Source organism: Abrus precatorius, unplaced genomic scaffold, assembly GCF_003935025.1.
Source record: "Abrus precatorius isolate BTA unplaced genomic scaffold, Abrus_2018 Scaffold11, whole genome shotgun sequence".
NCBI classification, from domain to species: Eukaryota; Viridiplantae; Streptophyta; class Magnoliopsida; order Fabales; family Fabaceae; genus Abrus; species Abrus precatorius.
Genome location: NW_020874303.1, coordinates 18769721 through 18841498, shown reverse-complemented (window position 1 = coordinate 18841498; position 71778 = coordinate 18769721). Strand labels below are relative to the sequence as shown.

The following is a 71778-nucleotide window of genomic DNA, read 5'->3' as shown; positions in this document are numbered from 1 at the left end:
AAGAGAAACTCATAAATTAAATATTTTATTAACCTCAACTCTTAAAGTTAAATTTAAACATTCACAAATAAAAAAAATTTATAAAAAAAGTACACAGTTATTATACTAAAATTATAAAAATATAATAAATATATATTTTTAATAAAATTTTATTATTATTAGTTGCTTATCATTAGTTAATAAAATCCATAAATTAATATCTAGTCAATCAAAAAATTTAACCATAAATACCATGACAATTAATTAAGATAAGTTTGTTAAAATTCATAACAATATTGATGTAAAGTCCATATGTCAACCTTCTCATCCATTGTTGCACCTCTTGGTGTTTATTACTCTTTTTTTTTCTCATCTTTTAGCTTATATTGTATTTTTTTAATTTCCCGATAAAATTTTCGTGAACCGTAAAATCTATGACCGCTCAAATACAATAGAAATAGCAAATAAACATATTAAATGAGATTTTGCTTTTACGTAAAAGTGAAAACATTGATCATTAAATTTTATTTGTAAATTTTACATAAATTCGAGTGTTTTTTTTTCTTGATTTATTTAGATCACTAAACCTACGAGCCATTTTTAAAAAAAATATATATACTTTTTGTTATGTCTTAATATATTATATTAATTAAATGGGTTGAGTTGAAGGCCGAAATATGTCACATGTGGGCTAACCTAACCCTGTTCGTTTAACAGTGATCTGTAGCAAATCAAACTTATACAAGACAAGTTGGCTCGAATACTCGAATCATATTGACTTGAAATTGACCATGCAGACCTAGAATAAATATAATTAGAATAAAATTTAAACTGCCGATCTCTATCCATTTTAGCCTCTTGAAAAACTGAAATAAAGGAAATGACTAAGGTAAATGATAGCAAAGAGATAGATTAGGCTTTGTTTCTACGTTTAGAACCACTGACTGAAAACCTTTTTCTTTTTCACTTCGTTAAAACTTAATCATACTCTTTATAAATTGATATTCATCTCCTAAATTCCATTTCATAAAACAGTTACAGAGTCTTATACGATTACAGCTTCAAAGTATAATACCGAATTGGTCATATAGAAGTCGATCGGAAAGATAAAATAGCAACCTTTAATGTTCATATGTAATAAATAAATAAATCTTGAATGTTACAGCCCCATTTATAATATTCCATAATAAAATATTAACTTCAAAATTTAAGATTTTAAACAAATAAAATAATAATTTTTATTAAAAAGTAATATATATAAATATAAAAATATAACAAAGATTAATTTTTATAAAAATGATTATTTCAAAATATTTCAAATAAATTTGAAAGACTAAAATTAACAAAACCATATAAAATAAAAAACTTGAATGCAAAGCAACATATAAATCATAGTATAATAATAGATTGTGAGGTGTAGTGTAATATTGAGAATGAAGTGGAGCACATAGGAACAAAAACTCATGAGTCACACAGAGAAAAGTTAGAGCGGGAAGCAGCAGATAGCGCCAAAAGAGTGAGTCGCAAACTTGTTGGTAAGTGGGAATCCAATTTGAAAACTAAGGGCAATCACGTGGGTTACCGAAACTCATGGCTCAAAAATGGACCCCACTCCCTTACCGGCTTCACCGGTTACCTCTTTCCTCTTTTCTCTCTCCCACGCACACCTTCAACTAACTACCTTTAAAAGGAGCCTTCGCTTTGTTCTCTCTCTCTCTGCGCGCTTCTTCCGCATTCGAGAGAGAGAGAAATGGCATCGGCGGCTTCCAAAGATTCATTCGGATTCGGAGTTGTGGCTGTTATTGCCACTCTCATTTTCGCTCTTTCCTTCCCTGCTTCTGTTCACGCTCAAACCCCAGCACCTGCACCTGCCCCTACTAGCCACGGTATTCACTATATAGTTTCAATTCCATGCTTCCTTTTTTTAAAAGCAAACCACTCCTTAACGGTTAATAACAAAAATTAAATAAATAAAAATACAATGTCAAATGTATTTCCTTAATTTAATGTGTGCATTACTTTAACTGATATTTTTGTGTTATGTTATAATTCAGGGTCTTCTGTTGATCAAGGGATAGCATGTGTGTTGATGTTGTTGGCTTTGGTACTCACATACATCATCCACTCCGCCGACATCTCCACCAGCTTTTGAATTTCAAGCAAAAAGGAAGGCATATGGGTGGGTTCATAGAGGGTCTTATGTTTCTAAATTGTAATGATTAACAAAAATGGAGAGTAGGAATTATGTTTATTTTCCCACTGAAGAAAGTGAGGTCTGTGCCATTTACTGCCTATCGGATGTGATTTGTAAAGGTGCCAAGTAACGATCTTAGATATTCTTGTCAGTGTTTTTTCTCTTAGTGATGTAATCATTATCTTGCTTTTACCTTTATGAATGAATGGCTAGAGTGATTTCAACCAGGAATTATCTATATTTCCGGCATAGTAAAGGGTCTGTTTTTGTTGTTGCAACTAGTTAGAAATGTTTTCTCCTTGTAACATGCAGGGATATTTTTATGAAGATGAAATTCTGGAAGAAATTGATTATGATCAATTAAACCCATGCCAAGATGAATAATTTTACCTCATCCCATAAAAATTCATCCAGGTTATCATATAAAGCCAGAAATCCATCCATTAACAGTAACTAGAAACACAGATATTTTAACAAGTTAGATTCCACTCCATCTTGCAAGAGTTCACAATGTTTAAGCTGAACAAAAGGTAAAATGGAAATCGTTGGCTATATTAAACCTCCATTCATTCAACTTTACACTTAAAACAATTTTTTTTTTTTGTAAAAATCATAATTATTTGTGGATATTTGAAACTGAACAGCTTCTGGTACATGAAGATATGAATTAGAAGGCACTTAGAAAGAAATGGTACCGATGCACGTTTAAGCCTTCTTGGTGCTCGGTTTAGTTTCCTGTTGTTCCTGTCCAGCGAGGGAAAACTTCTTCACTTTCTGTTGAAGCAGAAAACAGAGACAAAATCAAAAGCCATAAACAACCCCTAAAACCCAAATGTTGAATACAGGGAACAACGACATCATATGCATCCTGATAAAAGTGTCTCATATGTTTGATATGGCAGATCAAGTGCAATTCACATAATGCCATATCTATACACTGCTGTCACATTATGTTGCTGTTGTGGCCACCTATCTTATAATAGAAGGGCCAAGTCATCTAAGGCCAATCCAGTGCTTATTTAAACTTGCATTGCTAAAGGAAATCCCAAATTGACTACCAACCCCTAATATTCTCTAAATGAATTATAGGGCTTCATCATCTATCAGGCAAATTTTTTTAACTCAACGTATTTCAAGTTCTATCAAACTAAAGCCATAATCAATGGTTGGTTGGTTCAGCCACGAAAATGAACAGAGATTTAATCAAGAAAGAATAGAGGGATTTAGAATGGAGATGAAGCGAAAGAGTACCTTGGCGAGGACGCAGTCGCGCAATGAATGCAAAAGGCGGCGGCATTTGTCTTCATCAAAGGGAGATTGAGTGACACAATTCAACAGATTGAGGGCTTCCTCTGCACACACTGGACCCGGTTTCGCTCCACCTTCATCCATTTTCGCTTTTTAGGGTTTTACGGTCAAATGTTAAACTTCAATTACCTTAATTAAAACCCTTATTCTCCTCTTCCAAATCTAAAGGCGCCAATTGGGTTTTCGCTAAACCACGACTCTTTATTACTCCTGTGTGCTCCGGCTGTTTCTTAATCTTACCTTACCATACTCTTCCTTTTCCTATACCCTGCTCTCCATTAAAAGGTAAGCATCTCGTTTTTATCTCTCCTTTTTCAATAATTTTATATTTCTTTATATTTCATTTTGTTTACGGTTTTGTTAATTAAAGAGGGCTCAAAATTAATAATGAGTTCAAGCTTTCAAGAAATAATTTTAATAGCCCGTAGATTAACTCATTTACTTGTTATTTCAAATTTGAGTCTCAATTAATAGAGTTGCGTTAAATATTAAAAAAAATCATATAACGTAATATTCTATCCTACTTGGCTGTGTAATTTTATTATTACTCACCTCATCTAGATTTGGTTTATCGACATTGCTCAATTTATTGGATGGGTTTATCAATATTGGTAAACTTGTTGGATTTACGGTCTATTAGACAACAGTTATTCTAGGTAGTTCCGTCCAATTTCCATAATTTTTCTTTTGAGTAACGAGAAAAAAGTAAATATCATAATTACTTTTAATATACACACTGAACAAATTTTAAGAAAAACAATGTTTTCTCTTTTACAATTAGAATACATGCTACATACTTAAAAAAATATACACAAAAATAAAATAAAAGTTAAATACTATTTTATGTTTACAAAATATGCCTGAAAAAATAGATCAACAAGCTGAACAAAATTAAAAATGGCAAATCCGAATATAGCAATTATAAAGAATTAAACATGTTATTTATGTAAAAGTTTGGAAAATTTACTCCTGAATTTAAAATTAGTCAAAATTTCAAGTTATTTTTAAATTACAAAAATCTCATTAAAAAAAGTCACCTGTGTAGGGCCTCATTTTGCTTGTGTTTTTTTGCTTACACTGAAAGCACTCACATCCCTTCAATTGGAACAAAACATGGGTACCATCCGCACTTGAAAACTTGAAATTGAACCATTTTTAATTCTGAGGAACAAATTGACTTGGTCAAGAAAAACGAGTTTCTTAATAAACGCACAAACGGGAAGAGAAATGCCAAATTTAGTGAGCACTATTAAAAAAACTAACTTAAATTCAATCCCACCTTTTGCTTCAACCAAATATCATCACAAGTTAATGAATTAAGGCAAAACAAACACAAGCAGGGGAAGAAAATGGCCGTGAAAATGCATCTTAGTTTATTCATCTTTGCCACAATTGGCTGCATTATGTTGGTATCTGTGAGTTCAACAACAACTCACGTTGTTGGAGACAATTTTGGTTGGAATATGCCCAGCTACCCTGGTTTCTTCGAGGACTGGGCCAAGAAAAGAACCTTCAGTGTTGGTGACGTACTCCGTATGTGTTAACACCTTTAATTCTCTTACCTCCTTACTCCCTCATTTTTCTTAAATACATTTGATATTGATATTGGGTTTCATTTTTTGTTCAGCCACATCATTTGGTGACTTGGAAAATAAAATATTATCAGCAATGCATGCCTAACTATATAAACTTAGTTTAATTATTTGTGAAAATAATGAAGTAAATCCAAATATTGCAGTTTTTCAGTACAACGCGGGGCTAAACACGGTGGTTGAGGTAAACAAAGAGGACTATGGTAACTGTACTACCAGAAATACTCTCAATTCGTTCTTCGAAGGGGACTCGAGTTTTATTTTGCGCAGGGCTGGGGATTATTATTTTTTATCTTCAGTTGGAAAACATTGTGAAGCTGGCCTAAAGCTTTGGGTTAACGTTCATCAGTAATTGGACCATTCGTCTCATCAATTTCCTCCATGTTTGTAGGCTATAACAGTATTGGGCTCATGTATGTAAATTGTGGCCACAAATTTACCCATTTGTTTATGCTCTTTGCTATTTGTAGTTTCGTTCTGAATATTTTCATGGGCCAAAAATAAAGTTCTGTATATTAGCTTCAGTGCATTTTGACAATGTAAATATGATTAAAAATATTTATGAATAAATACATATATAATTAAAATTATTGATTTGAGATTGTTTTAAGTTTTAGCCATGCTTATGTACTGTTTAACGTCTAGAACGTGTTAGAGGCATTTTGCAAGAGGCAATGTAAATCAGTATCATTTCCTTTAAAAGAAAAAAAAAATCAAATGTAGGACTATCAATATCTCATAAAAAAAAAATTATCACATAAAAACTGTTATATACCATATTAGGAGCTCCTATTCTAAACCACATTTCCCTTTGCATGGGAAAAATTCCGCAAGAGCAATTACAGTTCGCAACAAGCGCTATATTACGATCATGTCATAAAGAGTTTGTGGGAGAGAATTTTTCAACAACCACCACAGAAAAAATTAAATTTTCTCAGTCAGAAAATTGTGTTGAAACTGAATGCTCCTGGTCTTTTCTATTTAAGTGAAAACATTGCTTAAGCAAAAATTTCTAAGAAAGTATCCTCCTTTTCCATGGCTGTATACGAATAACATTTACGAAATAATACACTAAACAGCTTGCGTTAATAACCAAAAACAACACAGCAAAGATCCTTAGTTTTACTGTCAATTAACATTTAAGCCTCATCTGACAAAAGACAACAAAATCCTCAATCTATTCCAAGAACACCATAATTGTAATTTCAGACATAAGTTGAACCCATCTTGCTTCGGTTGACAGGCTAAACTTATCTTTAAACCCCTCTCTCTCTTGCTCTTTCCCTATCTTGCAGCAAAGCAAAGGGAAACCAAACAAAAAAAAAATATAAAATGAATGGACTAGAATATGCATGATCAATCTGTCAAACATAGGAAATTTATTTTCACGATGGCTGCATCCAATTCATACGTGATAGAAAAAATAGAAATTGAGAGAACAAAATCTTTGAAAATTCAGTCACTTTTTTTCCTGTGTCTCATTCATACACGAATTAGTTCGGTTGAATTTTCAATTCTCTCTTTCAATTTCTATCCTTATAGTTCTTCTTAACCTTTCAACATTCAAACACCCACCCAACAACAACGACAACAGTTTCATAGTCTCTTTCAGCTTCATTAATTTCATAAAAAGAAGCAAAAGATTTGAGACTAGGATTTAATGCAGTTGATAGCTACTGGATGTTCCGTAAGAATATGACCTATATCAGCATTCTTGCTTTGAATTCGAATTTACTTTATCTTGGCTGGCTCTGTGTTGTTTTTGGTTCTGAACGCACTGTTAACATAACTTTTTTTCAGAATTTTGTGCTTAAGCAAATGTTTCTTGCTTGAGGGGAAAAACGAGTTTTACTTAAACGAATATAGATTTGTTTAATTTGTTTAAACAAAAATAAAACTCAACGGTTTTCTGCACATACAGTACAGCCATGTCATGTAATTATTTGTGGGGGAGATTTTGATTTATCTTTTGTGCGTGTATGCATCAGCATAAGGCGTGCATGAAAAAAATGAAGATGAAATAACAGCCATGTAGCACTATAGTTGAATTTTATAAAAACTCACGTAATGTTTTACAAGACGCCACGTTAGATATCACGCCTTGAATGCATTAGACGCTATGATAATCTCGACTAAATAACATAGTTTTTTATATCTTTTGATAGCTATCAATACTACAATAGTAAAAAAAATTCTATTATACATTTTCTATTTGTCCCTTTGAATATTCTAAAATCTGAACTGCTTTTCTTGACGTATCTTGAATTGTCCTTGTCACTTATTCATCAACTAGCAAACTGTGTATCCAAAATTAGGAACTCAACTCATATTTTTTGTACTGTGGTTAGTAAGAATTAAGAGAAAAAAGTAGTTTTATACATTTTCTATAACTTTTGAGGGGGTGGGGAATAAGCAATTGTTCTTTGATTCTGTTGTGCTGTGTCGATGAACAAATTGTAAATAAATCAAACAATTTTTCATAATATTTCTCTTGTGCGACTACTGTTCTCTTGGTATATATGAAAAATAAAAGATAAAAGAGATAATTTTCAAATTTAAAATAAACAGAAGAATTGGAAAAATTATTTTAAATATTTTCATTTTATTTTTTCTTTAATTAAATAGTAAATTTTAAAAATTTTCATCCCTCCAAAATACACTCTTGCCTTTTGTCTATTTTTTACATTAAACATATCAAAATTCATGAAAAAATTTATTGTCACTTAAATATGAATGAAGGTAGAAGAGAGAGAAAATAGTATTCCAGGCAAAAATCACTTAAAATGACAATAGGTAAATTCTAATTTTATTTTTGTAAAATCATATCAGATTTACATTTAGTAAAAAAGAAAAAGAAATTTGATTTTCTTATACTCTTTTTTTTTTTTAATTTCCTCAGTTTTTAGTCTCTGTTTTTTTTTTTATGTCATATCATTTATCATAAAACTCACTTTTTCTTTTACTCATTCTTTTACACTTCAATTTTTGTAGTTTCGCCCACGGGTGTGTTAAGTTAGTGGCAAGCTAGTGTTTTTCCCCCCTCTCTTTTTGTGTGTGAGATTAGTAATTGTGGAATACAACTATGGAATGCATTTTGACATCTTCCGAGGGCAAATCCAGTTTTGTTGTTTGCATGCCCGGAAAATGTTTTGCTATAAACGAGTAGTTGGGTAGTCATGGCCCTGACCTGAGCTGCTCAAAAGAGAAAATTATTTATTTATTCAAAAAGAAGTGTCTTTCCTGAGACAAAATTGTGTAATGCATTTATTGTACATATTTGATACGATGATGGTGTTAAATGCAAACATGCAAAATGCATAGGCATATACCTAATTGCTAATAGTACAATATCAGAGTGGATGGGACCATATATGCTTGCGAAGAAGATGGGAGAAGAGAACCAATCACCATCTCAGCCCTCGAGCGCCATGTGGGCTCGCTTAGTTCCAAATATCCCACTTTGTAAGTACCACACTTGTGTATGTGGGTCAACTCAATTTTTCAAACCTTCAATTCTTCATGCCTTCATCTATCTACTCGACAGGGACTCATCTGTGGCCCTTTCTCACACTACAATGCAAACACCTATTTCAGATTATTGACCATAAAAAAATCCTTCAAACTCATATTTTGTTCTTCTCATAACCCATCACTTAGCAATATAAAATTGCATATATATTCATTGAGATATGATACATTAAACAGGGAAATAAATTCACCGTCGAGACAAAAGCACATGTTATTTATTTATGAAGTTTAACCATAAATAATTTGTCCTTTAAAACTGAGTATTAAAAGTAATTATTTTTTATTCATAAACACAGTCTTTTCATTAAAGTTATACATGTATGATAAACATATTTTCAAATATTTTTTTCAATGTTTTATTAATCAAATTCAACCTTAAGAATTAAGATTAATGTTAAGACTCTAGTTAATATTTTTCATAGTATATATAAACTTTGTCATAATCTCCTATTTATTTTTTAATAAATTTTTATTACTTTGTAAATTAAGCATTAAATAAATATATATGCATATATACATTATCTTTAAAATATAAAATTAATTTAATTTTTATTTAATAATCAACGTCAGTACCTGAAAATATTTTAAAAAAATACATGATTTAAGAACCTTCAATCAAAATCATATGTTTTTAGTTAAATATAGAAATGAAATCTGAATAAATTTTTAAAAGAAAATAAAAAATTACGTAGTTAAGTTTTTGTTTCTTGTACGAAACACGACGGCTTACCATGATCTACACGAGGAATATAATATGAGGACAGGAACGCTCTGTTCTCATTAAAATAGAACAATAAATATATTTTTAAATTTCAAGTGTACTTCGTCTACGCTCTCTTTTCATAATAAATAAAAGAAGAAAACGTGGGAAAGTGAAGGATTCTAATAAGGACCGCGATGTCTGGAGTAAAAAAGATTGGGTTTTATGCTGTTATCAATTTCATGGTTATGAAGTTTTTTTCTACAAAACATAACAATGTCAAGGGTGCAACATTGTCTACAATACCAAGCTTTAACTTAACCCTTTTCCATGCAGTTAACGGTAGTGCATTAAAAAGTATCCAACTCTCATGCCACTTGCTCCCCTCTGCTTGTGTCAGAAATTAGAAAAACAACTGCACCTGATCGGTTTCCTCAATTCAAACGCATTTTCATGAACCCTTTTCTACAAAGTGTTCAAAGAGCTTTTTTTTTACTATTTCATGTGTATTGTCAAAATTAAAAACTAAAAATATGACAACAGTGTAAGGTGTATTGTGATGTACAATTGAGATAATGCAAATTTATTAATACAAAACAAAATGAATTTCTTGCTCTTTACCACCTAACAATTTTTCAGCTTCAAGTTCAACCTCAAATATCGATTTTATCTTCGCCTCTTGGCATCTCAAAGATCCTGTCTGATTTTTTTGTTTTTTCCTTTTGCTTTTCTTGGGAAGTTGGGGAACAAGCCTACATTTGGCCAAAACAAAAAATGTAAAACGGAAAAGAAGTTTAATAGTGTGTTTGATTTGGCTTTTAGTTCGAGATGGGCAAAAGAACTACCCTTTTTCTTTTACATGCTTTTGGCATCGGAAAAACCAAAATATAAAAGAAGAGAGAAAGAAAGATTAGCAGAAACAATTGATAGAATTCATTTTCTGGATTTGACAAGCTAATATATTGCTAATGTTTCATAGTTAAGCTAACATTTTCTTCTATCAATAAGATTAAGATGACATGATTTTTAATATGAACTCTATGAAAAAAAAAATGGTTTACGATTCAAATCCTCAATCTACCAATGGATGGCCCAACTCTGCAAAAATTTACCAAAGATAGTTATCGTTTGAAGTCCTGAACCAAACTATCCCTAGCAAATTGTTCTGGTGGACAGAGTGGTTCGCAAGGTTTGAATATCTGGTGGAGTGTGTAGCTGAAGGTATTAAATTCATCCGAACAAACTCTTAAAAAAAAATAAATACAGTAAAAAAAATCTCCTGAACACATGTACTATACGTACAATATAAACAGGTTAGGTTAGGTGTGTGCGTTACATACTAAACTCATTTAACATGGCGCAAGACTTTATTGTACAAGTGATACATGTATCCAATACCTTTAAATACAATTCGCATTAGGGATCTCCTCAACCAGTTTCGTCTCACTATATTAAAATTAATATATTTTATTAACAGAATAATTTAACATAATCTCATTCCCACATGTTATCAAGTTTTAATTGAATTAGGTAAATGTTCAAATAAATATCCACCCGTCTCTTGAATACCCATAATACGCATTACCAGATGCATTAAATAAGCTTAGGCTCGTAGTAGTATTGCATTTATCGTTTAAATGTGTAAATGGAACAAATTTACAAATGACTTGTCCTCATTTAGAAATGTTGCTGTAAAAAAGTAGTTAGTCAATGGATGCAACAACGTTAATGTTAACGACTCATGCCAATTAATAAACATATATTTAGAATAGGAATTCTCTCGTTACAAACACCACCACAGTGAAAACGAAAGTGGGTATTACTATGCACCGGTAATTATAATTTATAATGAACGTTCATGGTATAATGAATGAATTTACTTATGAATAGCAACTCACAAATTTCGTACGTTTAATTTGTTAATACATTGACGGTTGAACATATTAAATGTTTATTGTTTGCTTGCATGTGTTCTTTGTTCCAACTTTTTAATAAATGTTTAGCTTCAATTCTTTCAAATATTTTTTTATCTGTATATTTTTTGTAATTCTTTTAACGTGATCTAATAAAAAATTATATGTAACACCCTTTTAGTGGACTATACTAGTAATAATAACTTAAAATAAGATTTAAAAACTATTTAAAGAGATTAAAATAAAAATTTTACTAAAATATATAATTAAAAATATATTTAAATCATACTATTATTTTTATATAAAATAAATTAAGTAAGCTTCTTATTAAAATATTAACAATTAAAATATCAAATTCTGCTCAAATTAAAAATTTGTCAAAACTTTTACTATTCAAACTCTAGTCTCATATTTTATAAAATTCTTTAAATCTTAACAAATTTTAACTAAATATCGTACAAGTAAACGTTAAAAATTATTTAATATTTCAAATCTATCATAAACTATCAAATATTTAAATATAAAATATAAAATTAAAGATTTAAATTAAAGGTAAAGAAATTAATTTTACTTAATTTTAAAATTAGAAAACTTAATAGAAAAAATATAATTAAGCCTAGTATATTTTGTGTAAATATGTGTCTCTTGAAATTATACTAATATTTGTTCAATGGTTGTAAGTGTTTAAGAGCTGTCATATATTATTAACTTGATCTAGCGTGAAGTTAATCTTGCTGAATTATGTTTTGAAAATTTAGACGTGACGTATTTTAGAAATGTGTTTGGTTATACATTGAGTTACTTCTATCAATTTCAATGGTTTTTTTTATATATATTTTAATACTTACGTATAAAAATATGTTTAGGAGGAGTTTATAGAAAAAGTTTAAACTCTTACAATTTTTTAAAATCGATTTTAATTATTTTTTATATTATATCAAAATAAAATTTTAACTTACTACAATAAATTTAATGATCAAATTTTTGCGACGAACCTTTGATAAGTGTTTAATTTAGTTGTTCGCCTAAACACTCTTAAATAATAAAACTTCTTAACTTAATTAATAACATTTTACATAACATAATAATATATTTGCATTAAAATTGTTTTTTCAAAGTATGTCATAAAATATACTTTCATTTTTATTTCATATACAATATTTAAATTTATATATTAAATTAGCAAACCATCCTGACTCCAATCTCAAAGCATATATTATTAATAAGATTAAGTTGAAGTGATGATCAAACCAAACCCATCTATCTCTAACCAATTCTCAACACCCTTGTATATATATGGTTGTCGTAAGTGTTGAGATGAAACATGTTTTCTATAGTATGTACATTACCAATGTAGTGCCTGTTTGTTTTTACAAGCAAACCGCAGATTTGTATACCAAGAAGGTGTAAATTACAGCATTTGAGACAAAAAAAGAAAAATAAAACAAACAGGTAACTAATGAGAACTGAAGTACTTAAAAAATAAATCGAGGCAATACCGTGGGACGCACGGTTTTCCAACCAGTCTTAAATCTTAATAAACATATTACATATATTATAGTAGAAAATCTATGGTTACAGATACCACCACATTAAAAACGAAAATAAAATAAACATTTGATTTTCACCTAACAAAAACAAAACAAAACAAAACTGATAGCATTACGAAGGAGCAACTCTCAGTTCCCGCCGATACAAAACTTGCCCATTTTTGTTGGCAATAAAATGACGAGAATGGTGTTATACTATTAACCAAACAAAGCAAATGAATCAAAGAGCTAAAAGGGGATCCGAAACAAACAAATCCCCAATATCTTGGAAATTATCACACTCGCTATGCCAATTTCCGAACCCAAAATCCAAACTCACAAAATCGTCAGCGAAGAAGATACTTTCCGGCACATTAACGACGTCGTCGAACATATCCAACGTGCTCTCGAAGTCAAACACTGAATCGCTCGGAATCGGAAATATTGACTCCGACTTCAACTTATCTTCCGAAACGCACGAATATTCACACTCACTAGCCGGATCAACCACATCGTCTCTCGCAGTAACGGACTCAACTTCCTCCGAATACGAACGACACCGAAGAACCGAAGTGGGGGAATGCAAGTCGTTGTTCCGAGATTCCTCGCCGGAATTGTAACCGGACTTTTTATTCTCCGCCGGCGGCGTTATGAAATTGGTGAGCGCGTCGGCGCCACGAAGCTGAATGGCCGCGTTGTCATACACAATGGCGGCTTCTTCGGCGGTATCGTAAGTTCCCAGCCACAACCGCACGCGGCGGGACGGGTCTCTTATCTCCGCCGCCCACTTCCCCCACGGCCTCTGTCTCACTCCCCGGAATTTCTTCCCGGAGCATATTCCAGGTTGCCGCCGAGTCGCCGGAGACACGCCTTTGTTACACTTGTTCCTGCTTCTCCTCCGGGAAACAACACCAGCGCCATGGTTGTCGCAGGAGTCGATTATAATTTCGTTGACGAAGTTTTTGAGTCGGCGGCGCGTGGAGGACACGGAGGGTTGGTCTTCGTCGCTGGAGGAGTCAGTGGCGTCAGCGTCGGTGACACGTATGCGTACTAGTTTAGGATAGGGATGGTTCTTCATTGGGTAATGTTCTTGTGAAGAGGGTGTGATGAGTAGTTTGGTGCGGTTAAGGCGGTGAATGTGCTTAGCCATGTTGAAAATGAAGATGAAGCTTTTATGTTGGTGTTGGTGTTATAGCATTGAAGCGAAGTGGGTGAGTGAATTGAAAAACCAATACTAAAGGAAATGGAAAAAGAGAAAGAGAAAAGGGTGGTGAGAGAGAGAGAGAGAGATTCCTTGGAGAGTGGACACAGAGGGAGGGGAGACTGAGAGGGAGAAGAAGAGAATAATAAATAAAGGAGATAACACGTCAGAGAGAAGCTTAAAAGGGAGAGAAATGTAGCATGAATGTGGGTTAAATACTGCTTCTAAAGTGTTATTAAAGAACGAGCAATTTCAAAGAAAGTTACGTTTAAAAGGAGAGAATAACAGCGTCCAACAAAACAAACCCAGCACAAGCACTAGAGAATTTGGGGTCAAGGGAAGCAAAAGTGTAAATTTTCGGCTAAAGTTTAAAGAGGAAAAAAACAGTAACGGTTGGCGAAATCAAACGAGGAAGCGCTTGTTAATTGCGATGTACTTGCTTAGTTTGAATTGATGAAATAACTCATCTATCTACTCTCTCTCTCTCTCTCTCTCTCTCTCTCTCTGCTCTCTAGCAGATTTCGTACGAGACGGAGGTAACAGAAGGAAATTCACGAGGAGGGATTGGGCAAGGCTCTGAAACTCTCAAAGAAGAAGAAAAGTACTGTTTCTTTTGTTACCTCAAACCTATTTTATAGTATCCAACGGACCTATATGCTAAATCACATTTCATTTCTGTAATTTTCTTTTCTAATGTTTTCATTTACTTTTGCTAAGCTTTATGCTGATAAGGAGACGCATACGAATGTGGCAGTTCAAAGGCAAATCAGAATATGACACGTTGTCAGACAGAAGGCATACTAATCACGTGAGGAGAGACACTTTGGATCAGATCAGTCCTACTTTGACTGAAAAGAAGTGAGCAATTCGGGATACTTTCAGCTCCCATCCAATTCCATACTACTAATGTTTAACCCCCTTTCTCCTATTCAAATCCCCCTAATTAATGCCTTTTAATATATAATTTATTTCAGACTTTAATTACTTTCTTTCCTCTTTTCATTTTCAGATGTTATAATCAATTATTAATCACATTTCAATACGTAAATTAATTACTGTAGAGCTGTTTTCATTTAATCAATATTTTTCTAAATATAGTTTTAAATACGTAATTGCATTAACTATCATATTTAATACACGTGTGTGTTTAAAATTAAATAATATAAATGAAAGAACCGTTAGTTATTTTATAAAAATTAATAAATTTCTCATTCATCAGATAATAACATAAAATTTTAAAATAAAAAATATTTAATGATAAGTTTTAGATTTAATAAATTTATAAATTGTTTTTTAAATGTTTAATATATTAAATATTGTTAAATTAGAGAAATAGTATCTTTAAACTAAAATAAAATAAAATTTTAAATTAATAGAATTGATAAAATTAGATGTTCCAAGCTAGAAGAAGAGAATTAACAGCTAAAGATACTTTTCTTTTAAGATTACTCTTAAAGACACTTTTGTTCACAAATTAAAGTTCATAATAATTTATAAAAAAGTATAATTTAAAATTTATAACATGGATACTAACCAAAAAAAAAGAAGTTAACCACTTATTAACATAATTTTTATTTAAAAATTTAAAGTTTATTTAAATCATGAATGCGTAACTTTATTAAATAGGAGAGGCTTACATATAACGCCTCCAGTAAAAGGTGGAGCATTTGTAAATTAAATTGAATCAATTTTTGAAAAAGAATCATTCAATTCGATCATAAAATTATAATATAATTTAATTCTAAATTAACATTTATTCAATTTGCATTTTGAATTGGATTGAATAATTTATTTTTTATAATTTTATTTTAACCAAGTTAAAATAAAGATTTCCGCTCCATTCAACTGCACTTAATAAATTTTAAGATCATACTGAATAACGGTCTCTTAACGGCTGGAGTTGAGACAACGTGGTCGGTCACGTGTCAGGTGAATGACAAAAAAACATCGAATATAATATTAAAGATTTTATAAACCTTAATATTTTGGTTAATATTAAATAATTTAAAATAATATTTTTTTATTAAAAATATTTATTATACTAAAATTATAATATTTTAGTAAATTTTTATTATTATTAATTACTTTCAATTTAACTTTGAACTTAACATTTTTTAATATTATTGAATTATATTTCAGTTTTATTGGACACACTCCAATTTTCCTCTTTCCTTTTTTCATTAATCAGTGCACTTAAATATTAATTAAAAATAATAAATATATTTTTTGTCTATGAAAAATTAATCAAATAAAGATATGTTGATAATATTTTTCATAATATTTATTTCTAAGATAAATACTAACCATATTCTAAGAGTATTAATTAATGAATTAAAAGTAGTTTATTTAATTTAAAAAGTACTATTAATTCATTTTAACTTTAATATATAACATTTTTTTACGTATTCTGAATTAAAGAATAATATTTATGTATGGATATGGATTTATACTAAAGAATAGAGTATGAATTAATTTGTAAAAATTTATCATGATTATCATAAGTTTTTGCTTGAGTTAGTTGAGAATGAATGTATCGTATCAACAATAGGTGAAACTTACACACTAACTATTTTATCATTATTTGTGTGTCCCTTGCCTTGAAATCTTTTGTTTATTTAAAATTTGCATTTTAAGTTGCTTACACATTAGTGATGTCCAATTAGTTTGAGTCAATAAATCAATACTGTTAACATCCCTCCTCATTAAAACGATATTCTAATGTACTCGTTGCTGGCGTCGAAGCAATTGTTTTTCATTCGATATGAATTTTTAAAAAATTGACATATTTTTTCCTCTTTGTTTACAAAATTTAACAGAAAAATTTTAAAATATGGATAATTATTTTTCAATAAATTTAAAATTATATTAGTACATTTCATTACACTTTAATAAAAAATTTAATAAATTTTTATTTATTAATGCTGAGAAATACGTCAAGGGTACTGGTGTGTATATAATATAAGTAGGGGGTGGCCTGATTTTGTGGTACCCGTTATGCACTGTTCCTTTGGCAGAGTGAGTGGGGAAGATACAACGTCTGTAATGTATGGGTTAATTTTAATAGACCTTGCTGAACGCTGAGTACAAAGCATAAACTATGAGTACAAGTACACTGTTGCTGAACAACAACACAAGACGACACAACACAAAGGTGGCCATTCTCCACGCACCATCGATATATTATTTTATAAGAACTTGGTCACTCAAGTAAATCACGACACAAGGCGCTTCATTTGTTTCTTAATTGTATTTTATTTTGTGTTAGGATGCACTATTATAGAATACCTGAATTAATAAGGATTGGTAGTTTGATAAACTATCCAAGACTTTCATAGATGATAATTTTAACAGACATGAAGATAAATATTTTTTTCCAATAATATTACGTGTTTTCTTTAGTTTAAAAAGAAAAAAAAAAGAATAACTTTTTTGATTTTTTAAATTTTATCCAATAAAATATCCTTTATAGTTTCATTAATTAAACCAACGCTCTTCCTTCGAATTACTTTCCGTGCTATTTGTATAAGAATAGAGAAAGGATCAGGCTAATTAACCAGTTAATTGTATTTGTTAAAACAAACAATGGATATTAAATTCTCCAAGATTTTGGTAAATGGATGGCTGTAAGGATATGTTATTTTTAATATCATGCACGTTAGTTAGGACAGCATATAGTGTGATATTTTAAAGTTTGGTATAATTATTAGTTAATAGTTGATTTTTTAATAGGATAATGAGTTTTTTTTTTGTTATATTCATAAAAAATACTTAGAAAATATTACTTTAGCTATTTTCACATCTTATAAGGGCTCATGATAGCAATAAAAGTAATAAAATAGATAGTTAAACAAAGATGTATTATAATAATGATTGAAATTTATTCATCTGTTCTTGTATAATTTTTTTATTAGATACACATATATGTGTATCGTGAAGGGATATTTGTAAGATTTTAAAAGAATATAGGTTCACCTAAAATTATTACAACGTAAATATTGATTTTAAGTTTTCTCCACGTGGAATCATCGAGTCATGCATCTCCCCAATCCATTTGAGTCCAAAATATATATTCTCAGAAGAAATAGCCAGGGAACATGCAAAATTATTAATGAAGGGAAACTAGAGCCTAAGCGCATATTGAACACGCAACCTCGTCTAATTTAAACTAGTTGAACCAACCCATTTTGATACATTGAACCCAGTGTTTTGTTTGCATTGCAGTTGTACATGATTTCTCCATGATTACAGAACCCAAGTACCCAACCTCGTGTTTGAGAAAGGCTTTGAAAATGCCGACCTACTAAATGCTCTAAACTAAATTTTGTTTAATAAAACATTTCAGTTAAAATGTCTTCATTTTTTTAACACTCACTTGCTCAATGGGAAAATCAACTTGTATACTCAATTTTTTGAGGAAAAAGGTATTTAACTCCTTCACAAGTTAAACTGTACAGATTATTTTATAAAAATGGTTAAATTTGTTTATCCTTTACTTTTTATTGAGAAATTAATCAAAGCTAGCTCAAAGTTTTGGAGCTTTATCCATGTCGAACATAGTTGGGACAAGAATACTTAGTACAGAATTGTGTAGCAGAAAGAGTGAGTGGAAGAGCATAGGCTCTCCATTAATTGGTTTCTGGGGGACCATGTGCGCGAGCTGCACCATCTGCCATCTGGGTAGCTACCAGCCTTGCAAGCACATCAAATTGGAACATCTGGTAAGCACTACTCCACCCTGCACACAACTTTGCATGAAACATATTTTCTTTCCATATTAGAATTCAAAGCTTACACCCTCTTCTTCTTCTGTACTTAATTTTATTATTTAAAATGGACAATATATTATATTGTTACTGAAACAGCAGCACCGATACTGTTTATTTTCCCCTCTTTAGCTTTCACATGGCTCCACTGCACTTCATATTATTAGTCACTACTCAATTAATTAAGCGGTTCATCTAATTTAATGTCTTGTCTTTACATGATAATTGTAAGATTTTTTTTTAATATGTACAAAATTAATGATGATAAAAAAATTATAAATAGTATTTAATAGTGTCAATATACTGAATTATATAATTTTTTATTGTGTATAGTCTTATATAGGTTTAAAAAATCATAAAAAGTTTACTTGCTCTAGTGAAGACAAGTTTACAGAATATCATGAGCTATTTTGCTTGTATTTTAGCACAGTCTCCCTCTCTAACTAACTTCATAAATGTGGTTTGTGGTAGGGCGAAAACAGTCTCCTGAAAAGGATAATCGTTCAGAGTATTTACTATCAAGCATATCCCTTCTTTCCCACATATAATCTCATTTATTTATTAGTTTGTCTCAAATATTCAATAACCACAACCAATATGAGAATCTATCTGAAAGTTATGTCCTTCAAAAATCACGATATTTCCTTCTTTATCCACTCCAAGAATCTAATGGGCATTGACTTATTTGGTGGGATAATTTATAATAAAATGAGTATCTGGTGGAAACATTAAAATACCTTTGCAATGACTCTTGAGTGAATTAGGAAAACAATTTTAACATGGCCCTGGATGGTAGATCCATTTGACCAGAGTAATAAATGGAAAATTGAAAACGTGATCTAGCTGAGCAGGGATCTGCTTCTCAAAGGGTAGCTGCACCCACAATTAAGACCATCTTTACCTTCTTCCTTTTCATGAGAATGGGAATTTTCCCCTACTGCACCTTTTATACCCAAAGTTGTAAAATTACTATGGTCCACAGAAGAAACTGTCAACTTTTGCGGAACCTTCTTAATTTGTATGTTTAGCTGCATGTGTATTTGGTTCATAATTTTCAAACACAGCATCCATTTGTTTTCATGCACGTTGTATCGCCTCTCAAATTGCTGTTACTCCAACGACACATTTTTCTTCCTTTTGGCTAACATTGTATTGAAAATCGTGTTTTTCCGTTACTAGAAAAATCAGAGTCTTGTTAGAACGAGGTTTTCTTAACTTCAACCTGTATGATTAAGATTAAGCATTTAAAAATGGTACATTTTTATTAAAATATAATATAATAAATGTTTTTGGAAAACAAAGCCTAATTACTATTAGTTGCTTAAATTTAATTTTAAGGGTTAAAAATAATATTTTCTTTTATTAAAAAGACTAATTGACAACCTTAATTTTAAAGAATGAAAAATATAACCTTTTCATATCATCAACAGATTGTTACCATAATTTTAATAATTATATTTTAATTTAAATTCCTTAACTACTCTATGTAAACTTAACGTGAAATCAACCGTGTTAGAAATGAGCAAACTTGACTTTGTATCCCCAAGTCCATATTAAGGAGTCAAAACTGCGGAACTAAACGCGTGCTTCGTTGATTTTTTTTCTTGATATATAGATATAGATTTCAAGGGGCGTTTGTGTTGCATAGATTTGGTCCATAATCCATATACAATGGGTAATGTTTGTTTAATAGCTTATTGGCCCTTTTTCCCCCTGAAAATAAAGTATTTAAACTTTAAAGAAAAGAGTAAAACCTTCCTATGGTCTACTTTTATTTGTATCTCTTAATTCTTTAGTTTTCTTTTTACATTTTACCTTTTATTCTTAATATGTTAAAGTCACAAATTTCTTATATCTCGTATTTTTTTATTAAAGATGATATTGTTTTTATTTTTATTATTTGACACCGAAATAAGTCTTTATAACGTTATTTATTTCTAGATCAAGTAAGTATAACAATGACAATCTAATCTAACAGGATATGGACGTTAGTGAAGCCTGAAGTTCTATTGTACCATGGGCCAAAACAAAGCAACCAGAGCCCAACCCACATTGACATAAGAGCCGTGCCTTCCAAAATATTTTCCATCACCCAGATATAAAAATGTTGAAGACCCAACAGACACATATTGATCTTTTCATTATTTGATTTGATCATTGTTTTAAGCTAAGCAATATTAATAAGATATTGAATATTTTATTTGCTTTAAACATGTTTATTAAAATTACATTTGATTTTCTTAATCAGTTCTCTTTAAAATATTTGTTAAAAAACTTATTTTTATTTGTTAACAACTCTTCTTAAAGAAATAAATATGCAAAATAACTACTAAATAGTTTATATTTATTATATTAAAAATACTTATGAATTTATCAAATTAAAATATTTGTTATTTTTTTTAGCAATCTCCAGTGTCAAATCAAGCTTTTGATTTGTTAAAATATATTAAAATTTACAGTATGAAAGGATTAATAAATAGTGTGTGTGTGTGTGTATATATCCTTAATCAGTACCCTTCAATTATCAAGCATTTCCAATATTTTATTTCAAAATTTAAATAAAAGATATATTTAATATATTAAAATATAAAAAATTTAAAATTTTTTCCTTTAGTTTATAGGAAGACTGACAAAAGAATGTTATATGAAAAAATAATTTATTCCCATAAAAATGATCGAATCACAGCTTGTTACGTGTTAAACTTTATTCAGTTTTTGGCTGATTATATGAAAAATAGTACGCAGCATCCATCTAGAGGAATTTCTGCATGGAAAAAAAGAGGCAGAATCCTCCGCAATTGAGTAGGAAGAATTGCAGGAGGTGCATTCCATCGTTTGTCTGGCTCATCTTAAGCTAACGATTTAAGTTTATAGTTCAGAAATTTTAAATTATTGATATCAAAATATGCATGTTCTATTAAAAAGTAGAAATCTGGTTTTTTCTACTTTAAAACGAATAGGGAATAAGTTTGCCTTTTTATATTTATTATTATATAATTAATAAATTATTTCAATAATTGAGATATCAAATAATGGCAACAAATGAATGCTAGAACCTGAGTCCGGCGAACATTTCTACGCTCGTGAAGTATAAGACTCCTCTGAAAAGTCAAGGGGACAAAACTTCTTTTGATTTTTCTTGCTCGTGCTCTCTGTCCACTGTTTTTATAATCTTTTGTCGTATTATTTTCATAGTACTCTCAATCTCAAACTTCTTATTCTATATGAAATTGAATTAATACAGAGTACTTAACAATTTAATATACATTGGCATTGACTTCATTTTTCGCTTTTCCTATCTCATGAATTTGACGACCCATTTTTCCATATCTTTTAGAATTCTCAAATTCTTATATTCTGATTAACAGTTGCATCTTCTTGGTAAAGAATTGCTTCACATACACAAGAAATGCTTCACGCTATATAGGAAATATGTTTAACCAACTCAAGCAACTTAAATATAGGAAAAAATAACAATGATAAAAATAATAATTATAATATAACCACGCTCTTGTTCAGAACTTGGAGAAAAACATTGAAAAATACACTACAATCAAATAAAGGAAACATCTTCCATTCATCTTCTACCTTATGGGAAGTAGGAAGGAGTGGAAGGAGAATTATCATTGCCACGTTGAGATAATTGAAGTTGTGCTTGGTTCCCAGATGATGTCTTAGTTTCTGTATCAATCTGCCTAACATTTTCTATCATCTTCACAACTTCAGACATCTTAGGTCTCTGATCAGGCATCCTAACCACACATGACATGGCTATCTGTAACATTTCCACCATCTCTTCTTCTATGTTTGGATATCTCATAAGCTCCAAGTCAAACACTTCAGCTGTCCACTCCTCACGCACAACTGAATGAACCCACCTCACCAAGTGGATAATCTCATCACCGCCAGTAGTGTGAATAGGAGATTTCCCAGTCAGAAGCTCTAGTAACACAACACCGAAGCTGTAAACATCTGAGGGTTGTGCTGCTTTTCTTGTGTCAGTAACTTCAGGTGCTCGGTAACCGGCGGCTCGTGATATTGGCAAGGCAAGTGAGCTTGATATGGTTGCCAGGCCAAGGTCACATACACAGCCGTATTGTTTAGTGTTGAGAAAGATATTTGAGGACTTTATGTTTCCATGTACAAGCCTGCCACCATTCTCGAGATGGATACGTGCAATGCCTCTTGCAGCACCTAAAGCTATTTTCAGCCGAGTGTCCCAATCTAACGCCACCCTTTCCTCTCCTCTTTTACCTGAAACTCTCACAAAGCAGATACTTTTACATGTAAAGATGTGTCATATGTAGAATGTATTAGAATAGAATAGCATATTCAAGACAAATTGTTTCTAATTGATTATTTATTTGTATAATTTGCATGTTGACTTCTCCATTAAAACAGCAAATATTGTGTACAGGGTATCTAAGAGTGTGAAATTGCGATTTGTTTGTTACTAAGGGGGTATTAAAGTTGTACAAGCACTCAAAAATTGAAAAGATAGACGTATCAACATATTTACGTACCTCCTGAGTGCGGATTCTGATTGGTGATGTTCAATATTTGAGTGCTTGTACAACTTCACTATTTGCAATTAATATTAAAGCTTAACAGTCATTCTAAAAAATAGTAATAACATAACAGCCATGCTCGTACACCCCCTCACAGTTGCTCCTAGCAAACATATGTTCAAGTTGTTTATTTTTAACTCTTTTAGTTATGTAAGTATATGCTCAAGGTTTAACATTCGGGAGGAGGATTTGGCTCCACTAAAGTGAGATACGTAAAGTAAGAAAATAAGGGTATATACTGTAATTTGAAATGAGTTAACTTTACAAGATACTTTAATTAAAAGTATTGATAAATACAGTTTTACTTTCTCACTTTATATATCTTTACTTTAGAGGATTCAAATTCATAAGAGGAAGGCCAATCAAGTTATGGTAAACTTAACATACGAAGGCCTCCTATGTTTACAGTCACATATGGTTGCGAGTAGCTATAGCTAAGCTAGAGAAGTGAAAACATTCAAGAAACTGCTTTCATCTAAAATAGTAAAATTGACCAAATATGTCTTTACTAGTATTTGATTTAAGCAAACTACGTGTCAGATCATAAGTAAATTGGAATTGAAATGGGCTAAAACAATGGAACATACCATGCAACATAGAAGAGATGCTCCCCTGACTGTAGTGATCATATACCATCAGTTTCTCATCTTTGGAATAATAATATGCCTTCAGCTCAACCACATTCTCATGTTTGAGACTTCCTACAATCTCCATGTGTTGCTCAAAATCCTTCTTACCAACAGCAACCTCCTTTAACCTCTTTACAACAACCGTGGTTGCATCCTCTAGGATTGCCTTATATGCAGTACCAAACGTTCCCTTTCCCAGCACCTCAGCAGAAGCCCTCAACAAATCCTCCAAATCAAAGGCATAATTGCATCCCTCAAAGAAAACCAGTTTATTATTTGCATCCTGGTTCCTTGAGACTGCTTTTTCAGGAGACATTTCTCCCTTCTGCAACTTCCCACTGAAGACCTCATCTTCATAACTTCTCCTTGAGCAGCACACAAACATCAGAGAAACAAAAGCCACAAGGCCTAAAACACCAGCAGCAACAATAATTCCCAGCAGTGCGGTTTCGCTGAGCCTTCCATGTTTCTTAGACTTTGAAGATGGTTCATAAGCCAGTTGAGGCACAGGAGAAACAGCAAGAGAACCTCCGAAAGAAACATTGTTACCAAAGAATGCTGATTCAGGAAACCTCAAGAGGGAATTAGGCACACTGCCATTCAAATCATTGTTAGACAAATTCAGCACCTGCAATCTGGACAACTGCAGGTCCGGAATTTCACCAGAAAGAGAGTTGTTTGCGAGGTTCAAACTAGCAAGCTGAGTCAAATTGGAAAGTGAAACTGGAATGCTACCATTGAAACGGTTATTGGACAAATTGACAACAGTAAGGTTCTTCCAGACTGAGAAATCAGGCAAAGGACCAGACAGATTGTTGAACTGAAGATAGAGAAAAGACAAGTTTTTTAGATTGGTGAAATCAGAAGGAAAATGTCCACTTATCACATTGGATCTGAGGCTCAAAGTTTGAAGTGCTGAGAGACGGCTAATGGTATCAGGTGGAATAGTGCCATGAAATCCAACCCCTGGTAATCTAATTGTTATTACTCTTGACTTGTCTTCATTGCAAGTCACTCCAGTCCAAGAAGAACACATGGGGGAACTTTCATTCCAATTCAGAGGCCTAGAAGGAGGAAACTTCTTCACAAAATCAAGCAAAGCCTCCTTATCTTCAACTGGTTCAGCATTTCCTTGCCAGAGAATAAAACACAAGAAGCAAATGGAAGACAAAATGCGTAGTAATTCCATTTCAAGTTTTGCTTCCACTTCCAGCAGCAGCAGCAAGGAACGAGGTGTTTCTTCTGCTACCTTATTTACACTGCAACAAGACTGCTACTGCATAGACTGAAATGAATCAACACAAGTTTGTTAGTGGAAACTAAAAAGAAACCAAATTTCCCGCTTGAGAAAACCAAAATGAAAGAAATAAAGCGAGAGCTTAAGACAAAAGGGAAAACCCAAAAGAGAAAAAAAAAAAAAAAAAGGTGGGAAAGGAAATCTGATTCCTAGAAGATTGTCCATGAAAGTAGAAACGGACACTGAGAAACTTGTGCATAAAAGAATGAGCTTGCAGGTTCTGTTTTTAAAGTTTTCTTCTTCTTTTTTATTTTTTTAATAAAAGCAGTTTGTTTCTTTCAGTTCCCCCAGATTGTCGTGCATCTTTTTGCTCTTTATTCCGCAGTAACTTTTCAGAGAAGATGGCGAAATCGAGAAAATTCAAAATTCATTGGAAGATAAACGAAGTTGAAAGCAGGGGCTACAGCTATACTCACTTGGCTCCAACCCAAGCCATTTTTTAATTATCTTCTTTGCAGATCTGAGCAAAGAATGTCCTCTTTGTCCCGTAACAAAAACACCCTTTAACCTGAACCTGCGCTATAGGCTAAGATAATATAGATAGAGGACGTAAGAGAGAGGTTGGAAGAAAAAGATACTAGTTATGATTTGAGAAGCAATGGTAGTTAGCTTAAAAAAGGTAGCATCCAATGCAAAATGAAACAGTGAGTTTGAAAAGGGTAAATAATAAAGAATGTGAGCGGCATGGCATTGGAAGGGAACATGGAGTTTCTAGAGCTACCATTCCATTCCCAACGGCTCTATTTGTTGCGGTGGCTGTGACCGTCTGAGAGAGAATTGGTGAGTTGGAACGTCTCACACAGAGAGTGAGAAGAGTGAACGTTGGAACGGAAAACCGCTATTCATGAGTTCATGGAAGGATGGGTTTATATGGATCACTGACGTGGGCGTATTGCCTCTTGACATGTGGGTCTCATTTCTTGTTTCATTGCTTTACAAAGATAATAAACACTGTTTTTGTTTTTGTTTTTTCTCTTCTTCTTCTTCTTTTTATACAACTTTATTTTTTAAGTATTTTTAACACCCAAATATGACTCATCTTAAATTATTATGGATTAAATTTGAAACGATTCAACTTAAATTGATTAACCTTTATAATGAACAAAAAATAGTAACGTAGTGAGTTAGGTCACTTAATATTTAAAAAATCCAAAACAATATTAAAACATTATAAGAAATGAACTCCGTATAATAATTTTACAATTAGTATTTGTTATTAGCTAACAATACTGAATAAAAAGTATTAACCAATCATCAAATAATAAATTTAACATTAATCTTTTGCAATCTACAAGGTTAAATCCAACTCATCGCAAGTTAACTTTGTATAACCTACAAGTTTATTGAATTGAGTTATAATAATTCGTATATTTTGTGAACTTAATCTTCTGCAATATAACTTATTAGTAATTTGGGTTGAACTAGATTGGCTCACAACTTAAACATATTTTAAATCCTTTAAGGGTGTGAAAAAAAAACTATTTAATAATTTTTGTTAAATTATTATAATCTTGTAAATTCGAAAACATTTATAGCTTGATACTGTAACTGCAAAACGTTTTTTTTTTTTTTGTGTGTGTTGAATCAGTAATATATTGAGAGATTCTTTGGCTGTTATGGAAATGAATTATTTTACACAATTACATGTATAACTTTAAAATTTTAATAAAATGTACTAATTTAGTTATATAAAAATGTTTAGCTTTTATTTCTCCTTCTTTCTTTTATATTTTTAGTTATTGCAAATAAATTCTGGCATAAGCAGTAAATTATTAGTTATTTATATACTTATCATGATATATTTATTTTCTGACAATGTATATGTAAAATATTTCATTGAAAGACAAAATTTATTTTGATGATATTTATCGATTAAAAAGGACTAGTTTTTATTTGTTGGTTTGAGGATTTTATTTTATTTTTTTGTAGATACTCAAAAAGGTTTTAGTTATTAAATACTTAGATTTTTTTTCTTAAAATAATATATTTAAAGTTAGCTGCGATAATACTTTTTTAAAAATAGAAAATAATTAATAAACAGCTGTATTCTTTAAATATCTCAACGGGAACGTTGATACTAAATAAAAAAATAACTAAACGATCCAAGTGTTTTGATATTAGAACATCCAGAATTATTAAATTTTTTAATGACGAGATATCGTTTAAAAGACAGTTATAAATTTTAATTATATCATAAAACATAATACTAATAAATTAGTATATTTTAGAAAAGGTAAGGACCTTCTGTACTGAATATTTTCACTGCACCAACAGTAACAAATTTTAATTATTTTTTAATTAAAACTAGAGTTAAGAAAATAAGTTATTTTATTTATTCGATTGACTTATTACTGGCAACTAATTTTGATCAACAGGATTAAAAATATTTAAATAAAATTTAAATGTTTAAATCCATTGAAATTTGATTTTTCTTTAAATTTTTATAAACTTAATCTATATTAAATTGAAGTCTTACATTATATTTTTATCAAACAGATTTAGAACAATTTAGTTACACAAATCATTTTATTGATGCTAATTAAAAATATTATATTTACTGTTCTTAAAAAATAAATTAACTAAGTATTTGAATAATATTTAGTGATGAATTTACTAGAGAAGATCTATGCCACAGTCAATAATGACCTTGAAGTAGATCTACTCATTAATTAATTAATTTATTGAAGAAAAATATTATGTGGGAGGGTGGGAGCAATGAGTAGGAGGTTTGAGTGGCTGGTGAGTGGTGAAATGATCATTAGCCCGTTTACAATAACGACAAACAGTCAATGTTGTCAATGGTCCAACACAAATAAGGACTCGTACAAACAACTGCCTCAAAAACCCAGTCATGAATCATCATCATCATCATCATCATGGCTACACAGCACAATAATTTCATTTTTTTATCAATATTTTTTAATAATTAATTATATACATCTCTCTATAATTTATTGCTGCATTTGTGTTCAACTGTGTATTCATCTAATATGTAAACAATATCACATTATTATCTCATCATCAATGGCACGTGTTAGTCAAATTCTTCGCCAGCTTTGATGAAAACAATCATCTTCTTGAACGAAAATGTTGCAAGATTTACTAATTTATTGTTGATAATGAAAAAATTGGCCCACGTGTTGGTCTAATTTGGATAATAGCATCAATGGTAAAACAGTAAATTCATGGGTTGCCTGGTTTTTCACATGGTATAAATTTTCGAATAATTTGATCTGCAGGAGACTATCGATGACAAAATGATAAGTCATTATGACTGTTGAATATGTCAAAAATAAAAGTTTAAGGTAAAAAAATGTAATTATGATGATAAATCAGCATAACAAAAGTGTTGTATTTTTCATATATAAAATTTTTATATGAAATCGGGCAAGAATTTATAAAAGTTGGATTTAGTTATTTAACAAATGTATTTATAAAAATTATGTAATTGTAATTTTAATAAGTTCATAATTTTTTTGAGAGTGACGTATTTACAATTTATTGTATATATAATATTATCTTATAACAATTTCAACTGCTAGTTTTTTGTTAATGATTAGAACTACATTTTATTTTGTAAAACATATTTATTTCCTTATAAAGGAAAGATAAATATATTTTATAAAGTAATCGTATAACTTATATTTATATAAACAGATATTTATAAAATTATTTTTATATAATTTTTAAATTATACTTTATTATATATTTAATTTTTTTGTTGATCTACACTTTTACTTTCTATTTAAGCTCGTTGAGAAAAAGTAAAAACAGCCGAAATGTGCTTGTATGTGGAGTCTATACATTGCATTAGGCATTAGCAGCGTTGGACTCTGAATCCTTTTTGCTGATCAACGATAAAGTAGGGGCCTCGTTGATGAATTGTGGTTTAAGAAGAAAAAAAGAAAAAGAAACAAAAGATAAGAAGAAAAAGTATGGGATTTATGCTTGTCTTTTTCCTCCAACAGCCAACGTTAAAGTCTAAACTACCTCTGTCCTCTTCGATAGCTATCATAACAAAGCCTTAATACACAGGTCATTGTCCAGAGAAACGGTTGGTCGGAAGGGAATGTGGATCAATTCCTCATTAGGATTGTGCATTTCTGCTATGCTAAAGCGATGACACAAAGTAACCATTGGTTTGGTAGACGGTGCAGGGGGAAGAGGCCCTCCCACAATGCAGCCCTCCTTCTCCGACAACTATATTTTATGCCTTCGACTTTATACCATAATTATTAAGTGCCCAAACACTCAATTCCAATTATTTTCCTCCATCATTTTCTACAAGAAGTGCATAGCATAATGTTTTATTCCAAGACAGGAAAATCTGCCTAATTCAAATACTACATTTATATTTTATAATGTTTTAAAGTAACAATTAGAGTTTATATATAGTCGCTTTTTCAATTAAAATTGTAACATTTAATGACATTAATGTATAAAATTACATACATTTTAACAACAAAATTACTCCTTATGTTATTTAAGTTAATTTTTTAAAAAATTAAATTTAAATGCAAGTTTCTTGAAAATAAGAGTTTATTTCTTTTCAAAAAAATGTCATTGTACGAGTATCTCTTCATTCACTGTAAAGTTGGCTTCAACAGTGCAATTTTTTTCGCGACCTCAAATATTGCTAAGTTTGCCCAACTCCTCTGAGGAAAGGCTTTAATAATTTGGCTGCTTTTAATATGGAATTGTGTTTGCATTGTGGGAGAGTGTACTGTTTGTAAGTTTGTTTGGTTAAGGAGAGCCAGAAGTTATCCCGTGGTGTGGCCCTGGGTGAGGAGGACACACAGGGATCACTTGTTTTCATTTCGACATTAGTTCTTAGTTTTGATTGTTTGATGTGCCTATTTCGTGGGGAATATTGAACTATGCTGGGTTACCATTCCCGCTACCAAAGGCAACATGATGCTGAACACACCTACCTTTCTGGGCACTAGGATTATGGTAGGTCATCTACACGTTTTGTCTTTCAATTTTCAATTTTTTTTATTGTCAAAACATTACTATGTTTTTAAAATCTGTTTTTAGAAATAAAGGCGCTTACTTTTTTTATGTTACAGATATAGTTATTCACATACGTTATAGTTTCCATTATTAGCTTTTTTTTTATTGGGCTTACAATTTAATATTTTTAATTTTAAAAATTAAATTGAGCGACATGTGTAACTTTGGAAATTAATTTGGTAAATTACTCTGAAAGAAAAAGAAAGATAAAAAGAGAGAAAATGAGAAAAATGTAATAAATATAATTTAATATAATAAAAAATTAAACTAAGAAGTAAAAACACTGTGCAAATATATAAATTTAATTGACGACAATCAAGGTTGATTGAGATGCTTGCTTTAACAGTTGGTAGAACTATAGCATACACTAAACATGGATAGAACTCGACCAAAATAAATCCCTCAGCACCATTAAAGATATCAACGGACAACGGTTGACGTTGAGATTTTTTTTTTGTATATTAAAAATTATCAAAATATTTTATGAATCAGAAAGTCAAAATTCTTCTGGGTAGGGATTGTTAAGCCCCAACATCATTAACGTTTGAAAAACTAGAGCACTAACAGTCCCATCTTCACCTCTTTTATTTGTTTTGCCCACAATGCGAATGTCAAAGAGAAAGTTTAGGGGATGGAAAAGTGCGTATGGGACTTTAATATATTGTGCCTATCACGCTCATAAAAGTTCCTTTGCCATCCAATTTCAATTTCTTCCCAAAATCCTATCTCAGATAAAACCTTACAACTTTTCTTTGCCATATAAACTACGAGTCAACATTGATCTACTCCTTTAAATCCTAATTAACACATATTCATTTAGAAAAATAACAAAAACCAAATTCTACCATAATTATGAAGGTCAAATTCAATAGAGCAATTACAACCCATAATCCTGGCACACTAGGGTCCTTATGATGGCAAGAACTTAGCATTTAACTTGAAGATAATGGGAGGTCTAAGAGTCAAAATTATTGGTGGGATCTATGATAAAACCAAAATTGGAGCATAAGAAAATCTACTACAAGTAAGAACGGGTGTTGATATTTTTTTCTGTGGGGTCAACGAGTAGGTGTGGTACCAACAAGCCATAATGGTTCCCTTCTTCCCTTTCCTTCGAGTGCATGCATTCAGCTAAAGACCCAAATTCAGCATTCTCTTTCCTAAGAGTATGTATAGAATTAGGAGTTGGTCCCGCGTAGATAATTTAGTGGAAAGGCTGGCGGGACATGAACCTCCGAATGGGTTAGCCAAACAAGTTTGTAATATAACAAAAATCAAACTTTGGAGATAAAGATGGAGTACAAGAAGTAGTGTGTAAATTTGGATGTTACCTTGAATTAAAATAACAAAGTTGGTGCCAAATAATACTTAATATACCTTTATATTTACATTCCAATTAAAAGGGGTTGGAGTACATAATAAAAGGGGGTTGGGTTTTTAGTGGTATGATATGCAGTAGTTAAGTTGGTTCTTTTTTATTTCCACTGCTTCTTAGGTTGAGCTTTGGTCCCTCACCTTAGGATATGATTGAATATATACTTAGCATGGAAGCGATGTTTATGGTCTCACCTGAGTTGAAAGGATGTGGCGTACTATCTGAAACATCCTTTAATTGTCCACACTTGACATCTTTAAATGCTTCCTTTAGCAGGTAATGTTTCATTCGTTATTTTCTTGGGTGTCCAGCTTCTATGTGGACTGATGTTTATTGTTTTTGTTATACAGCCAACTCACCCTTCAATGCTTGTCCGCAACAACAGCACCATGCCCACTAATTAGGTCACTAATGTTGATGTCGTCCCCATCTATTGGCATAAATGGAATTTGATTTTTCGTTGGCTCCTCAATTAATAAAGGCTCATTTTGTCTTTTAAATTAATATTTCAGAAAAAAAATATTATGCATGTAGAATATGGTCTCACAGATCGTGATTGTTAGAACATTGACTGAGAATTAAAAAAATGATCATTAATAATATTATTTAAAATTAAATTTAGAATTTTTTATATAAAAATATTATTGACATATATTTATTGTAATTTCTAATGTATTTTAGAATTTTTTTAAGAAAATTTATTATTAATTTCTTAATCAATGCCTTTACAACTTTGTTGACAAGATTCATTCAAATGTAAAAAAATATTAATAAAAACATTGAAAAGCATTAGAAATCTCAATAAACATATACTAAAAATTAATACCTTTTATTTTTTTTAGCCAATATCCTTAAGACATTAATTAAGTTTTGTCTATAGTATATAGAATTAATTATTTTAAATTTAATAGTTAAAATGCATAAAAAATAAAAATAATAAATTTTGAAATTAAATTAATATATACTATACCTTTTATATTATCTTTTAATAAATACTATAATGAAATAAATTATTATTTTTAAATATTCATTTTAAAATGCAAGAGTTAATTATTGTAGTATATATATAGCTAGGTAATAAAAACTACTTTTAAAGTAATTGATAGTGATTATTTGGTAAAAATTACACCTAATAATTATAATAAGAGTGTTAATGAAAATAAAATAATTAATACCTTCTTGATATTATAAAGTAACAAATAATCCGTGATAAATAAAAAATGTTTAAAAAATATTTAACATGGGACAAAATAATTACTTAATTTAACATATAAGAATAAGAAGTACAGCAAAACTTTTCATTTAGGGAGATAAAGTGCCTTGTTTGCTTATAAAGTTAACAAATTGTAACTAAGTATTTTTTTAAAATGATAAAACGTTTAAAATGAATTAAAACTTTTAAAGTCATAATATATTGAAAAATTAGATTATTAATTTTTATCATATACTTTATTTTTAAATTTTAATAGTATACAAATACTCCTTACTATTTATCTTAGCCTAAAAAAGAGAAAGTGATATCTAAAGTTTAAAACCCCAAGTCATGAAGAGAAAAGGCAATTTGTATTCCATTTCGAAGTCCATCAGTTTATTTTGAATTGGTGGTATGAGATGAGATGGGTGGAGGGATCAATATTTAAGTATGTATGTTTGATTGATTGAAATATTAAATTGAAAAATTGAAATGGGATGGAATAATTTACGTTGACGTATATCTCATTTTGTTTTCCCTAATTTAAAAGATACGAGATCGAATGAAAGTCACTCATACAATTAATTATAATTGTTAATTAATTGACAATTTTAAAGGAAATACTGAGAACAAGTGATTCATTATTTATTTGCAGGTAAACCAATGAAATGGAAATACAACCTCAAAAAACATGTCCACCACTGTGTTTCACAAACAGAGATATATACTACACATGCATAATGCTAACTTCACACTACTGCGTTTTTATTTATTATTATTTCTATTTTGTTGCGATCTTTTATTAATATTTTTATAAAAGTCAGATATATTTGTAAAATATAAACTTTTTATCTTTATACACATCTCTTGTTATAAAAGTTAAAATTATAAAGAAAAAGTTATATATTTTAATTTTATTATTTATTTTGTTACTTTTACAATAATCTTAATTTTTTATTTTATTTTTATCTATTTTCCTATCTTTTCTTTTTAACTATATTTTATATTTAAAAAATATGTGACTTAGAATATTTTATATTTAAATACATATAATTATTTATTTAATTAACTGTGAATAAATAAAATAAATAATAATTAATTTTATTATTAAATTAATGTAATATTATATATATATATATATATTAAGTCATTTAATATAAATTAATTAGTTATATAATTAATTTCTTAAATAATTTTAATTCTATAAACTACTTATGTAAAATTACAACTACAAAGTTTATAATTGTTAATTAATTTTATAGTTTGAAATCTAAGCGCTTAACTCTTATTATATTCCGGAATCTAAGTGACCCATTGATACAAAATGTTTAAATGAACATGTTTTATCGTCTGCCAAATGCACACTATATTGCAGCAGTTCTTTTATTCAAGTCTACCTGATAACCCAATCCAATTTGTAACTGTTTGTAATGTTTTATTTTTGTCATGTAACTGTTTGTATTTTATTTCCATTATACCCTTCAATTTCACTATTCACAGGCTTAAAATTCACCATCTATGGGCTATCGTCTATTTACGGGAACAACTTCAATCCATATTCTGTGGTAAACCAACTTTTTGTCACACGTTCTCTTATTAACAATCATTCATCACTTTTATTTATACTTTATACAATGAATTTCAATATATAAAATAATTTATACATATTTATTGTACAAATATAATTCTTTTGTATAATTTTTTTTTGTTAAACCACTAGTATTTTCTATAAGAGATAATTTTACTTGATTTAAATAAAACTATTATGAATAATAAATTTTTTCTTTTTTAACAGGGCTACATAATTTGCATAAACAATTTCACTACTTTCTTAAAAAATGTATTTTAATTAATTTATTAAATAAAATTTACATGTGATATCTTTTATATTTTGAATATTACTCAAGTAAAATTTCCAACAATAACAGAACAAGAGACATTGAATTTATTAGACCTAAGTTTGATCACAGTTTATTTGCTTAAAATCGGCATATTGAAGTAATTTCATATCAAGTGAAAGGGACGACAGAGAGCTCCAAGTGGCCTGTCCATTCTTCACCTGGCTTCAACATGACTGGTTTTTCTATTGCTGCACCATCAACGCAAAGCATGTGCTTGTACTCTTCATCCCCCAAATCCGCTATCGACTTGGATTTTTTCTCCCAAGGATTCCAAACAACTATGCAATACCAAAGTCGGTGAAGATATAGTTAGTTTTAGTTGTTACACTACGTACGAAATGACACAAAACCAACCAACATCATTAAGCATTTCATTTGAGGTGTAAATGTAGCCTACGGGACCATACCAACATCTGGAAGTCCTTCCTTTCGTATCTCAAATGTTCGCTTCCTTTCATGGTCTAGAACAGCTACGCCATTGCCAGAGTCAAGATAGACCCGATCCACCTAAAACATGGGAAAAATAAGATTTTAGCAAGCCCATTAAATCTGCTTAGTACAATTAAAAAGTGATAGAGATGGACTTCAAAAAGAAACAAACAACAAAAAAGCCTTATTCATTCAGATGAAGTCCACTACGTAGATCATATATTGCCACTAAACTTGATAAGAAAAATTCAATTTTTAAAATATTATTTATCAGCTACATTAATTGTCTCACCTCCGACTCAAATGTCAAAGCATCTCCTTGTTCTGTGAAGAGCTCTTTGTTGTGTAGGTTGTCGAGGTAATCAAGAGTTTCTAACCCTTCCACCCTCACTTCGCTGCCAATAATCAGTAGAGATTGTGCTTATAATTCAAAGATTAAACTTACCATAATGAAGAATTTATGAAAAATTAACTTTTTTTAACAAGCTGATCCTTGATAATAAAATCATTGTCATCATAAAATTACTGGAACTGCATACTGTTAAAGACCTGATATCAGAGATAGAGAAATATGTATGATACGCAAAGGAGAAACTGAAAGGCTTGCTGTTGATATTCCTGATGCGCGAAATCATAGTTAGATAACCATCTCCTGCCAAAGACACCCTTAAGCGAAGCTCGAAGCTGGACAAAATAATTTTCATTAGTATCCCAGATATTCTCTCTGATTCAACCGATAATTATAAGTTGTTTAAGGCTATAAGATGTAGCCCGTAGTGTAGAGTTAGGTGAGATGTGAAAAACATGATAAAATTCCCCGATGACATGCGTGTTTTGTTATTAGTACTCATGGACAATTTATTTTTCTTTTAACGCAAATTCTTGAACATATTAGAGTTTTGGGGTAGAAAATAAGGGCGTCTTCAAATCATATATGCTCATAATTGATATCCAAGTTTTTCACTTTTTATTTTCTCCAAATTGAGATGGTTAAAAACGCTAGTTCTAGAGTAAGTAAACTTGTTTCTTATTAATTCCGGACCTATGGGGCCATATCTTCAGATCATCTTCGGATGGTTTGAGCAGCAAGTCAATATAGGCCTTTTCACTGGAATCACTTGGAAACGGGGGAGGATCTTGATCAATAACCCAAATCTTGTTCCTGACAAATCCGTGATGCTCTAGTGATCCACGGTTTCCAAACTGCAAAAATTACAAGAACCCCACTTGTTATCTCTGTGTAATTTTTCCCTTGGATTTTTGTCTGTGAATAAATTTATACAATTCAGTATCAGACAGTAGTATTATCCAACACTAACTAATTATACCTCAGGGAAACAGATCGCAATTCCTCCTCGTAATGGTTTGAGAGGATTAATTATTGCCTGTGGAAAAAATGCCCATGAATACCGAGAAAATTTGCTAACTCTTGTCAAACTAATTAAATTGTAGTTACTATCTTCAAGAAAAGAAAAATACCTTACTACTAGTAAACAATAGCTCCTCGCCACGTTCCCTTTTCCATGAAAGAACCTGGCCTCCGTGCAAGCTAACCTAAAGCAGTACGCGTCACCCACTAACATCAATTCATGAAAGGGTATATAATTCTATTTCCACGACACTTATCTACAATTATTTTCACAATTAAGAAAAAGAAGAGATAGCAAAGTAAGATAAAATAGATGATGTAATAAAAAATAAAAAAAATATTACAAAAATTTTATGTGATTAACCTTTACGAAGATAGAGTTTTGTGAAGCAAAGTGTGAGGATGTGTAAATGGTTTGTGAGAGTTAAAAGAATCATACCCTTGCTGAAGCTCCTCGATGGTTCCGAAGAACCACTAGGCCTATCCCGTTCTTGTCTTTAGTAATTTCAACAGCTCCCCCGTTATCACTTGTGGCCCCAGAGTGATTCATGTCCAACCTCCACCCTGAATATGAATTCAAGCAAGAACTTCAAAACTGATTCCCCTGAACCCTGATAATGAGAAAATAAAATCAAAATTGATATGGCACAATAGGTTCAGCTGCCACAGAAGCAGGTAAAAACCCATGAGTTTTCCATGACACCTTCCTCGCGACAATTGAAACCACCAAAATCACAACTAGTCAATTACCAACTACCTTAATCTTATCTAAACAACTACCAACTACCTTAATCCAGAATGAACATAATTCAAAGCAGGATTTATAATTCAGTACTGTCTACACAATAGATTCAATACTGATTGGAATGAATTATGGGGGGAAAAAATTGGGTCTTGTCAACAAAAATGATCAAATCCGTGATTATGAGAAATAGTGGTTTCAAATTAAGCTAGCAATTAAGTAGTAATTAGAAGCGAAAATATTATTTACCTAAAATTGAAGCAACCAGATCAGAAATGAACTTGAAGGGTGGTGAGTTTCAACACCTGTTGTGAACTCTAATATGTGAGTGCGATAACAGAATTAACGACCCAGTTACTTGACAATCCGAGTTTGCTTTTTCATCCCCTCAAAAGAGTTTAGAATAAAGCCTAATCCAATCCAAACTTCAAATGGACCCCTTTTTAGTTCTTATGAAAATGAGAGATATATTATAGTGCTTCAAGTAAATGGGCTGTCACTGCAAGTGCTGATTGGAGAATGGAAATGACCCACAATCATTCACACAGTAAGGAGGGACACGAGGATAGTGACTACTACCCTTAATTAATTTTTCAAGTCATATTTTCTTTCAGTTTGTAAACATTATCTAGGAATAAGAGAAGTTTGTATTTCTCAATCACAATGTGGGTAATTCAGAGAGGATATAGGAGATTAGGGGTGGGAACGAGGACGAGGTTGATGGCCTTATCCTCCGGCATTGGTACACTTTCTGGTTCAACATGCATGAAAGTGATAACATGAAAATAATAAATTAGAAAATTCAATTGGTGAACAAGATTGCTCGAAGTAATCCATTAAAAACCATGTATCCAACACTTGTCCCACCCTTAATGCGAATGGTCCAACTCAGCTGTCCATGTCACTTTATAGATCAACCTGTATATATAGGAATGGGAATTAAAGCTTCGATTAGGGTGCCAGAGTCCATACAATACAACAGATTGACATGGATTTTCTTTATGTATACCCCATCTCAAATCTTTATGGATCCCGATTGTCTCTGGTCTAGGCGGTGAAAATGGGTTATTTTTGCTTAAAATCATGACAAAATGGCTTAAGCCAATTTTTATAAAACGGCTTAAACAAAAAAAAATAGTTTAAGCAAAAAATAGACAGAGAGTTTTAATTTTCACTCAATTTTCTCTTCTCCTTCCCCCTAAACATAACATTTCCTCCTCAACCTTCATATTCAACCTCCTTTAACTTTCATATTCAACTTTCTTCTTTCTCTTATACTTAACTCTTCTCTTTCCCTCCTAACTCTCTTTTCCTTCAACCTCATACCTAACTCCTTTCCTCCTCTTCTCATTCTCACCTCACCCAATACTTATCTTTCCCTCTTTTATCTATACTCAACTCTTCATTTTCTTCTTCTTCCACTGCCAAATTTTTTTTATGCAAAATTAGCTTAAGCTAATTTTTCTGGCTTAAGCTAATTATGTATTAGTTTAAGCGAATTATTTTATCTTAAGTGAATTTTGTGTATTTAAAGATATGAAGGCTGAGTGTAGAGAAAAGAGAGAATTAAGAATGGATGTAGATAAGGAGAGCGGGTGATATAGTAGTGACGGTGGAAGAAAAGGAAATTGAAGAGTTGAGTATAGAGAAAAAAGTGAGAGATAAGTATTTGGTGATGTGAGAATGAGAAGAGGAGGAGAAGAGTTAGGTATGAAGTTGAAGGAAAAGAGAGTTAAGAAGGAAAGAGAAGAGTTAAATATAAGAGAAAAAAGAAAGTTGAATATGGAGGTTGAATATAAAGGTTGAAGAGGAAATGTTATGTTTAAGAGGAATGAGAAGAGAAAATTGAGTGAAAATTAAAACTCTCTATCCATTTTTCGCTTAAGTCTATTATTTTTGTTTAAGCCATTTGTTTTATGAAAATTGGCTTAAGCTATTTTGTCATAATTTTAAGTGAAAATAACCTATTTTTGCTTAAGCGAATTTTTTGCTTAAACGAAAAAAAAAAAAAAACTAGAGGTCCAGTTCCTGTCTAAACTGGAGATAATCCAGATCCAGTATTTATAGAGTGATTTGTGTGAATTTCAATTCAACTCAATCAAAATTTGATTATGTATGAAATAAATTTGAATCAGTTTGATATGTTAACATAATGTGTTATAGTTAATATTATGTATAATTAAAATAAAGGAGCATATTTTATCAAAAAAAAAAAACAAATTAAAGGAGTGTATGATTATGATTATAATTATAATTATAATTAAGATATACTTTATAATATATTTTTTAAAATAAATTATAGCAATATAATATTATGATAAGTTGATATCAATTGAATAAAAAATTATTATTAAAGTACACTGTCTAATTTATTTTAAAAAAGTAATGTTTAGTATTTGTCATTAAATAATTATATAAATTAGAAAAAATAAAACAAAATATTTTACCAAGAAGGATTCTGTGGTATTAATTTTAGTAATCTTATGGGAAAAGTAAAAGATAAGTGTTACTATTATTTAATAAGTTTCGTTGACTTCTTTTTTTGTTGTTAACGTCAATGATCAAAATCATTATTTTACATTTAAAATGAAAACATAACAGTTGTTAAATTGGCTTAATATATTTAACCCTAATTTTAGGAGTAGAAGTTATTAATAAAATGTCACCGACCCTAAAAGCACTCTGGCTAGCTTCCCCGCAGATGATTCCAAATTGAACTCTACTTTTGGCATCAACTAGAGAATACTTCCAATATTAACTACTTATAATTACGTCAGTGTCTTTATAATCATTTACGTATAATTTGTATAAATTTTTATTTATAAAAAAATAATATGAAATTTATGAAAAGTCTTTATTTAATTTTTTAAAATTTTAAAAATATTATTTTTAACTTATAAAAATATTTTTTATATATTTTTTTAATACATTTGCAAAAATAACTTCTAATAGCCCAAATTATGCGCTTTCCTCCTTAAACCCTGGTTGCTGTTTTTCAAACATTCGAACTATGCATACATTTAGTCGTGTATGTACAGGGGAAAGCTAAGATTTATATTTTATAAGTTATAACTGTTGCCAATAACCACACAATATTTTTTGGAAGCTATTTCATTGGATGAGTTTAATTTTAATGTAAAATGTGAATATTTTTATACTATTAATTAATTATAACTATAATTTTTAAATAGTTAATATAAAAATTTTAAAAATTTAATGAAATATTAATTCATAATATAATAACAAGATAAAAATATTTATACTAATATATTAAAGTTAAATTAAAATTACATTACAAACATTCAAATTAGTCAGCCTTGTCAATGAATGTAATGCAAATGGGAGAGTTCCACTTTTAGTCCACTCAGAAAAAGCACCACCCATAAGAAAGAAGTAAAACAACATCAGAATGCTACCATTTTTTTCTCTCCAGGAGCAAGTTTAACATGTCTTTAGGTTAATTTTACCTTGTTATAAGATTTTAAAAAAATTGACAGTAATGACAAAAAAAATATTAAAAATAATATATATATATATATATATATATATAATTTAAACTCAGTTTTTAAGATTAAGTTTAAATATCTAATAATAAAATTTTTATTAAAAAATAAAATATTTATTTTATTTTAATTTTTTAAATATAATAAATATTTCATTTTTAATAAAAATAAATAATTAGATTCAGTTCTAAAAGTTAGCATTATGTAAATATGTCAGTGAAAGTTAAGTTTTTATCTGTGTATGAAAAATAATTTATTGAAAACAAAATTTATTTCCAGAATTTTTATATCTTAAAAAATGATACGGTATTATAAAAAAAATTACAGATTAAAATCAAACCACGTATTAAATTGGAAGTCATCTTGCTTGGTGATTCCCGAGTGTAATATCTAACTTTAAAAATACCTTCATATAATAATAAATTTATTAAGAAACAAAATAGAAATAAATAATTGTATAAAAAGAATAGAAATAAATAAATGTTCGGATTGTAAACAAAAACATGTATTTAAAATTGAAATTGTTACGATTGGAGATGCATTGAAAAAGAGCTGAGCTGGTCTAGGCTGTGGGAGTGTGGTGGTGATACGTATCAACCTCAATCAAGCAAATTCGTTTGCAGTGGATCGTCTTCCAAAATGAACGACACAGATGTATCGAAGCAAATCCAACAGATGGTGAGGTTTATCCACCAGGAAGCTGAGGAAAAAGCCAACGAGATCTCTGTCTCTGCCGAAGAAGTAACTGCATTTCCTTCTACATTTTCTCTTTTCATTCTACTTTGCTTCATATCACCATCCAATTGATGTTCTCCAATGGAATTGGAATCTTACTGTTTTTTTTTTATTTGTTCTGCAGGAATTCAATATCGAGAAGCTGCAGTTGGTCGAAGCGGAGAAGAAGAAGATCAGGCAAGAATATGAGCGCAAAGAGCGCCAAGTCGAGATTCGCAAGAAGATGTAACTCACTTACTACATTTCCTTCTCTACATTTTTGTTTTACTGTTCTTGTTTCCGCAAATTCGTGATTTCTGTGGCTTTTTCATCCGTTGACATTGGTTGAAATTAACCTACTCGTATAGCTCTTGATCCTTGCGTGTGATAGTATCACAGTGCCTATTGATTGGGTTACTGCTGGTACTGTTAATGCTTGATTTCTAGTCCAAAATCAAAACGTCTATTGGATCTTTTGCGGCTTGCTGTACTGCTCAGCAAAATCAATAAATGATTTTAAGCTCCATTTTGAAATTTTGCATTTGCAAAATGCAGTTATCGGTTATATTTAGAGAATGTTTGTTTTACCTTTTAAAAACTAAAAACTGTTTTTAAAAAGTAAATCAAACATACTCTAAGTCTCTCTTGTTTGGTTTTGAATTGGTTCGGTTTGATGTTCAGTTTCTTTCAAATTATTGATATATGTGATTAATTACTTGGATTCAAGTATATTATCAAAAGTATGACTAGAAAATATGTAAAAGAATTATGTTTTGTTTTGAGGATTGATTTGTTTCATGGTGTGATGGATGTATTGTACTCCTAGTTAGAAAAATACAGTGCTAGTTGAGATAGCTCAAGTTTTGTGGCGCAATTATTTGTTTCTTGCAGTGAGTACTCCATGCAGCTGAATGCTTCTCGGATTAAAGTTCTTCAAGCTCAAGATGACGTGATCAGTTCCATGAAAGAAGCAGCATCCAAGGAACTTTTGCATGTGAGTCATCATAGTCATCATCATCATGTTTACAGAAACCTTCTTAAGGATCTCATTGTTCAGGTTAGTAAAATTTTGAATATGGTACACCTACTGATGGTTTGATTTTTCTGTTCTGTGAAGTATTATTATCAGATTGTTGCTTCCATTTCATGTCATTGTACCTGGTAACATCAATGAGCCAATGTCAATGATTGTTTTGAATCATAACTATTTGGTATTTGCTGATATGGGAAGAAACCTTGGTCTTTACAGTGCTGTGTTTATATTACCTCTTTCAATTCCTACCCCCATCCCTCTACCCTTCATTTTCCCCGGTCTACATTACCTCTTTCAATCCTTTGTAATCTTATATTCTGTTATTATTTTATGGACTATCTTCTGTGCATGAGTATATAGAGTCTGGACTTGGAACATAATATAAGGATTGTGCGTTACAGAGTTTGCTAAGACTGAAAGAACCTTCTGTCTTATTGAGATGTCGGAAACATGACCAGCACTTGGTAGAGCATGTGCTGGATTCAGCTGTAAAGGAGTATGCTGATAAAGCAAATGTTGATCCCCCAGAGATCATTGTTGACAACCAAGTCTATCTTCCACCTGGACCTAGCCATCACAATGCTCATGATCCCTACTGGTAATGTTTATGTTATAACTTATAATTAAAGTATTTGTCTGGTCCAGCCCCTGTCAATCAGGGCTTGCTTCGTTGCTTTACCTTTTTTCTCTTGATTAATTGTAACACCATTATATTTAGGTAAAAAAGAATCAAGAGTTTCAAATCTTAAGATTAATTTGCATTTAGTGTTTGTAGTTGATTGCGGATGCTTCCTAAAATTGTATCAGCTGCTTTGATATTTAGTATCAGTTGTAGCACACCTGATTATATTTGTTGACATTCAGCTCTGGTGGGGTGGTGTTGGCTTCTCGTGATGGAAAGATTGTTTGTGAAAACACTCTTGATGCAAGACTTGATGTGGTGTTCCGTAAAAAGCTTCCAGAGGTAATTTTTTGTGCATTGTCTTATTCTGTGACTAGTATCCTCTTAGTTAGATATTTGCTGCTGAATTGTTTGTATTAAGGCCAGCTATTGAGCAAGGAAAAAAGACTAAGTTCTTCATAGATAACTCTCTGAACTTGGAGCTATTGCTCTTTCTCGGATAATTTCCATGTAGCATTATGATTCACTTTCCTTTCTCTTCATTCCTCTGTATAGTACACTTTCTATTACATTTTTTTGAAGTTATAACCAACTACAAATGGCTTGATTTGATTTTAAACCAGTGAATCTTTTTTTTATCTTTCTCTTTTTCTGTGTCTTTGTATTTACTAGACCTAGTCTAAAAAATTCTTTTCATCGAGTACAATTCTAGTCTTACATAACTCTTAGAACGATTTTACAATTTAAGAGAGAGACAAGAAGAAAGAGAAAGAAATGTGGGATAAGATAAGTAATGTGATTAAGAGAGAGAGAGAGAGAGAGAGAGTGAGAGAGAGAGACGAGTTGTAAAAAGTGTTGAAAAAACTGTTGTAAGTGGAGCATTACTCTTTTATTAATTTTTCCTCGCACTTTCTTTGTCCTAACAAAATGTACCATATTCCCGTGAATCCATTATTGGCCAATTGTTGCTATTATATTTTGTTGACTTTGTATATTGGTATTTTTTGGGTTTTGATGTGTCTTAATGGAGATTGTGTAGTTTTATTTATTTAATATAATGATCTCATGTAACTCAGAATTAAGAAACAACTACATACGTTAGCAATTTTAAGCGTAGTCTTAGGTTGAATTTGTGATAGCCACTCAATGATGTGTCTAAATACTTGATTCTTATGAAGTTTCTTGCTCCTTATTGCAGATCCGAAAGCAGCTCTTTGGACAAGTTGCTGCTTGAAGATTTTGATTGAACTGTTTCGCTACCCCCGGAATATTTATTTCCCGAAAGCTTGTATTTGACGAATACCTGCCATTATCATGCCATTGCTTCTTTTAAACTTGTTGCCTTTTAGATAGCACCATTTTTTTCAGTAGTACAGTTGTTCCCATATCGTATGTGATAGGGGCTTGCGGTGTTTTAGATTTTGTTTATTGGTGATTGTTATCACCTTGCCTAAACGTTTGGCTGTTTGCGCTCATTTCAGCTTTGAGCTTCTTGGTAATCAAGTAGCCAGTAATAATATATTTGAACATTACTGTCAAAATTGTGACGTGACGAAATATAATTGTTAGTCTAATGGGGTAACTGGCGGAATTAAGGGTATGTTTAGAGTGGTGGTAAAGAGTGGGATAAAATGTAATAAATTGACATTTTCCTGTATTTCATTGTTTGGATTGTGAAAATGTTAATGGAATGGAATAGATTTTATCTCATTTCATCTTATTTTTTATGTTTTGTTTCTCTCAATTTAGGAAGATATAACAGAATTAATATTATTTTATAAAATATTCAAATAATCGAGTAGTGGTTTTGTTCATTTAATTCCCAACCTTTAAATATTCTAACAAAATATAAAAGTATTTTTATACTAATTTAATATTAATCAAGGTGAACTACCGTAGATAACAAAATATACATAAAAAAAGACACTTGAATCATAGATATGTTTAGATCTTGCAAATCAGTATTTTAAAAGTGCTTATTAAAAAATTAAAAGAAAAAATAATTTAAAATTATGTTATACTAAAGAATGTGTATTAACAACAATTTTTTAAAAAATATTTTTAAAATTTTTTAATCAATATTCGTACAATACTTATTAACATTTATCCAATAATTTTTATTAAAAAAATATATAACAACAACCACAATAATAATAATAAAAAAGTAGGTAGCTGACCAGAGCAAAGAGGGGTGACTATGAGGTACATATTTAGGTAGTTGACTGATTTTGTGGCAATGGAAACGCAGTCGTTTGATTGTGAAGGGAGTTACCATTGAGCCCTTCTTGGAGGCAACGACGTCTACGGCACCTCCTCCTTGGGGATTAAGTCGCTGTCCCTTCACTCCCTCGACGAGTCCGCCATCCACCAAACCAAACAACCCCCCACTCCAAAAAGAACAACAAAATCACTCTTCATACTAACATTACTAATAGACAGTTCCCATTTGGATAATAATAATAACATAGCATTCGCATAGGTTCACTCGCATCACCTACCCTTCCTTTCCTTTCATTTCCTTCCCCCTCTTCTCAATCTCAGCAGCCATGGAGTCCGCAGCTTTATCGCGCATAGGCCTAGCGGGCCTGGCCGTGATGGGCCAAAACCTAGCCCTAAACATCGCCGAAAAGGGCTTCCCAATCTCTGTCTACAACCGCACAACCTCCAAGGTCGACGAGACCGTAGATCGGGCGCGCAATGAGGGCTCTCTCCCTCTCACCGGCCAATACAACCCTCGCGACTTCGTCCTCTCCCTCCAACGCCCCAGATCAGTCATCATCCTCGTCAAAGCCGGCGCCCCCGTCGACCAAACCATCGCCGCCCTCTCCGACCACCTCGAACCCGGCGACTGCATCATCGACGGCGGCAACGAATGGTACCAAAACACCGAACGCCGCATCCAACACGTCTCCGAAAAAGGCCTCCTTTACCTCGGCATGGGCGTCTCTGGCGGCGAAGAAGGTGCGCGAAACGGGCCCTCGCTCATGCCCGGTGGGTCTTACCAAGCCTACTCCAACATCGAAGACATCTTAACCAAAGTCGCCGCTCAGGTCGAAGATGGCCCTTGCGTCACTTACATCGGCGAGGGAGGTTCTGGAAACTTCGTGAAGATGGTCCATAACGGAATTGAATACGGTGATATGCAGTTAATTTCCGAGGCCTATGACGTTTTGAAGCACGTTGGTGGTTTATCGAATTCTGAATTGGCTGAGATTTTCGACGAGTGGAACAGAGGGGAACTTGAGAGTTTCTTGATTGAGATTACTGCGGATATTTTCAAGGTGAAGGATGAGGAGGGTGGTGACGGGTATTTGGTGGATAAGATTTTGGATAAGACTGGAATGAAGGGTACCGGGAAGTGGACGGTGCAGCAGGCGGCGGAGCTCTCGGTGGCGGCGCCCACGATTGCGGCTTCGTTGGATTGTAGGTACTTGAGTGGGTTGAAGGAGGAGAGAGAGAGTGCTGCGGCAGTGTTGAAGGAGGCAGGGTTGAATGATGAAATGGGATTTGCTAAGAGTGGTGTGGATAAGAAGCGGTTGATTGACGATGTGAGGCAGGCTTTGTATGCGTCCAAGATTTGTAGTTATGCTCAAGGGATGAATTTGTTGAGGGCTAAGAGTGACGAGAAAGGGTGGAACTTGAATTTGGGGGAGTTGGCTAGGATTTGGAAAGGTGGGTGTATTATAAGGGCTGTGTTTTTGGATAGGATCAAGAGGGCTTATCAGAGGAACCCAAATTTGGCTAGTTTGATAGTGGACCCTGAATTCGCTAGGGAAATGGTGCAGAGGCAAGCTGCGTGGAGGAGGGTTGTGGGATTGGCAATTTCGGCGGGGATAAGCACGCCAGGGATGTGTGCTAGTCTTGCTTACTTTGATACTTATAGGAGGGCGAGGCTTCCGGCGAACCTTGTTCAGGCTCAGAGGGACTTGTTTGGGGCTCATACTTATGAGAGGATTGATCGCCCTGGCTCTTTTCATACTGAGTGGACTAAGCTTGCTCGCAAGAGTGGGGCTGGAGTTGGTGCTCTCAATTGATGAATGGATGGATGAATGTCCTTTTTAGTGTGGTTAGTTGTTTGTTTGTTGGTTAATCAATGCAGCATTTGAGTTCTAATTCTAATTGTATGTTTCATTGAGGATCCTTGGTTGGTTTAGGCAGAGCTAGTATTGTTTCCTTGCTATAGCTGTTTTTGCTCTTTAATAAAACAAAGGCATGTCATTTGACTTCCACTTATGTAGGCTCCCAATTGTTCCCGTTTTTACATGTTTCCCAATTAAAGTTATATGTCCGAGCAGCCTTTGCTGCTATACATGAATTTGTTGACAGAATATGACGAGAGAAGTGTTGAAAATTTATGTATTATCGAGTCAACGATGGTAGGAACATTCTTTGGGCTGAGCCTTATGTTACAAGTGATCTTGGTATACGTCCTGGATTTTCGCTTTTTCACCCTTGTTAACTTCAGTATGCATGCACATGCAGGTGCAGTCTTAAGATTTTGGGCTTCTTGTTGAAGCCTTGATGGTCAGTTTACTAATGTTACCTTTCGGTAAATGCCAGCGCTAGCATGCTTAATTGATTGTTCTTTGGCTGCTTTTTCAGGACTCAGTATTGCTTTTCTGATATGGTTTCTTTAAAGATTTTATTGGAGTTTACGCTCCTTTTTTCGCTTCAGCTTAAATGGTACACTTTACAGTTGTATGTGACTAATTAACAAATGCAAATTGCTTCACGCCAATGTGACAGATGATGTGTTAATCGTGGCAATTGTTCCTCCCCGGTAGAACGTATTCCATACAAGAGAGTAAAGAGACTAATCGATAATAAGGCTCGTTCTTGAATATCTACAAAAGCAGTCCTTCATTTATGGTGAAAAAAATAAATATGCCTTGTTCATTGCACGGAATGGATCAATGGACGAACCTCGTTTGTTATACATGCACTAACAAAAGAGTATTAGTAAACTACAAGAGTAATTGAAGTAATTGGGCAGAAGGTTAAATGGGAAAATGTAATGCACTACTGAACACCGCTCTCAAGAACTGGCTGGGTTCTTGTCACTGCTGCGGATGGCATTTTACTATTGCCAACCCATCTACTTTCAAGAACCTGATCTTCATCGGCTTGTTTTTCCATGGCTTGAATCTTCTTGCTCCTGAGAAGTCTCAGAGATGAAAATCCTGCACAGCCCACCATGATCAACGCAAAAAATCCGAGCACAGAGCCAATCACCCACAGATACCATGGTCTCCGCTTATTCTCCAATGGGAACACAACTGAAAAATGACCCTGGTCTCTTGAGTAACATACGCCGGGGGAACTCATCCCAGTGAGTTGAATTGTTCCATTGGCATTGAAAGCTACACATCTTGCCCTTGAATTGATACCACCCATACCCATAAATGGATTATTGGGGAATTTAATAGATATAGGCTGCCCCATTGTGTTGAGAGTGAGGTTTCTCACACTTGTATCTGTTATATTTGAGGCATCAAAAACCATGAAGCCAACAACAGAAGTGATGAGTGAGTAACCTGGAACGTTATAGTAGAGGGAAGACCAATTGCCCAAGTTTTGGTACACAATAGCCAACCTCCTCACATGGGGAATGGACTTTGTTCTCGGTGGGATCCGAAAGTAGCTGAAGTTGGCACCTTTGTTCCAGAGCCTTCTGCTTCTGAGACGTACTACTGAAACATCCATACCTGACAGGTTCCGCGGAAGAAGAGCATCATATAGAGCACCAGTTTGAGGCCGGTGTTTGATCAGTGTCCTGAAAGCAAAATTTTGAACCAAGGAATTTAATGATTCACTTGCAGCAGTGTTGTCCAAGCAGTGCCCCAAGGAGCAGCAACACAAGTTGAAAATCAAAAGCCAGATGAAATCCCAATTCATGTTGGATTCCATCAAAACTGCGCCACAGGCAGAGAACAATTTAGACAAGTTTCTAAGGAATGAAGGAACCAAATTGGCAATCTGTTTTAGGTCTTGTTGCTTTCATTTCTTTAGTATAGTATTGAGCTTATGATAGACGTAAATATAGCACCAAGTTCAATGATGTTTACTTTTCCACAAAGAAGAAGCATGCTCAGATTTGGGTCCCAACCAGTGGCTCCAGAGCGAAGAAAGACTCAAAAAGTGGGTATTGACTTGGGGCATTCTGATTCCATCTGATGACTTAAGGGGCTTTCTGTGGTTCTGTCTGTTGGAGAATCTTTGTCACTACAATGTGAGAAGCAACTTTAGCATGCGTTGATTGCTCATTTTCTCTCCTCTATGGGAGGCAAATTCAGCAAATGGAATCATCAATAATTCCACTGCCCAAATTGAGGCCCGCCATGCTATAAAGAGACATCTTCAGGAGCCTATGAAACATTTAGGCCCATGAATTGGAGGCCCAGCCCGGAAAGAATAGTAACATAATTACAATGAAAACTGACTTTAGATTTCTGGACCCAAAAAATATATAGATATCAGATTTGAGACTTTGTTGGCAAATTTAAAATCGTTAACTTTTGAGTTTTGCATTGAATAGTTAAAGTACTGTTAGTGTACACGATAGTTAATATTGGCAGGTTTATACATATAATACTGGAAGATCACTTGTTTAAGGAATGAGATTTGACCATAAGGCATAAATTTTGTTTAAATTGTATTCACTTGAAAATTCATGAATACTTATCAATCAACTTTATTTAATCCATAATATTTTTTAAAAATATAAATAAATATTAATTATAAAATTACATGTGTTTATAAATGTTAATTTTATATAAAATTCAGTTTTTATAGTTATTAAAATACAATATATAATTTAAAAGCTAAATTTATAAAACTTTTATTTTAGATAAAAAAAGAACTATTGGGAATAACTGTTGAAGACTTATTTTTCAAAAAATTAATTATCTTTCTTTTGGATGATTTAACACATATTTCTTGCTAAAAATATTTTTATTGTCCCAAATAACAGTGCAAAATAAATGTCCTTAGTGGTATTTTGAATGCATAAATTACTTGTTTGGTTGCTATAATTTGAATTTAAATATATATTTCTTTATATTCAACTGTGCTAAATGCTCAAATTTAATATTAATTTACTCCATACATTTCAATACCACAGGAGATAATAAACCTAATCGGGCCCATTTTTGCATTGTTTTAAAAATTTGTTCCTTTAAAGTACTTTTTTAAATATACCTTCTACTGTTAATTTAATTTGATTATAAATTACAAAAAACATATCAATTTCATTTATAATATAATGAAATTCACTTATATTTTAAAATAATGTTTAATTAAATATTTTAAAATAGCCTAAATGAATCTTTTAGATCCTATGCTTTTTTATAGTTTTAATTAACTCCTTGTATAACTATTAAATTTTAATGAGATAATATTATTAATTTATTAAATTTTTTTATTATAACAAAATTTTATCAATATTTTTTATAAATATTTTCTTTAAATTTCTAAATTTTATAATTTCTAGGAGATAAATTTAACATTAAATTGAACGCCTATCATTTTTTTAGTATATTGATGCAGCAACTAAAATGTGTTAAATCGGAAAATATTACAAAATTAAAATATTCAAAAAAATTGTAAACTTTTTTTTGCAAAAAGTTTATATTTAAATTTTAATTTTTTTACTGTACAATTAAGTTTTTAGATACAATTTATATAAATATTTTATTATAAAAAATATTAAAAATGTCACTAAATTATTTTTAAAATGCTTAATAGATCTGTAATAATATTAAGGAAATTGTAAAAAGGATTTACTTTAAACAGTTTTTAATTTTTTTAAAAATAAAAAAAAATTTATTCTTTAAAATATTTTTATTATTTAAAATTAATAAAATCATTAAAATGAAATAAGTTTAAAAGAAAATTATAAACACAAATTCTAACTTGTAATAGTTGTTATAGCCTTAAGAATTTTTTTAAAAAGACAAAAACTAAACTAAATCAGAAACATTTCGCTTGCTTTGTCTTTGTAGAGTAGATTAGGTTAATGAGTTCACTGACAAACTAATAATTTAGGGGTCTATAGTAGCTTGGGTGATTTTACAATTGAAACATAAAATTGAGTTATTGAATAGCTGTTTTCTCTGAAATTTTATCGAATCGAAAGAGTGGATCTGATGTTTCAGGAAGAAGATTAGATGGATGGATGGACAGGTCACAAGTGAGAAGAGTATGAAAAAAGTGTGATTGGACAAATTGAAAAGAAACGGTGAAGAGATTGGGAAAGAGAGAAGAAAGAGTGAATGAGACATCCAAATTTCTTCCACATTTGGCAGTCAGCTTTTTCTCATCGATATGACCCATTTCTGTATGCCACCCACAATCTGATGTGATCGTCATACGGAACCAACTGCTGCCTTTACACTCTATTTCTATCAAAAATCTTTTTATTAAATTAATAAATTTTATGAAATTTAAACAAATTAATTTTTAATAGTATATATTTTTAGTGTAACGGTAGGATAGTATTTAGATGCTTAGATTTTCATTCATCAAAATATTTTTCTCCTTTTATTTTTTTTATTAGAAGAATTTTGTATTAATTTCACCATTTTTTATATTTTTCTGCAGTTAGATAAGACTAATACAATACAATAATTTTATTATTTTATAAGAGTTAACTAGCAAATCTTAAAAAAAAAAATTTAAATAATGTATCACATATTTAAAGACAATTTTAATATTTTACTTTTTAATGGATTAATAAGTTTTTATCAGTAAAATTTTGTGCATGTAATTAAAAAATATCATCATGTTAAAAGATAGTTAATTATGAATTTGTGATATTTAATATGGTATATACTTTACTAAATTGCATATTAGTAAAGGTTTAATTAAATTTTGATCAATTATATTTTAAAAGTATTAATAAAATATTTTTTTATAATTTAGGACTTCTTTGTTTTCTCTTCTTGAATAAATTATTTTATTTTTAAAAATAAAAAAACTTATTTGTTAATATAAATTTTAAAAATATTTATAAATAATTTTAAATTTTAAATTTTTAAAACTTAAGTGTTTTTATTTTATTTTTCTTTTTATAACTAATAAAATTTAACTAAAAACAATTTTAAAACTAACTTATCAAACAATTTTTATTTTTATTTATTTTAAATCATTTTATACAATTATTTTTAAATGTGATTTTAAAAATTAAAAAAAAAATTAAATCAAACAATCCTTTAATTTTTATTTATAAGTAATATCTATTTTCATTTTGTTACTTTAATTTTGTATTCATCTTTTTCTTCACGTATAACTTTTTTATTGTCATTTTTTATTTAAATAATAAATAATAAAAGTTGAATTTTATAATCTAATAGTCACGAAAGTATTTATATTCTTAAGCTTAAAATAATATTTTAAATATTTTATTAAAGTTATAATTTAATCAATACTATAAAATTTAAACTGTAAATTTGTAAATTATAAGAGTTAATAATTAAACCGATTACACATACTTTTTTTAAAACAAACAAAATATTTTTTTTTTAAGTTTTCAGATTTTACATATTTACCAGGCTAAAACAGTCTATTGCAGCTCCTTTCATATCATGTGAAAACCTAGGTGCAAATGATGTGCAATATTAAATTTGACCGTTAAAATTTATTAAAATATACTATTTAATAAAATTTTAAATTATTTATAACATATTTTGTGGTTAAGATTTAATATAAAGATTTAGATTATTATAATATATATTTTATGGTTGAAATTTAATATAAGTGTGTTAAAAGGAATAAACAAGCTTGAAAAAAAAAATTGAAACAGGCATGCCCTAAGTGTAAGTGTAAGTAGAGTCTTCAATTTTACCCTAGCACTTTTTTTCTTAAAATTTATTCCATGTTGATGTTGGTACAGATTTGAGCTGGTCTTTTAACAGGGAGACCAGGACTGATTGGTGAACATACTTTTTGTATATTCTTAAAAAAATTTCTTTAATGGGAATTTGAATTAATAACATTTTCCATTAAAAATAGAAAAAAAATTTACATAATTTATTTGCTTAATCATTATAACAGTAAGATTAAACTAAAATTTTAAGTACAACATATACTTTATGTATTTTTATTATTCTTGAATTTAAATTAATTTTGTATATTTATGTAATAAATTTATATATTAAAATTAACACTAACTATTAAAATAAAATTCTATCTTCAGTAAAAAATAATATAAACAATATTTAAAAATAACATGTTTATTGCATGATTTGAGTTAGTTAAAAAATGTTTTTGTTATAATTAAAGAATTTATGAACCTTTGTATTATTTTTATTTTATTTTATTAATTTTTATTATTAAATTTTAGACATATTTACTAAGTATTTAAATAATTTTATAATTAAATATGTTTGATTTATTTTTAAAAATTGGCCATGAAATTATAAAAACTAAATTACATGATTAATCAAACAACTAATTTGTGTTTTTAATGGTTTATATTTACTACTTGCAACAAATTCAAAACTAATATCAAGTGAAAGGGAATTTTTTTGTTTTAGTTTTGCTGTCAGATTTATACATTTTTATAAAGTTTAACCGTCAAGAACTGAACACAGAACCCTTTTTCTTCTCTTTTACCTTATAAAAAGCCCTTCCCTTCGTTCATCCCTTCATGAGTTGCTTGCTCTAGATAGAGGTTCGAGATCATCATGTCTTCCGTGAGATTTGAAGACTGTTATTATGAGTGCGTTTACTCATATTCTTACTTTGCTCCTGCTCTCGTCTCCTACATGATCCTTCTGTAAGATGTTTTTGCTTTAATTTCATTACTTTCTTCTTAAATACTTTGACCATAAAATCATCCTTAACCTTGATTAACGATGAGAATCTTACACTGTGACTGTTGAAAATCACACAGATCTATGCACTCTTAAACGATGCAAATAGAGACGAGTACTGAAGATGCTCGCTGTTTGGATGTTTATTGTATTGTGTGGTAAGAGAGCTTTCTTCAGTTCACTCATGGGTGGTAGTAAGATTTAATTAGCTGCCGACTCATTCATCCAAATGTTGAGTAAAAGCACAAAAGATACTCAGCAAATGAGTGAATGATGCGGGAGACAAATTGAATCTTAAGCTTCCTGTACTTGGACTGAAGGGAGCTCCCTTTTCCTTTCTACATAACCATAACCCTCTTTTTTTCTCTCTCTTTAATTTCTTTTGTTCTATTCCTTGTTACTATTTCCTTTTTCTATTCTTCATATTTTGATTTGCACAATCACCATCTGGCTTTTATCAACTGAAGTAACTTTGAAGTCCATGTGGAAAAAGGTTTAAAGGCATGCTGATCCAAATTATGCTCCATAACTGTTCACAAATTTTGCTTAATTTCTGAAGACTGCTTAGGAATATTTATCTTTTTATTTTGGTGTAACTTACTATTTTGCTTTACACAGAGCTGGCGTGGCATGTAAGATCTTTGGCAATATTTTCATTACAAAGTACTTTATGGTTGTGGGGTTGTCAGAAACGGATGCCAATCGGTTCATACTTGATATTTTTCCAATTAAAGTTAGGTTAAGGTTTGGAGCATGTGTTAGAAGTCCTTTTTACTCAGAATCTTATCGCAATAAGGGTTTGTGTAGCAAGATGAAGCGGTTCTCTTTCTAGTTAATGCTATGCGCTGATCTTCCAAGTTCCAAGTACTAATTACAGGCAACGCATGAGAGACACAAAGGACAGAGTCTACCTCATCTCGAGTCTCGCCCTTTCTCCGCAACAAGTTCCTAGACGGCATGTCTCCCACAAAACCAGTGCAATTACGAACATATCCCCGATCTTTAATTGTTCAGCTGGTTTTGTTTGTTCATTAAGATTTGTTATTTCTTAGTTTTTTTTTACTAAATCCTTTAACAAGGATCTAAACTGCTATGGGATTTAAAAATTTTGGATTTCAAGAGGAATTGACCATAACTTTGAAGACTATGTTCTCAAGCTTATAGTAATGGAGTGTATTATGAATTCTTTTCTCTTGTACCATTGTACCTGAATGTAAAAATCCTCGAGGACTGTAGTTATTGTTCATTAGTATATGAATTCTTTTTCACTTGTACCATTGTACCGGAATTTAAATTCTCAAGGACTGTAGTTATTGTTCATTGATATATGCTAGGCCTGGAAATTATGTTCGCCATGGAAATGAGGAATACTTGTGCTTGAAATGATGTATTTACATCAAGAATAATTTACAATCATACAAAGACGTTGCAGGAAACCTTGGAACTGTTATTAGTCATTATTTTAATCTTTAGGAATGATTTTTCAAGAAAAATATAAAATGAACTTATTAATGCAAAGATATTTAATCATGCAATAGAAAGTAACAAATATTTCAGGAGGCAGTGATAGATCATTAGTAAAGAAAACTTACTAGCAAGATTGATAAAGTGAAATAAGTAATTTACTATTGTGGATTATTAATGTGGCAATTTTCATTGATACGAACATACAGAACAAGATCAGACAGATGTGTATAAAATGATTGAATATAACAATTAATTAAAGTTATTTAATAAATTTATAATGGCATAAAAATGGAAAAGATAACTTTAGCAAGAGTGGATAATTTTTTTTAATTACATTTTAATGTGAATAATTATAATACGATAAAAATTAGCATTTTAAAATTTTAATATATTTAATGTGTATCTTTTTAATTTTGTTAATATTAATTTTTTAAATTGATTTTAAATGATTAAAATTAATTTTTTTTAAAAATTATTGTAGTAAAATATGTCATTTTATTTTTAATTATTAAAACAATAACATTAATTGTTTAAAAATAAATATTTATGCTATAATAAACATGTTAAATTAAAAATATCATTTTTAAATGTTTAAAACTAATTTGAAATTTGATATCAATAAAATTATTTCATTATTTCAAATATAATTAACGTTTATGTTTACAAAATCTTCTCATTTGTTAAAGCTGTAAATAATGATTTTAAGATGTTATAAAGATTTTAATATCGGCCTTCTTTCCTGAGAACAATGAGTACTGACTAGGGTATTATCCCATGCGCTGGATCGGTTGTACCTGAATCTGAAACATGGCAAATCCCTAACATGAAAGGGAAGCTATTGCCAGCAGGTGTATGCCCCTTTCACCTGATAAGCCCAAGTCACCGTTTGTTCGATTTGGATATATACAATCTTCCCAGAGTTTTTTCCCACTTGTACCGAATCTAGCAGCTCTTTTTACATGCTTTGTTTATATTGATCATTGCCCCACCTTTAACCAACATAGTAGCCAAAGCTGTTTGTCATTAAATGCACTTAACAAATAAAATATTTTGATTTTCCACGTGCTAATCACTTAAAGGATCAGTGATTAATCTGAATAGTTAATGTATTAAGTTTACACATAATATATAATAGTACTTGAGATTTGACAATGGATCGCCTTGTGTTAAAATGCAAATCTGTTTGATTTGCCCTAAAGTTTGACGTTCCTTTATTCTCTGGGGCCTAGATGTTTCCAACCCATTTGGAAATGTTATGACTCAGAAAAGTTGATAGTTTGCTATTATCATTAAATCCTTGCCCGGTATCAAATTAATGAGATATGGAAATAAATAAATGTTTATGTGGGTTGCTCGAGAATCTGTTTGCCCCTCCTAAACTATATATGCAAGTAGTAGCTAGTCGATGCAAAGGCTATGATTGCTATTCCGCACCTTGAGCAAGGAAGAGAAGGAAGACCATAAAAAAGAAAGCGTCTATAGGGAGAGAAAATGCATATGGATGAATGTATTGCTACAAGCTAGGAGCTTATCTAAATGATGTGACAATAACAACATTATCGTTGTTTTCTTTTCTTTGGTAGTGGGAAACAGATGGAAGTGAGACACCTTAATTTGGTATCTAACTATAACTTTCGATTTAGTTTTAATTAATGACATTGGCTCCTGCATATCAATCAAGATGCTTCCATTAAGACAAGCGATGCATATGCAACCAATTATTGTTTTGAAGGAAAAATTAAACACCACTCAGTTCATTATGGATTTAGAAATCTTGGATATATATCAGGTAGCGAAGGTTCTTTTGTTCTTGTTCGAGTCTTCCTCCATAATGAGAGGAGCATAAGAAAATAACAAACTTTCGCGGGCCATGTTTGAGCACGAGTTAATGAGAATGCTAAATGCTCCACCCTTAGTTTAATATTTAAGACTATTCAAAGCAAACCAACATATTCTGTGTGTATCTTTCAACCCATTCAGAAAAATAAATTGTCTTCATTCTTTCAACAATACATAGGGCAACTGAACGCAGACAAGTGTGGGAAAATCATATTAGCTGTTTCCTTTTCTTCATTTTCGCTTTTTTCTTTGTTTCTCTAAATGAAAAATCTCACTTACAAAAAATAATACAAGAAAGGGTATCGATGTTAAAAGAGAGACTCTTCCCGGCCCCCCGGAAAAAGGATAAGAAAGGGACAAGTAATTTTGACTGAAATTTTATTGTGAGTCGCACCCTTAATGGAAAACAGAATAGGTCCCTGATGACAAATACAACATTAGTTTATAGCTGCTTTTAAGAAGAAAAATTCATTGTACTTAGATGATTGTTAATATAAAATCACAAATTATAGTACTGCAGTATAATAAATATTCCCCGGATAAATCTTTTATGCAAGTGTTGAATAAACATTCAATATTTTATAAAATTATAAGTGTTGAATAGTCTTTTCTTTGGTTAACTAATAAAAACACTGTTTTAATTCTAATTCACATGTATATGTCTTTGGAAGACCTATTATACCAAATTCAGGTTATAAATATTAGCATGTGCCTCAGCACCAAAGAAAAAACAAACGTAGGCCTCCATTAAAATTACGTTTTGAAATCTTAGGTCATGTTTGTTTTAAAGTTGAAATTTTAATTTTTTTTATTTTTAATAAAATCATATTTCAATAAAAAAAATATATAACTCACATCAATTTAGTTTAACTTTTTTTTTTGGTTTGTACGGGTTTACTTTGAAAGGAGCTTCAATCAGATCAAACTAAAAAAATAAATTAAATTTAAATTCAATAATTAAAATTTAACCTCTATTTTATGGAACAAATCAGGTCAACTCGATTAAATAAACATATTTGGTGGCAATTCGTTTGTTAATGAGTCAATGTTTTCAATTCAAGCAGATAGGCTATTAAATTAGATTAATTCAACGCATTTAAGCTAGTTCAATGCTATCAATAATACACTTATTGTAACTTTAGTTGAACTTATTTTATTTTAAATTAAAATATTAACTCAATCTAATTCTTTATGGGGCCATCTCAATGGTCCTTTTTAAAATTTAAGTTCATTAACTTCAATTTTGATGGATAAAAAAAAGACCTTCTATTTTTATTTTTTTTAAATCTAAATTTAAGAAAGTTCACGTTTTTCTTAGTAATGTCCCAAACCCCAAATATTTAGTCCTAGTAAACAAAACAACGACTTACTTCAATTAATAAAAATAAATAGATGTCAGGTTAGGCAAGAAGTTGATAACTAAAAGACCAGGTTAAAAAAGTAATGAAATTCTTCAGTCTACTACACAAATTTAGTAGGAATGGTACACGCACAAAATTAATTAAGGTACTCTATATAATATTCATGAGTGGTTGCAGATAAGATCAATTTTGAAGAAAAAAAATCATTTAATTTAATTCAATTAACATAAATTTAAAGTAGAGTAATACTTAAATCATTCAATTTTGTAATTACGACTAAATGACCCAATTTGTAAACATTTGATTAAAATAACAATAATAAATACATTTTAAAAAAATAGAACGTCACTATAAGGAGACGCTGAAAATAATGTATAAAATTATTGAAATATAAAGAATTAATAAATTATATAGCCCTTAGCTTTAAGCAAATGTTAGCATTCTGGTGGGAGTCATTATACATTTAAATATGTATTTGCATGTAATTATTACTTGTTGTTTGTCAGCATCACAAGCAGCCTCCTTCAAAAGTTTGTCACAACCTTTAGAGCACGCAGAGGAGCATGAATCATATTAAATCAAAACCCATCTTTTTAAATTTTTTCTGCATAAAGTAGCTGATCATGAAAATTTCTCTAAATATATTTCAAATATGCAAAACGGGGTAATCAGCCTCCTCATTACATCCTCCCTCAAATTAATCACCTCATTGAAGTTCTTAACTTTGGCTCTATCAATAGTTTTTTTGAGACTTCTCCACATCCTTGTTAGAGCCTTTTCTCATAAACTACTGTAAACCTCTTGCAACATAGCTACAAACGCGATTCTCTTTTCGACAGATAATTCAGGTGCATCTGGCATGGATCACAAGGGTCTTCTAATGTTACTGTTTGTTCTTTGTTATGAGGTTCTAGAAAATCGATGTAATTCATATTTTAATACTTAATAGTTCAACCTAGGGTGTATTTGTGTAATCATGGTCGTGTAATCCATAAGGCAACGTGGCTAGTTTATATAGATTTGTTGTACTATTCAATATTTAATAATTCAACCTAGAAAATTTAATTCGAATGCCTCGTATATAAAATTAAAATCAGTTTTTAAATTTTTTTAGTGAAAGAGAATTTATTCTTTTCGATAATTAGTCTTTTTTTATTAAATTTTCATTACTTTATTTTAATTATTTATTTTTTAAAATATTGACACTCTAATTGAACAAGTTAAACAATGCAACTTTTTTTATATTTGAATTAAAAAAATTTAAAACTTTGGATGAGGATGAATTGTAAAAATATTGTATTATTTTTTTTAAAAAAATCAAACATTCTAATATTAATGACCTTGATATATTTTCAGAATTAAATATATTGAGAGAGAAACTAATAAAAGAAATTAATACTTTATTAGAAGTATTAAACAATATCAAAATATTATTCTTGTCTAAATATTCGTATTGCCGACAAAATATTATGGACAATACCTATTAAAATTATTTAACCAAGGAAATTGATAAATAATTTTGTAGCACAAAAAATTTAAAATATAATATGAAATTCAATAATTTATATTATACTAAATTCCTTCAATTAATAATTTTATCTAAGGTCCCAAAATTTTTAAACATAGCATTGCACGCACACTTATATGTATAGATGCAAGTGACATTAATATTTTAAGTACTTTTAATCAGTTAAATCTAATGTTGATTACGTAATCATTAGTTTTCACATTATATATATAAAAAATAACAATAACAATTGTAACAAGGCATTGGTTGATTTTTTCCATAAAAAAACAACTCTTTAAATTATTAATTGCGCTCTCTCTCTCTCTTTAAAACGTGGACCAGAAAGCATGTTGGCATGATATATTAATTTTTTTATAAATTTAAAATAATAAATATATTATAATAAATAAGTATTTGCCTTTTTTTATTTCGTTACATGTACCTTTAAATCAATATACATTAAAACTTTGTTTATTTTAATTCTGGAAGTTGATTTGATTATATAAAAATAATAAATTTTTATCAAAAAATATAATCAATATTTATTTAAATAAAAAAATTATTACTTCAAGTGCTTAAACTTAAAGAGTTAATTTTCTATTTATTTTCACTCATCTCTTTTTCACGTCCCACGCCAAGAATTTGCAATCTTAAATTCAATTTTCCTATGCAAAACCAGCAGAGTCTAAAATGACTGCTTAATGCATGTTGATTTTATTTGGTTTTTTGAATTCCTTTTACCCGGTGTTTTCTTTAAATTATATTAGATTTTGTTTTAATGTTTAAAACCAACTTGTCATTGGATTTTTAATAATTATATTTTTACACCTGAATCTTTTTATTATTTATTTCTTTTACTTTCTTATTTTTTTATCAACATTATATGTAATATCTCTTTTTTCTCTTTTTCTGTTCTTTTATCTCACTTCTTTTCACTCACTTATCGTTTAAAAAACAATTTAATTTTTTTTAATAATAAACTGTTATTTTATTTTCAAACATTTATAGAATAAATAATGAAAACAAAAAATATTTTTAATATTTAATTTTCAAAATTTTACGTATTTCTTTTATCAAATTATTGATCACACCTCTTAAGGTTAGGTTTTGTTTTGTTTTTATCTTTCTCTTTTCACTGTCTATTTTATATCAAAACAGTGAGTGTAAACAAATAATTTTCCCTTAATTGTGTTTTGAAGCAATGAGGATTGGGGTTACATTTGACAATGTGAAGATGAACTTAGATAATAAAACTTAAGAGGATAAGGTAACAAAATGGACGCTCATTATAGAACTGAATCGCAGGCGCAGGTAAGGAAGCTAAAATGGGAAGTTGCAGTTTGGAAAGGGAAAGGCTTGAGATGTTCGAAGTTGGACCATGCAAAGATGCTTATGAAATGGGTCTCTTAATAGGCCAAAGATTTTCCCAACTAATAAGAAGCAGAGTGGCCACAGACCTCATTCTTCAAAATCAGCTTCGACCCTTTGCTCAAACCCCTTCATCTCAACCACTTCTCAAACCACTTTTTGATAACACTCGAACCAAATTCCCAAGGTATTGGGATGAACTCTTGGGGACTGCGGCAGGAAGCGGTGTGCCTCTTCTTGATGTAATTGCAAACCCATATATATAAGCAAATGTTGCAACATAATTGTAACATCAATTAATAGTATTTAGTTTTTGTCTTAAGCAGATTTTGCTTATCAACTTCCGGAAGGAGATTCTTGCATTTATTCCAAAAGGAGGAGCAAAAAGTACCAACGCGGACACCTTAGATGACTGCTCCGATATTCTTGTTGTCAATGAATCTATGGCCATTGCAGCTCACAATGAGGATGCAAATATTGCCCTTGTTGGCCACACGTAAGATTAGTCATTCATATCTTAGTTTCAAAATTCGAATAAAATGGCTTTATGAGTATCTTATCTGTGGACTTACATTTACAGCTACTTAATCAAAGGAATCTTGCCCAATGGACTGTTCTTCGTAGGTTATACATATGCTGGGGAGCTTCCAAGCTGTGCATTTGGGTTCAATAGCTATGGACTGGTAAAAACTTCTATTGGCTAGGAATCTATACTTGAATTGACTTGAATTTTGATCCACACATCTAGGATATACTTTTACACTCTTTTTTAATGAAGAACTTTTGTTTTATTGAGGAAACAAGTTAACGATATTATAATATTGTCTGTCTATATATGATAAATTATGAATCTTTTGAAATTTATTTTCTTATTTTAATCAATAATTAAATTCTCTATTTTTTCCTCTTACCTAGTAAATTTCTCATTTCAAAAGAGGTAGTAAATAGTATCTCAAATTATAACCATTTATTATTTTAGTATCTAACTTTACAAAAATTTTATGTTAGTCATAATTTTTCAAAAATCACTGATTTAATACTTTGTCCTTCGTCATTTTGTATCAAAAGAACTAAAATAATATATTTTGTAAAGTCATGAATTCAAGTGATATTTAAAAAAAAAATGGAAGCTAAAGTGATTAACACTTTCAATTTGAAAAACTAAATTTAAGAGACTAATGTGAGTATTTAGTCAAATATCCTCTATGCAATAAAATGAAGGTTCTCAAATATTCTGTTATGCAAAAATGTTATGCAAGTGAAAAAACTAGCGTTATGATCCGCAGGCGTTTACTCTGAATGCTGTACACCCAGCTGAAGATGAGATTGTGGCCGGTGGCGTTGGACGCAACTTCATCACTAGGGACATTCTGGAAGCAACTAGCATGGAAGATGCAATGAATGTTAGATTTTGCTGCCTTTATCTTATGTTTATGAACTATTTGATGAGTTAAGTGTTTTCTGATCATGCTCTTATTTCATCAGAGGATCCAATCGTTAGAAGTCTGTGTGGGGCATTCTTATAACCTGATTGAAACAAGCACACGCAGGATTTTTAATGTTGAAACTGCTTCTAGGAAGCGGATTTCAGTCTATGAGGTGGGGGAAACACCCTTCTTCCATGCAAACATGTATCTCCACCTACATATTAATCAGGCAAGTGATACCAAAAAAAAATACCATATCACACTCGCATGTTTTGCTGCATGAAGTGTCTCAATTCGCTTCATCAATATAATATTTGAACTTTTGAGAGCAAATTGTATGTCAAGATATCATAAAAAATTTCTACCAATGAAACGTGTGTACATTTGACTAAAACATCAATGGATTTAATTCAAGGTAAAAGATGAGAATTCAATCAGCAGGCAGAAAAGGGCAGCTACCATGACAAAAATATCAAAAGGGGATTTGCTGTCACTTCTAGGAGATATGGAAGACAAAAATTACCCTATCTATATGACAGGTAAATTGAAGACATCTCACATCTGTGATTGAATCCCTTCTTGTCAATATTCTCTTGATTATAACTTTTTCTTTCCCCTATTCTTAGGTCCATTACTTCACACCCTCTGTACCACTGTTATAGATCTGGACAAACAAACACTATCAATTATTGCAGGGAATCCAAAAGAAGATGATGTTTCACATGTTTTCTCTATTTCTCCAACTCAGAAGTCACATTGATTTTAAAGGAGCCTAAGTTTGATTACAATTGGAAAAGAACCTGTTAATGCACTTCGTATGTTATGCTGGTTCATAGAGTCCCAATATATGCCCATCAATACAGCGCATAGCTGCAACCTGATCACATGTAATTCACAATTGGAAAAATATGTATTTTTAAATGTACAATTAAACATGTCATTACCTTTGGATCTCATATTTTATAGAACCATCAAGTTCAGCTCCTAATGACATTAATTTAGCGACTGTGGTGTTAATGTCAGTGACCGTAAATGATAAAAGCGTGGAGTATCCTTCTGCATGACTGTGTCTTCGATACTAAATCAGCTGTTTTGGCCTTACAATATTTGAATTGCAACTTTTAGAAACAAAGCAATCCCTTGTTTTTGTCTCTTATATATAATCGTTGTCACTTTAAACCTTGAAAATTCTTTATCGTCAATTGGGTCCTCAGTTATCTAAAGGGTTTTCAAATTGGTCACTTTTAATCATCCAAGTTTTGTGACAATACTTTCTTTGGTGTTTTCTGTAAAATACATATTGATGAAAATTTGTCTTCGAGGAAAACAACATTTTGATTCTTAAGGATCCGTCACATTAATTCTCGAAAGATAAAAAAAGTAAAAAATAAATAAAATATTTTATCTATAAAAGAACAAAATGTCAATCAATATAGTTTACTTTCAGCTATTAAATTGGAAAACATTTTAATCCTTCAAGACTGAAAATGATGATTTTCATTTTTCATTTTTCAGGATTAACATTTTTTAAGCTAAATAAATAAACAATTTTTTAAATATGTATTCAAAGGCACATATTAAGAAACTAAGAAATAGTAAATTTGTATTAAAATTTATAACGCTTAATATTAGTAATGCATTGAATTTAGGGTTGAATTTTAACTTTGGTTAGTGACAAATTATCAAACGCATGAGCGGAAAAGTGGAAGAAAGGTACTGTGGAGATTGCATGGAGGCAAGTGCGAGAGGATCAGATTGAAGTTCGGTTCAACGGACAGAGAAGACTTTGGTGGTCAGGCTCAAAACCGTGGATTGACAAAAAAAAAAAAAAAAAAAAAAAGGCCAAACCTTGGGAGTAGTCAAGTAGAAGCGTGTCATTAAAAGAAGCATTTTGAGCATTTTGGGTGAACAGAGAGACTCTTTTTCTTTTTTTCTCTGTTAGGGTTTCTCTGCCCTAGGATTTTCTTCTGAGCACTTATGCTGCCACATTCCTAGTAAGCCGATTCGACCAGGCTTTTAAGTGGCATTATAGTGAGATCGCGTTGTGATCGTATATTGGAGGGAGAGGAAGGTAGAGAGCATGGATCCTTTAAAAGATGAGGCCCAGTTGAAAGAAGAACTAGATTTAATGGCTAGAAGTATGAAAAAAATTAAGACGATCTCAGATAGCGTCATGAATGTGGTGGACTTGTTGGCTTAAGAAAAGGATAGTGAGGAGGCCTTCGCAAACCAGGTGCTTTTTTTCCTTAAATCTTTTCTTTGTATATCTTACAAGGATAAAGTTGTGGCTGGTAATGACATAGATCTAACTTTTAATAATAAGAAAATTATAAAATTGGTCTTAGAAGAGCTAAATATCCTTAAGAATTAGATGATTCTACCACAGAGGGAAACAATATTCAGAATCTCCGTCCTGAAATAAAAATTTCACTAGAGGACTATGAACTCTAGTGCAATCCATGGAAGTTCACCCTAATTGTGAAACTTTTAGGTAAAAATATTTCTTTTAAATTTCTTAATCAGAAACTTCATAATATTTAGGATAGAAATGGTACTCTTAAAATTTTGGATCTTAATAATGAATTCTTTTTGGTAAAATTTGAAAATATTGAAGATTATAAATATGCTCTCTTTGAGGGTCACTGGTTAATATTAGATCATTACCTCTTGATTCAAAGGTGGAGGCCCTTATTCAAGCCACAAGATTACTGTCTTAAGAAAATTGCTATATGCGTGTGTGTTCTTGATCTACCTTTAGAATTATATAATGAAAAATTTCTTTGACGGGTTGGTGCTTGCTTAGGGACCATGTTAAAAATATATCATCACACTTCTTTAGTATCTAGGAGAAAATTGCTACACTCTTTATTGAGCTTGACCTCAATAGGAAGTTAATCCCCTCCTTTATGGTTCTGGGTCAAGAGTTTAGGGTAGAGTATGAGAGTTTACACTTGATTTATTTTCAATGTGGGAAATATGGACATAGGGTAGACTCCTGTCAGGAAAAGGTTAATCTTAATCAAGAGAATACAACACAAGATTCTTTATCTACTAGCTCGAACTCAGAGAAGGGCAATGGTCCTAGTAATCTAGAAACCCAATTTAGAGAAAGTTCTCAAAATAGTTATCAGAATATTGCTAAAGATGATAATAATATATTTAGACCATGGATGTTGGCAAAAAAACTTATTCAGAGAAAAGTTGGACATATTAAGAATACTAGCAATCCAACCAGTTTTGGTAAAGGTAAGGAGTCTCCCAACAACTTTAGGTTTAACATCTTAGGTAACTCCTATGAGGATCGGGACAAGGAACCATGTGTTCATAGTCATAATTTGGAATCATCTAGTGTTGGGCTAGGTGTTGAGAAGAAGAGTGAGGGTTTTTTCTATTAAACCTAAGCAGTATAGCAAAAGTCCTTCAAGTCATAACCCTCAGCCTAATTAACAAAAAGCCACCCAAGACAAAAGTGAAAAACAAAATAGAGAATGGTGGGAGTGATTTTATGCTAACTCTAAAAATGGGAATCAAGAATTATCTAATCCCTCATCTAATAATCTTTGTAAGGATAATTAAGAAAATATTTTACAGTTAATGAGAATTATGCAAAAAGAGTTAGAGAATAATGCCTCTGGTCTGTACAAAATTAAGTGGAAGTGAACATTAGTAAGGACTAGGATCCCCAACTTGGAGAACTCCCTAATGATTGTTGAGACTTTTCCTTCAAACACGGCAAGTACCAGAATATCGTCCATAGAGAGCAATTCAAAATGTATTAATTGTTAAGATAAAAATTAATTGAGCTTATATATAATAGAATTGATTCATGATTTTCATGAAATTTTGAGTAACAATTATAATGTAAAATATAGTAAAATTTAAATTAAAGAAACTGAGATTGAATTTCATCTATCTCCCTCTATGTACAAAAATACAAATATATAGTAATCATTTACAATGAATTTGATGCAAAATACAAAAATTATATATTTCAATTCCTTGAAAATATATTTCTTAGATAATTTCTTAAATGTTGATTCCTCAAACAGTTAACAAACTATCCAGCATTAAAATCAGGATTTAAAAGCAATCAATAACTTGAAATCTATTCCTAGAGTAACTAGTTATTGAGTAATTTCAATCAGATCTAAATCTAAGTAATACTTTTTTAAATATAACTAAGATCTGAGCTCAAGAAAGTATCAAATAGACAGATTCAAGCATTAATACGAATTGAAATCACCAAATCAATAGAAATGAAGAAGAAACAACTATGTTTATATAAATTATTGAGAATACATCAAGTTTGAATATTTACATTCAATCCCATATAAATTTTAGTTGCTCATTGCAACCATAGTAACAAGAAATGAGATACAAATGGTGTAGAACATCAAAACTTGAATATTTCAACTCTTTTCCTTTGCTCTCTGTCTCTGAAATCATCAAAATGAAACAGTCACCCCCTTTAGAACATAAAAGTCGCATTTTATACTGGTCTGAACAAAATTTCTCTAGCTACAGTGACAACTCATCGTTGTAGCGAGACATGAAGATAAAAATTAGGTCATTCAGTTTGTTTTTCGCTGCAATGATATGTCTTGCTACAACGATATAAGGAACTCTTGCTATAGCAACACATTATCGCTACAACAATACATTATCGCTGTAGCTAGAGGAGCACATAATTACCTTCATAAAAATAAGCATTTTCACTGCAGGGAAGGTATCTTGCTACAGCGAGAAACTTGGAGAAGCTAACTTTTTTTACAACTTCATGCTTTATATTTTTCTTACTTTTTCAATTTTCTTCAACTTTGAATAATGTTTCTCTTTTTATTCTAACTATAAAATAGATCAAAAAGGAATCAAAACATTTACAATTGCATTATTTTTCTAAAATATACAAGTAATTGTAAAAGTTCTAATTTTGGAGAAAATTTAACAAAATAATCCAAACTTTCAACATGAAAAGTGCTCAAGTCATCATCTCAAATTACTAATTTTATACAATTATCAATTATTCTTCTTATTTGAATACTAACCTAAAAATCAGATCTGATAGTAAGATTCAAAATAATCATATTAGCCCTCTGCCTTTGGATTACAGTCCCCTGAAGGACTAGCATCTTGAAGATGCAATTTAATCTGTTTTTTCTATTTTTATGAACTTTTTTTTTTTTTTTGGAATTGTAAAAGTGCTAGTAATAAATCTTTTGCTAGGTTATTTAATTACCTAATTAAAATTTATAATCTTGATTTTATTACTTTATTTGAACCTAAAGTAAGTCTAAAACAGGCTAACAAAATTATTAAAAAAATTAATCTGAGTGCATTTAAAGTTGATGCAATAGGTTTTTCTAGAAGTATTTGGTGTTGCTGGAATACTAAGAGGGTTACAGCCTCTGCGATCTCTAAAACTAGATTTGTAGTGAATCTTAAAATTAATACAAGTGGTCAGCCTAACTAGATTTTATCTTCTATATATGCTAGCCCCCATCCTAAAGCCAGATCTAATTGTTGGAAAGAGCTAATAGACTTTAGTAAATTTTTCCAAAGTCCTTGCTGCTAGTTAGGGACTTTAACTTAGTCCTTTATGATTGAGAAAAATGTGGTGGTAGCTTTGTTAATCTCCAACAAAGGAATGGTTTTATCAACTGCCTAAATAGTTGTGATCTTCATGACTTAGGGTACAAAGGTAACCCATTCACTTGGTATAGAGGTAATCAAAAAGAGAGGCTAGATAGGTTGTGGCCAATAATGATTGGAGACTTTATTTCCTTAATAGTTCAGTTATCCATATCTCTATTCTTAAATCTAATCATGTTAGGCTCTAGCTTAATGTAAGATTTAATTATAAACTAGCTAATTCTAAGAAGACCTTTAAGTTTCTTGCTCCCTAACTATCCCATCTAGATTTTACCAATCAAGTTAAAAATTCTTGAGTCCATTTTAGTTCCTAGACAGAGAATGTAACACCTTAAATTTAATTTTAAATAAATAAGAAATTTCACAAATTTTTAAAATAATAAAACTTTCATTTTTAATCCAAATTTCATCAAACATTTTAAAATAAGGAAAGGGGTTACAATTTCTATCAAGTCACTACTACAGGACCCATTTAAATACATTAGTTTCAAATTAAAATCCTAGTCTTATAGCAGTTTCATCCGCCCATTTCAATGAGTTCGGTACTGATCGTCTTGATTACCTGAAAAATGAATGTAAGGGTGAGTACTCTACACTACCAAAACATACAATTAAGCATAGAGTTTCACCTCCAGCACATTTTCAATACATGAAACAAATACAAGTTCAGGCAGCATTATCACATCCATAAGCACAATTCATGAGCCCATGCATACGCACGTCGGCCACACTCACTTGACACTGTGACCATAGATTTACACCATGAATGGTCGCCGGTTACCCCCGCGTCACGGATACCACGTTGGTAGTCACGAGTCGCTCAGCAAAGGTAATGGTCAGAGGTCTAGTCAGGAAGAGAGTGTGTGGCCACAGTAGGTGTCACCACCACTCCCTCTTCTCCAAGGTATTTTTACCGTCCTCAACTTCCACACCCCCAGTATATCGCTGAATCATTCACAGCACATTACAACAGTGTTACACGTCCCAGTCACACACATTTCAGTATACGGCACATAGCCTACATTTAAAAGTTACGGCACTAGGCCCACATTTCATTTTTACAGCACACATAACACATAGTCCATAATTCATTCAAGACACACAGCCTCTAGCCTATTTTCATTTATATTACACGGCCCTCGGACCCACATTTTCATAATATACATTCAGATATACACACATGTATAAACGACACAAGTGCTCACACCACATATCTCAACAATTTTCTACCCTCTACTCAGCCACATCACAATATCACACAAAATATCAACAAATCATACATAAAGGAGTAGGGTAGAGTCTCCCCTTACCTCGGATCGAAGACCCACACGCTAAATCCACCAAGAATTGTTCCTCCTCACGGATTTCGTCCTAAACACATGGAGAAATTCCATGAGAATCCCGAAAATCACCAAGAACAGAGAAAGGGAAGAAAATTGAAAACTCTAACCGTTTAAAACTCACCCCCAAGCGTTCTCCACACAAATCTGAGCTCCAACCTCGCTCCCAAACGGCTTTGGAGGCAATTAATCGGTGGAATAGGTCTTTGGGCATGAGGATTGAAGGGAGAGGAAAAAATAACTCTCCCCGAACCCTAACTCCCTTTAAATCTTTTTTCTGGTCGCGACACTCTCGTTACAGCGAGATTGCACCTAGAAATGTACCCAAAACTGTCGCTCTCTCGCTACAGCGAGAAAGTGACAGTTTCAGTCCTTCCTCTCAGGGCCTTCTCGCTACAGCAAGAATCCTCTCGTTGCAGCGAGAACAACCCAGTATCTCGCCCTGTGCTTAGCCCATTTCAGTCCAACCAGTCATGCATACACACACACATATATATACACATACATATTCACAACATATATTTAAAAATACACACATGAATATACATTTAGATTTATATAATTATCAATGATTAATATTACAAAATTAGAGGCATGACAGAGAATATACAAAGGTTCAAGGTCAATATTTCTGATTGGAATAAACACACTTTCGATAATATTTTTCACAGGAAAAAATAACTTCTGGGTAGAATAAATAGAATTTTTTATAAACTAAGATCTAAGAATAACCCCTTTTTATGTGACCTTATGAAATTCTTCTGGGCTGAATATCAATATATTGTTGATCTTGAAGAAACTTATTGGTTTTATCATTATAGGTCTACTTGGATTAATTTAGGTGCTAGAAACACAAATTTTTTTCATAAAGCAGCTATTTTTAGAAGGAATAAAAATATTATTAAATCATTAAGAGATGAATTTGTTAACTTGGAGCATGATCCCTTCAAACTAAAATCCATAGTACCTAATTATTTTAAAGATATTTACTCTGATCTCTCTCCTCCTTATTGTTCCCTTTCCAATGTTAGTTTTTTTTCTCCTTTAAGGGAGTGTGATAGAAATAGATTGTCTTCTCCCATCTCCTTGGATGAAGTTTAGACATCTCTTTTCTCCATAAGTAATTTTAAATCCCTTAGGCCTAATGTGTTTCATGCTCTTTTCTAAAAAATCAGTGAGAGTTTCTTGCTCCTTTTATTTTTAAACTTGTGCTAGCCATTTTTCAGAATCTTTCCAAAATTGCTGAAATTAATGAAACCACTGTTACCCTTATTCCTAAGTTGGACAACCCTGAATACATCAGTAACTTTAGACTCATTTCTTTATGCAATGTTAGTTACAAAATTATAACCAAACTTGTTGTTAATAGGTTAAGAATTGTTCTTTCTCATATTGTTTTGCAAACCAAACTAATTTTATTCTAGGTAGGTAGGGCATTAACAATACCCTCATCTTACAAGAAGTAATTCATTCGTTCTCTACCCTTAAACACAGGAACAGTTACATGATTACTAAACTGGATCTTGAAAAAGCTATTATGATAAACTTTGATGGAGCTTTATTACCCAAGTTTTACGAGAAATTGACTTGTCCCTTGATTTAATCAATCTGATTCAATATTGCATCTCTTTTCCTAGAATTGCTATTAATTGGAATAATGATTTAACTGGAGTTTTTTCTACTGCTAGAGGAATCCGCCAAGGAGACCCCTTTTCCCTTATCTTTTTGTTCTTTATATGGAAAAACTTGTTCATCTTATTAATGATAAAAGCTTGTTTATCTTTTTCTTTGCATATGACATCATTCTAGTCTCTAAAGCTGATTTAAATTAAGCTGTCCCCATTAAGGAAGTTTTATCTACCTTTAGGGATGCCTCTGATCTTAGGGTTAACAATAATAAATCTTCTATCTTGTT

At 31.0% G+C, this 71778-nt stretch overlaps 8 protein-coding genes across 12 annotated transcripts; 4 read left to right on the top strand and 4 right to left on the bottom strand.

Moving 5' to 3' along the window:
* The first annotated feature begins 4830 nt into the window (after positions 1-4830).
* On the top strand, positions 4831-5425 carry LOC113855751 (stellacyanin-like). The gene is made up of 2 exons (XM_027487382.1): positions 4831-5014; positions 5220-5425. The coding sequence occupies exons 1-2, from the start codon at positions 4831-4833 to the stop codon at positions 5423-5425; spliced, it is 390 nt and encodes a 129-aa protein (XP_027343183.1).
* A 7559-nt stretch (positions 5426-12984) lies between these two features.
* On the bottom strand, positions 12985-13893 carry LOC113855750 (ethylene-responsive transcription factor CRF2-like). Its single transcript, XM_027487381.1, has one exon. It carries the CDS (start codon positions 13891-13893, stop codon positions 12985-12987), a length of 909 nt encoding a protein of 302 aa, XP_027343182.1.
* An 8278-nt stretch (positions 13894-22171) lies between these two features.
* On the bottom strand, positions 22172-26013 carry LOC113854171 (probable inactive receptor kinase At4g23740). The gene is made up of 3 exons (XM_027485055.1): positions 25618-26013; positions 23863-25189; positions 22172-22961 (listed from the first exon to the last, which is right to left on the bottom strand). Exons 2-3 carry the CDS (start codon positions 25091-25093, stop codon positions 22297-22299), a joined length of 1896 nt encoding a protein of 631 aa, XP_027340856.1. The 5' UTR covers positions 25094-25189; positions 25618-26013; the 3' UTR covers positions 22172-22296.
* An 8640-nt stretch (positions 26014-34653) lies between these two features.
* On the bottom strand, positions 34654-37976 carry LOC113854056 (putative glucose-6-phosphate 1-epimerase). 4 transcript variants are annotated; one of them, XM_027484884.1, is made up of 9 exons: positions 37472-37974; positions 36920-37091; positions 36591-36665; positions 36440-36496; positions 36154-36314; positions 35661-35795; positions 35404-35506; positions 35090-35189; positions 34654-34960 (listed from the first exon to the last, which is right to left on the bottom strand). In XM_027484884.1, exons 2-9 carry the CDS (start codon positions 37028-37030, stop codon positions 34791-34793), a joined length of 912 nt encoding a protein of 303 aa, XP_027340685.1. In that variant the 5' UTR covers positions 37031-37091; positions 37472-37974; the 3' UTR covers positions 34654-34790. The 4 variants fall into 4 exon arrangements, with proteins under 4 accessions (XP_027340685.1, XP_027340687.1, XP_027340688.1 ...); XM_027484886.1 differs by having other exon boundaries at positions 34696-34960; positions 36920-37044; positions 37472-37976; XM_027484887.1 differs by having other exon boundaries at positions 34696-34960; positions 36920-37044; positions 37528-37976.
* A 3299-nt stretch (positions 37977-41275) lies between these two features.
* LOC113855278 (V-type proton ATPase subunit E-like) lies at positions 41276-44460 on the top strand. 2 transcript variants are annotated; one of them, XM_027486853.1, is made up of 7 exons: positions 41276-41466; positions 41585-41685; positions 42331-42496; positions 42874-43070; positions 43302-43303; positions 43337-43436; positions 44293-44460. In XM_027486853.1, exons 1-7 carry the CDS (start codon positions 41365-41367, stop codon positions 44339-44341), a joined length of 717 nt encoding a protein of 238 aa, XP_027342654.1. In that variant the 5' UTR covers positions 41276-41364; the 3' UTR covers positions 44342-44460. The 2 variants fall into 2 exon arrangements, with proteins under 2 accessions (XP_027342654.1, XP_027342653.1); XM_027486852.1 differs by lacking the exon at positions 43302-43303.
* Positions 44461-45552: 1092 nt separating this feature from the next.
* On the top strand, positions 45553-49595 carry LOC113854942 (6-phosphogluconate dehydrogenase, decarboxylating 3, chloroplastic). The gene is made up of 2 exons (XM_027486292.1): positions 45553-47160; positions 47841-49595. The coding sequence occupies exon 1, from the start codon at positions 45641-45643 to the stop codon at positions 47126-47128; it is 1488 nt and encodes a 495-aa protein (XP_027342093.1). The 5' UTR covers positions 45553-45640; the 3' UTR covers positions 47129-47160; positions 47841-49595.
* Positions 48114-48989, bottom strand: LOC113855749. Its single transcript, XM_027487380.1, has one exon. It carries the CDS (start codon positions 48987-48989, stop codon positions 48114-48116), a length of 876 nt encoding a protein of 291 aa, XP_027343181.1.
* Positions 49596-61303: 11708 nt separating the features above from the next.
* On the top strand, positions 61304-63932 carry LOC113855084. Its single transcript, XM_027486549.1, has 7 exons — positions 61304-61689; positions 61774-61943; positions 62028-62130; positions 62734-62850; positions 62933-63103; positions 63290-63413; positions 63501-63932. The coding sequence occupies exons 1-7, from the start codon at positions 61405-61407 to the stop codon at positions 63632-63634; spliced, it is 1104 nt and encodes a 367-aa protein (XP_027342350.1). The 5' UTR covers positions 61304-61404; the 3' UTR covers positions 63635-63932.
* The last annotated feature ends 7846 nt before the right edge of the window (positions 63933-71778 follow it).

Coding starts and splice junctions, on each gene's coding strand:
- LOC113855749 (XM_027487380.1), bottom strand. CDS start 48,989: ATGAATTGGGATTTCATCTGGCTTTTGATTTTCAACTTGTGTTGCTGC.
- LOC113854056 (XM_027484886.1), bottom strand. CDS start 37,030: ATGAATCACTCTGGGGCCACAAGTGATAACGGGGGAGCTGTTGAAATT. Junction 35,507..35,660: donor TTCTCTATCTCTGATATCAG/GTCTTTAACAGT, acceptor GATTATTGGCAG/CGAAGTGAGGGTGGAAGGGT. Junction 34,961..35,089: donor GGAAGGACTTCCAGATGTTG/GTATGGTCCCGT, acceptor GGTATTGCATAG/TTGTTTGGAATCCTTGGGAG.
- LOC113854171 (XM_027485055.1), bottom strand. CDS start 25,093: ATGGAATTACTACGCATTTTGTCTTCCATTTGCTTCTTGTGTTTTATT. Junction 22,962..23,862: donor CATCTCTTCTATGTTGCATG/GTATGTTCCATT, acceptor TGAGAGTTTCAG/GTAAAAGAGGAGAGGAAAGG.
- LOC113855278 (XM_027486853.1), top strand. CDS start 41,365: ATGAACGACACAGATGTATCGAAGCAAATCCAACAGATGGTGAGGTTT. Junction 41,467..41,584: donor TCTCTGTCTCTGCCGAAGAA/GTAACTGCATTT, acceptor TTTGTTCTGCAG/GAATTCAATATCGAGAAGCT. Junction 41,686..42,330: donor GTCGAGATTCGCAAGAAGAT/GTAACTCACTTA, acceptor TGTTTCTTGCAG/TGAGTACTCCATGCAGCTGA.
- LOC113854942 (XM_027486292.1), top strand. CDS start 45,641: ATGGAGTCCGCAGCTTTATCGCGCATAGGCCTAGCGGGCCTGGCCGTG.
- LOC113855750 (XM_027487381.1), bottom strand. CDS start 13,893: ATGGCTAAGCACATTCACCGCCTTAACCGCACCAAACTACTCATCACA.
- LOC113855084 (XM_027486549.1), top strand. CDS start 61,405: ATGGGAAGTTGCAGTTTGGAAAGGGAAAGGCTTGAGATGTTCGAAGTT. Junction 61,944..62,027: donor ATTGCCCTTGTTGGCCACAC/GTAAGATTAGTC, acceptor TTACATTTACAG/CTACTTAATCAAAGGAATCT. Junction 62,131..62,733: donor GGTTCAATAGCTATGGACTG/GTAAAAACTTCT, acceptor TATGATCCGCAG/GCGTTTACTCTGAATGCTGT.
- LOC113855751 (XM_027487382.1), top strand. CDS start 4,831: ATGGCCGTGAAAATGCATCTTAGTTTATTCATCTTTGCCACAATTGGC. Junction 5,015..5,219: donor CAGTGTTGGTGACGTACTCC/GTATGTGTTAAC, acceptor CAAATATTGCAG/TTTTTCAGTACAACGCGGGG.